This window comes from Mercenaria mercenaria, unplaced genomic scaffold (assembly GCF_021730395.1).
Source record: "Mercenaria mercenaria strain notata unplaced genomic scaffold, MADL_Memer_1 contig_4925, whole genome shotgun sequence".
In the NCBI taxonomy this organism is placed as follows: Eukaryota; Metazoa; Mollusca; class Bivalvia; order Venerida; family Veneridae; genus Mercenaria; species Mercenaria mercenaria.
In genome coordinates, this window is record NW_026463194.1 from 1 (window position 1) to 65,219 (window position 65,219).

At 35.2% G+C, this 65,219-nt stretch overlaps 1 protein-coding gene and 1 pseudogene across 1 annotated transcript; one reads left to right on the plus strand and one right to left on the minus strand.

The window, feature by feature from the left end:
- Positions 1-1,087: 1,087 nt before the first annotated feature.
- On the plus strand, positions 1,088-23,876 carry LOC128554308 (uncharacterized; the record flags this gene model as incomplete). The annotated part of the gene is made up of 9 exons (XM_053535568.1): positions 1,088-1,393; positions 9,453-9,776; positions 10,821-11,138; positions 14,261-14,377; positions 16,794-16,821; positions 19,190-19,236; positions 19,597-19,615; positions 21,069-21,133; positions 21,547-23,876. Coding segments are annotated over 9 exons (1,289 nt in total), but the record flags the coding sequence as incomplete, so codon positions are not given.
- A 24,162-nt stretch (positions 23,877-48,038) lies between these two features.
- Positions 48,039-55,252, minus strand: LOC128554307 (toll-like receptor 4; annotated as a pseudogene).
- Positions 55,253-65,219: the final 9,967 nt, after the last annotated feature.

Consider the following 65,219-nt stretch of genomic DNA (forward strand, 5'->3'; position numbering starts at 1 on the left):
ATTCAAACTTAAAATAGTTGTTCCACATCATATCTCACATCATATGACACAAGGGCTATACCTCTGGCACCAATATTTCATGAATTATGCCCCCTTTTACTTAGATTTTAAGGTTAATTTTGATGCATTTTCACTATATCACAGTTATTACTAAATAGATTTGATTCAAACTTAAAATAGTTGTTCCACCTTATCACTCACATCATAAGGTCTATAATTCTGGCACCAATTTTGCATGAATTATGCCCCCTTTTACTTAGAATTTAATGTTCATTTTGATGCATTTTAACTATATCTCTGTTAGAATTTCAGATTAATGTTTTGGTGCAGTTTCACTCTATCTCAGTTGTTTCTAAATGGATTTGATTCAAACGTAAAATAGTTGTTCCACCTTATCACCCACATCATATGACACAAGGTCTATAACTCTGGTACCATTTTTTATGAATTATACCACCCTTTTACTTAGAATTTAAGGTTAATTTTGATGCATTTTAACTATATCTCTGTTAGAATTTCAGGTTAAAGATTTGGTGCAGTTTCACTCTATCTCAGTTGTTACTAAATGGATTTGATTCAAACTTAAAATGGTTGTTCCACATTATCACCCACATCATATGACACAAAGTGCATCACTCTTGCACCAATATTTCATAAAGTATGTCCCCTTTTTGCTTAGAATTATACTTATTTATTGTTTTGATACACTTTATCTCTCTTATTACTTAATACTTCTTACACAGACTCAAGGTACTGTCCAATAACTTCATCCGCATTGGAGTCATTAAACACTCCAGTGACAGCTCCAACTTCCTCAAATGTGCCCAGTTTCACTATCCAACATCGAAATAGTCGAGCGCGCTGTCTTCTGTGACAGCTCCTGTTTAAAAACCATTTCTTATTGTGAAGTTTGTTCTAATGGTTACGTATTTTTAGGTTGTCATAAAACCTTGAAATAACTTTTAATGAACTGCTTAAAGAAAGTGCACCAAACTTGGTCAGAAGCAAGGTCAGATAGTCAAAGTCCTCTTCAGGTGAGCGACTAAGGCCCATTTGGGACTCTTGTTATAAGTTCTTTATGTTGCAGATGCACCAGATGTTAGTATACGACTTTCAACAACAAATATAAGAGAAGATGAAAGTCTGACATTGTTTTGTGACGGTTTTGGTGTCCCGTCTACTTATGCCTACAGCAGTTTGACACAAATGTGGAACAACATTGAAATACCCAACAGCAATACAGCACTGAGTGGAACACAACTCTATAGCTCGATTCACTTTTCATCACTGAAACTTGAAGATACAGGGACATACACGTGCATATTAAACAATGGCATTAAAAACACTTCTGGGTTTTTGAACCAGGTTAGCTCTAGAAGTATGCTAGTGGAAGGTGAGTTTAGAATGTATATAAATATACTTTCATGCCACTCAGTTATTTAATAATGCTTATACATAGGTTGTAATAGTAACTTGAATCACAGGTTAGGTTAAAAATTCTTCAAAGTCAAAGCTGTATCTTCTCATTGACTAGTTATAATTTCATTATGATGGCTTTGTATAAATTTTAACAGAAGTCCATCCGTCTGTCCAGCAATTTTTTTTCCATGGTTCTCACAGAACTGAGAAAATGGAAAGTATTTGAGAACTTGCAAAACAAGATTTTAGTATAGACAACATTGTCGGATTTAGTGAAGAACAGTGAATCCAGACAAATTGAGGGACAACAATAATAATGACAACAAAATCACAAAAAAATGAACCATTTGATGGATTTTCATCAAACTTGATCTGTAACATAATTATAAGATCTACTCAAAATTTATTCAGACGGGAGAGCTTGACCCATTTTAGAGGCCAATAGAGCTAAAAATAGAAATACCTTTAAATTACTTCTTCTAATGAACTGCTTGTTTTACCTTTATCAAACTTTGTTTATAGCATCATTGAATGGTCCTCTCCAAAATTCATTCAGATGGGGCAGCTTCACCCATTGTAGTGTCCACTACAACTAGAAATAGAAATAACTTTAAACCACATTTTCTCATTAATCCCTTGATAGATCGCCATCAAACTTTGTCTGTGGCATCATTATAAGGTCCGTCCCAATGTTATTTATTAGTACGTTTTAGTTGGAGGAGCGGGGGCTCGGACTCACGCCCCTGGTTTCGTAGTCAGACAGTGTTACCACTGGACCAATGTTATTTAGTTTCAATGCAGCTTTATAAACACACCCGAGTTGTCTTACATATTGGTACTGGTTCAACATTTGCATATATACTCAAATCTCTGTTTTATGTCTCACAAATCAGCAGTGACATTTTTAACTGATTGCGACTAGAGAAGCTATATTTTCTCTCTCTGAAAGTTAGCTGGATCTCGAGGATACACTGAATCTATAGAGATAGTTTGTATTAAGGGATATACCGTAATTAAATTCAGAACAGTTGACTTTCCCGATATGTGCGATACATATATATATACAGTATTTCTTGCACGCATATAGTGGATACTTAAAAAAAATCTTCCTTTCAGGAAACACTGGCCAAATTTCACATATTATATATCCCATGCATGACCCTCTAACAAAATTGTTCATGCAATCTGTGAAACTAAGGTGAGCAATTAAGTGCCAATATGAACCTATTGTTGACTTTTTAGCAGTGTTGATACCGATGTTTCACTTCAAATGTAACCAGCAATAAGTACTTTTAAACACGTATATCAAAGAAGCTATACTGCAAACCCAGAAATGGTTTGCGCTATTTAAATTAGCGACTTTCGCGAAAGGTGTATCTCCGCGAAACTATCAGCTACCGTGAAAACGCGAAAGACTGTAGTTTTCACTGGCAGTCAGTTGCAAAGGGTTTATCATGTATAATAATTTCATTTAAATTTATCAGTGACTTACTTTTTGAATAAATCCCATAATGTTTTGATAAATAAAGAACAGCAGCAGTGTTTTTTTTTTTTATTGAAAATTGAAAACCAAAATGACGGCATATGTAAAAGTAGCTATCGGAAAGTCGGTCAGGTTTTGCAGCTTTAGCTCTTGTCTCGTCATGATTCCATTTTCGCTTTTACACTTGACCATGCAGAATAGTTTGAAGTGTCAGCTTCATTTTTCGGTGGTAAATATGATCAATAGGTTCATCTTTTGTATTACTCCTAATTTCAACCATTTTTCTCGTGGTATCAAAATTCCATATAAACGTATTGCACTGATTTCATGTACTAATAATCATATATTTTTGATAGCCAAAAGTGTGTTGTGGAACGTGAATCTCGCTCAAGATCACAGAGCGAGGTAGATAGAAAACAAATGTATTAAAGAAAAGCAAGTTATGTCCAGTCTTACCTATATTTTTGCATGTGATTGTTTTTTGCGTACTTAAGCTATTCAGTTTTCGCGTATTTCGCGTTCGATGTATATCGGGAATCTTTGTAGTCGCTAAATTGCCAGTCGTCATAAAAACGCGAAATATAGTGTTCGTGAACGTTTCTACGGTTACAGTATTTTTATTTATTTATTTTGTTGGATTTAACGTCGCACCGACACAATTATCGGTCATATGGCGGCTTTCCAGCTTTGACTGTGGAGGAAGACCCCAGGCGCCACTCCGTGCATTATTTCATCACGAGCGGTCACCTGGGTAGAACCACCGACCTTCCGTAAGCCAGCTGGATGGCTTCCTCACATGAAGAATTCAACGCCAAGTGAGGCTCGAACCTAAATCGATGAGAGGCAAGTTATTTGAAGTCAGCAACCTTTACCGCTCGGCCACGGAGGCTCCTGGTTACAGTATCGACCGTATATTCTGTGATATTATTTACCCCTATATCCTATGCAGAAATTTCCAGGAATATCATGGGAATTTTCTGAAAAAAATCCTGAGATATATGCCTGGGAATTTCCCAGGAAATGCCTGGTCTAGGGACCAGGAAATTACCACGTGTTGTATTGGAACAGGAATATTCCAGGATAACCTAAGAGTCTAAAATCCTGAAATCAACCATGTAACCAGGAAAATTCTGGAATCAACCTGGTAGCAAGGAAAATCCTGGGGTCTTTCTGGTAGTCCAGAAAATTCTGGAATCTGCCTGGTGGCCAGGAAAGTCTTGTAAAACCAGGAACCCAGGAAAATCTAAGAAAACCAGGATCCCAAGAAAATTATAGAAAACCAGGATTCCCAGAAATTCCTTGATAAAAGATAAAAATTACTTCTGTTCAAGTTCGAAATTTATTTAATGATAACTTATCAATAGTTAAACGTAGTTTACACAATAAAAACATCCTTTTGGGAGTTTTGTTGGCTTAAGACAGTTTCAGAATAACTGGGGTCATATTCTGGAACTTCATTACAACAATTTCTGAAAATAACAGTCATCTATCACTAATTATTAATATAAGAAATGTTAAAAACAATTTAAGATTATCTGTATTAAATGTTATCGCAAAATCCCATCTCAGTTTGTAGTTAACTATTCATACACTTTTTTCCACTCTTTCTTTTGCCACCTACATTAGGTGAATGGCACCAAGGGAACAAATCTGTTCGCAGGGAGGAAGTTGTTCTTTCTCGTTGTCGAATAGGTCATACTAGTTTGACTCATTCTTATCGATCAACCTAAATGTGTACCATGTCAAACACCGCTTACTATTAAATATATTTTAATTGACTGTGTGGACTTTGCTCCACAGCGCAGTACATAATATGATGTTCAATCTTTGAAAGAACTGTTTGAGGCAGTTTCAATCGGCAGTATCTTATCCTTTTTAAAGCAGATAGGCATTTATCTTAAAAATCTGAACATCATATATTTTAGTCACATATTTTGCAATATTATTGTTTGCCACCGATATTTTAACCCTTCATATGTATATACATTTTTATATTTTAATGTTTTAGAGATGCTTTACAATTTATGTTTTTAACCCTTTATATGTATATACATTTTTACATAATTGTTTTTAGAGATGTTTTACAATTTAAGTTTTCAAAACAACTTGTTGTCGGCGATATATGGCCTTTTTGTGTCGATTCGCCGTAAAATTTAACTCACCCACTCACTTACTTTTGCCCATTTACCTTCCAAAATAGGAAAACCACCCTAATTGATGGGCACTAATGTTGTAAAAATACAAAGGTCATTGTTATTACTTTCAAGATAATCATATAAGCAGCAATATGATTGGTCCGAAGACAGATCAATTTCAGGCGACCTAGCTTAAATGCAAAACAGCAGAAAGTATTGTAGCATGTCTCTTGGATATTATATTTCAAATTTTTTTTATAGAAAATGTGCAAACGGAAATAATCAAATTAAAAGTACAGTTTGTTAAAATATTTTCACCTAAAAGGGAGATGATTATAAAATTTCATTGAAATATATTGTCCCAAGTATCTAGCTGGCTTTGTGTAATAGGCTTTTTTGGTTGCCTCTTTGATTAATAAATAGCAGTTCGACCCAAGTTTTTGGAAACATCATAATTATACTTCTAAAAACAAAATGGTTAAAAAATCTTATATATATATATTACAAAATGTCTTCACATGTGCGCTTATATTTTCTTACATTTTAATAAATAAGTCACAAACAAATTTCGCCGTGAATGGCTCATCAGTATGTCTAAATTTATATAAAAAGGGAAGTAATTCAATAGATCTGACATCAAGGAAACGAGGGACATAATTTTGACATCAAACAGGGAAGTTTTGATGTTCTTTATCTATCCGTATCATGTGAATTGTTCTGCATGTTTAATTTTGGTTTAAAACAAGCAACGGAGATTTTTTCTCTTGTTAATCTAACTGATAAAGTGTTCGTTTTCATTTTATGAAATGGCTAATATATTGTTACTTCTTTTGTACAGCAATTGTCCATACGAATACTTACAGATAGTTGTCTTACCCATGGGTCTCTAATTTGTTGGGAATGAATTGTTCTTCTAGTTCTTAATATGTTTCCTGTCTGACCTATATAATTTTATGAAAATTAGCAGAAATCTAACGAGACAGATGGAATTACTGAAAAGTTCTATAACATAACTGTAACATATGTTTATATCTGGCTACATTTTAGGTCATTCTGATTTCATACCCAAAATTATAGCCTAGATGTCGTTCAACCTTTACCTTGCTGATGGCAAACTGTAATGGTTTTGCGGCCGATGCAGACTAGGATCTTTACTGTTCGCTATTCACTCAATAAATATTCAGGGAACAACCCTATTAACATTTAATGGTATAATCTAAATTCATAGATGGACAAGTCCATTATAGTAATTTATCACCAGTTGTTAATTCTAAGCTGGGTAATTGTTTTTTACTGATTCTTCCTGCTGTCATAAGATTAATGAAATAAGTGTAAAAATCATACATACTAACTCCCCGAGAGAAAGACAGACAGAATTGAAAAATACCATGTAAAGCAAAAAAATGTAATTGTGTGCAATCATGGGACTAAAATAAATAATAAAAAAAATAGATAACGCATTTTTCAAAGAATGATTAAAAATGTACCAAAAACAGGTATTTAGTCGAAATGAACAGAAAAAAATGATAAGAAATCTTACATTCTAACATTATAATATGATTCCATAACAAGTCAAATCTTTCATAAATGACATAGCCTTGATGAACTAATAATTCTGCTTTTTCGAACCTCCTTTCAAAATTTTACTCTGTATTCATAAATTAAGGCAGCCATTTGACGATTTTATCGTCAAGATATATGTATATCCTGTGTGTTTAAGGAGCTATATTTACCAATATTAAAGCTGGTCCGTGTGAAAACCCTTTTTAAAAATTTTTACACATTTACCCAAAATGACTATGAGCATTGGTTCTTGTATATCCATATATCCTCACAGAACAATTTTAGGTAACCCAATTCAGTTCAACAGAAACAAATTTTCAAAATTTCAAGTTTCATTAGCAAAATTAAAGTTTTCATTTAAAGTAGTCTAACTACAATCTCATTTTTTTGTAGATGTGAAATTGCATACAATCCATAGGCTCAGAGCTATAACAATCTGTAGCGACAATGCCCATGCAAACCAGATGCTAGTAGATGCCAATATTTTCCTTAATACCATCCTTGTACTTTCGGGTAAATGCTGAAACAGTTGGAAAATTTAAAGAAATGCTCACTGTACTTACTAAACATTAAAACAAATATCACATAATAAAAGTTAAATAATGTATCTACATTTTAGGGGTACCGTTTTTAGCTCACCTGAGCACGAAGTGCTCAAAGGTGAGCTTTTGTGATCGCCCTGTGTCCGTCGTCCGTCCATCCGTCGTCAACAATTTGACTGTTAACACTGTAGAGGTCACAATTTGGGCCCAATCTTAATGAAACTTGGTTCGAATGTTACCCTCAATAAAATCTTGGATGAGTTCGATAATGGATAATCTGGGGTCAAAAACTAGGTCACCAGGTCAAATCCAAGGGAAAGCTTGTTAACACTCTAGAGGTCACAATTTTGGCCCAATCCTAATGAAACTTGGTCAGAATGTTACCCTCAATAAAACCTTGGACGAGTTTGATATTGGGTTATCTGGGATCAAAAACTAGGTCACCAGGTCAAATTAAAGGAAAAGCTTCTTAACACTGTAGAGGTCACAGTTTTGACCCAATCTTAATGAAACTTAGTCAGAATGTTACACTCAATAAAATCTTGGACGGGTTTGATATTGGGTCATCTGGGGTCAAAAACTAGGTCACCAGGTCAGATCAGAGGAAAAGCTTGTTAACACTCTAGAGGTCACAATTATGGTCCAATCTTAATGAAACTTGGTCAGAATGTTACTCTTAATAAAATCTTGGACGAGTTTGATATTGGGTCATCTGGGTTTAAAATCTAGGTCACCAGGTCAAATCGAAGGAAAAGCTTGTCAACACTCCAGAGGTCACAATTTTGGTCCAATCTTAATGAAACTTGGTCAGAATGTTACCTTTAATAAAATCTTGGACGATTTAGATATTGGGTCATCTGGGTTCAAAAACTAGGTCACCAGGTCAAATCAAAGGAAAAGCTTGTTAAAGCTGTAGAGGCCACATTTATGACTCTATCTTCATGAATCTTGGTCAGAATGTTAATCTTGATAGTTTCAAGGTCCAGTTTGAATCTGGGTCATGTAGAATCAAAAACTAGGTCACCAGGTCAAATCAAAGGAAAAGCTAGTTAACATTGTAGAGGCCACATTTATGACCATATCTAAATGAGTCTTGGTCAGAATGTTGATCTTGATGATCTATAGGTGAAGTTCAAACCTGGGTCAGGTAGGGTCAAAAACTAGATCACTAGGTCAAATCAAAGGAAAAGCTTGTTAACACTCTAGAGGACACATTTATGACTACATCTTCATGAAAATTAGTCAGAACGTTAATCTTGATGATCTTTAGGTCAAGTTCAAATCTTAATTATGTGGGGTCAAAAACTAGGTCACCAGGTCAAATCAAAGGAAAAGCTAGTTAACACTTTTGAGACCACATTTATGACCATATCTTAATGAAACTTGGTCAGAATGTTAATCTTGATGATTTTTAGGTCAATAGGTCAGGTGAGCGATACAGGGCCTTCGTGGCCCTCTTGTTTGTTATTATTTGCGGAAAATATCTCATTTTATCTGTTATATCTAAAGAAGTCATTTTTTGTCCCGCTTTCTACAGAATCAATATGAACTGAGGCGGGTCTGTATAAAGACAAAAAAGGACTAACCAAATATTAATTTTTTTGAAAAATATTCATAAGATCCGGAAAAAAATAAACTTCAATTTGTGGGGTACCATTTTTTTTTGATTTCCAAATAGATAAACCATAGAAAAATATAGATGACACTGTAATTAAACTGGATAACCTGAGGTTTTATACTAGGTCAATAGGTTAAATCACAGAAGAACAATTGTACACTCTGAGGTCACATTTTATCCTTAAATGTTTGTCTCTATGAATTCTATGTCAGGTCTGAAACTGGATAACCAGCGTAAAAAACTAGGTCACTAAGTCACGTTGTTAACACCCTTGAAGCCACATTTTGTACCAGATCAGATACTTTGTAAGTATATAAGTAGGTCAAGTTTGAAACTGGATAATTTAAGATCAAAAACTAGGTCAGTCTATATGAAAATGTCGTTAACAGGCAAGAGACCTTATTTTCTACATGATCGTCATGAGACTTGGTCATAACATTTGTTTAAAATCTATGATGAATTTGTAACTGGGTCATTAACAACTTGGTTAATGATCTACCTGATTTACATAAAACATGGTCAGAATGTTTGTTTTAAAAAAAGATAGGCCAAATTAGATGTTATGTTATCTCGGGTAAGAACTAGGTCAGGTGAACAATATAGGGCCTCATGTTTCAGTAAGATTAGTAGATTCAGTACTTAAGATTTATAAGAATATCTGGACTAGCCATGTTATATCTATATGTTTTCAGTAAGCCCAAAGGTTCTGGCCAAAGAACTGCGATTTTCTGGTTCTGTAGATGAAACTGTTCATATCCAAATACCTATATATAGTTATCCTGGATTAAAGACAGTAACTATCACAAGATATGATGGCATGGGTATTTCCTCTGATCAGTATAATATTACAGATCATGAAGTAACAACTATATTTTATGGTAAATCAGTCTCACTAAATGGGAGTATAGTTAACCTGTTGATAACAGATTTGAAGGAAATCGATTTTGGAAGCTACACCTTCAAGTTGAGCAATACACATAGAACATCATATGTTGATGCCTTTGTTATAGCAGTAGGTAAGTAAAGGGAATAGCATTTGTTTTAATTAAATATGACAATCATATAGCTGGTAAAGAAAAATCTTAAAAGAAATGTAATCAATGATGCAAAACTTTAAAAAATGATAAGTTTTTAAGATCAAGATGTGTAAATATGTACATGTATAGTATGTCAATCAATTCCCAAAAGCCAAAACAAACTAAATAGGTTATTTCTGCCTTCATTATGATAAACCTTAATGATCCATGTGTTTACAGTTTCTAATGAACCTGACATGGCTATGATGTCATGTAAAGGTGGAACATTCCAGCAGTCACAGCTCTCATTTTTTATCATTATATTTGCACATTAGCAGTCATAACCCATGGATACAATATATTTTGATGTAAAGTTAAATTTATTGCTATATTTTTGAGATATTGCATTTGGAAATCTAATGTAACATCTGATATATGTTACGACCATTACTGCGGACCATATGCTGTATTGTTCTACTACTGGTATACTATAGCATACTAGTAACTGTTTGTTTTGAATATCAGAAAAAAGGATTCTTTAAGATTTCTAGCAAGTACTGGTAGGCTACGTTTAGTATTTTACCCTCTTTATCAAAAGAAAGCATTGGGATTTGTCAGAATTGAGAACATAGGTGTCAAAATTCAGAACATAGAATTTCTAAAAATGACTTGTCGGCACTGATGTCCTGTACTTGATAACATCAATATTTGCTTCAAATCTATATACAATTATGGCAATTATCTATAAAATGTTGCTGGATCTGCTTTATTATGTAATGCATATATGTGAATAAAGACATGATACTAATATTACGTTTAATTACTTTTATTTTAGATACTTTGTTTAATCAACAGGAAGCTGCCATTAAATATCACCTTATTTTCAGAGTTTGGCTTGGATTTTGTAGGACTTTCTTCCTGTATTGCATGATTAACTAAAGATTATAAATCATCAATCAAACTTTATGTTTGAATTATTTTAGAGTTCTGATATTAGTTTTAGTAATGTAACTGGCCGAACAGTAGAAAGTTGATATTTTACAGGTCCACCACTGAAGCCGAAAGTCTTTCAGTACTTGTCTGACTATAGTAGTCCAACCTTTCTATGGCAAAAGGACTTTAATGGAGGACTGCACCAAAGTTTTGTAATACAGACATCAATTGCTGGTACAGAGCTGTGGACAAATCATATAATTATCAGTGAGAGAGTTAATCAGTACAAAATAAACAGTTCATTCTATATGGCAAACATAACAGGTCTTCAGCCTGGAATATACTCTGCTCGAATATTTGCCATTAATACAGAAGGAGAGTCCGACACTGTTTACCTAGAGGCTACTTTTGAAGTCATCAAACATACAGGTATCCAGAAATTATGTCTACCCATATGTTGGGAGATAAATTGATTTGGTCTTGTCCATCAGTCCGTCTGTCTGTCCGTCTGTCAAAAAGTTTGACTTGTCTATCTTTCACTACAACTGGGATTTCAACCAATGTTTGCACTGCCAGGATTTCAGACAAAGTTTGCAGGGATGCTCAATACCATGGCTAGTTTTGCATATCATTGGTGTTTTTGGGTTAAAAGGCCTTTATGTGAAGTTATTGCCACTTAAAGGTCCGTTGTTTATTCATCTATTGTTCAGGTAGGCGGATGATCCATAGTCCTGATTCAACATTTTAACCTAAAAATCTTCTCCTCTGAAACTTCTTATCAGGATTACAACAAACTTTGTCAGTAGCATCCTGGTTTTTCAAATGGTTCAGCTTTGTACCTTTTAGGGACCAACCAGAGCTAAAAATATAAAAATCCGTTAAAAGCTTGTTCTGTGGAACCACTTGATTAATCTTCACCAAACTTGGTCTGTACTATCGTTGTATGGTCTTCTCTCAATGTTGTACAAATTGTTTCGCTTTGCCCCTTGTAGGGTCTACAAGAACTATCACATTGAAATAAAAATATTCAAATAGTTTTGCTGAGCCCCTTTTAGGGACTGCCAGAGCTAAAACAGCAAAAGGGTTTGAACAACTTCTGAGGAACCACTTGATGGATCTTCACCAAATGTGGTTTTGTACCATCTTTACATAGACCCATGTCAAATTTGCTAAATTGGTTCAGCTTGGCCCTTTTTAGGGGTCGCTTAATCTTAAAATAGAAAAAAAAAACTTCTCCCTACGAACAAATTGATGGATCTTTTAAAACTTGGTTTGTAGCATCTTTGTAGTACCACTTTCAATTTTATTCAAATGGTTCTGCCTGGTAATGTTTTGGGGCTGCCAAAAGCTAAAGACAGAAAAAACTTTCAACAGCTTCTCATGAAACATTTGACGGATCTTCACCCAAATTTGTACTATCCGTGTATGGTTCTCTTTTGATTTTGTTCAAAAGATTCTGCTTGGCCCCTTTTTGTGGTCCAAGAACTGCAAATATAAAAATCTTTTAACTACTTCCTCTCATGAACCATCTGATAGATTTTCACATACCTCGCGGTCTGTAACATCCTGTTATGGTCTTCTCTCAAATTGTAAGTGGTTTTGATTGGCCCTTTTCAAGGGCTGGTAGAGCTTAAATTAGAAAAAAAACTTTGATGGACTTTTTTCACGAACCACCTGATGGATCTTAACTAAACTTGGTCAGTAGCATCCTGGTAAGGACCTTTCTCAAATTTATTCAAATGGTTTAGCTTGATTCCTTTCAGGAGATACAGGAGATAAAAGGCTCCTAATATAGAAGAATAAAGTCTTGACTAGGTCGTGCTTAAAATTTCCTTTCTGACGTACCAAGAACAGTTCATAGTTAGTACTGTCATATCAGTTTTATCATAATTGATGGATATGAAAAAGTAACTTTAGAGGTTGCAATAACATTCCCTTAATATTAACATGCTTTAAAATTCTTAATGTATTTGTATTTGTACATACTAGAGGTTCGCGTAGAGCACTTTGGAAAGTTATATCAAAGTGATCCCACTTTATAGATTTATGCATGCATTTGAATAATTTAAAATTGTCTCTTTGTTAGCTCACCTGAGCACAAGTGCTCACGGTTAGCTATTGTGTTCACACTGTCCCTCATGTGTGTGTGCGTACATGCATGCGTCTATCATCAACAATTTCTTTGCACAACGTCTCCTCCAAAACCATCGAATGAACCCAATTGCTTTGCTTCTTAAACCACTGCTATGATTTAAAAGTACGTACGGTCCTTGGGCGACCGTTTACCAAAATGTTTGAAATTACTCTCATTTGACAAAACTTAGCTACTTAGTCAATTTTCCCTTTATAAATATGGCGGAGCCTTTTAAAATCTACTGGCCTGACTTTATAATGGATTCACTTAAATGACACTTCAGCGTTTGTCTACCAAGACTGTTTAAGTTATTTTGATTTGTAAACAAAACATGGTTACAAGAGCACATAGTCACTTGCCCCTTACATATTATGTATAATTATAGTGGAAATTCCATACAAATGATCTTTGGTAGCACACAACCAGTTTTACATCTTGATATAAGGAAACCATCCAGCAGGCTGGTTCGACCCAGATGCCTCCATGCATGCATGTAACAATGCTCTGAGGGGCACCTGGTGTCCTCCTGCACCTTCGAAAACTTGTGAAGTTGCCATATGACCTAATTTTTGTCAGTGTGACACTCAACCCAACAAAAGAAAACTACCAAGATTGTTCAGATTATTCGGATAAATTAAAAAGCATTACTGCTAGAATTCATAATAAATAAGTCTTTAAACAACATCTTCTACTGAACTGCTGGTTTGATTTAAAAAAAAATAAAATAAAAGGAAGTTTCCTTTGGTGACCTTCTATCAAGATTATTCAAACTGCTCAATAGGGAGAGCTCATATCTTCGGATCGCAGGGTCGTGAGTGTGATCCCTGGGCGGGGTTTGTGTTCTCCTTGACGATTTGATAAAAGACATTTTGTCTGAAATCATTCGTTCCCCACCTCTGATTCATGTGGGGAAGTTGGCAGTTACTTGCGTAGAACAGGTGCAGAATCCAGGAATACTTATTAGCTTAAATGTCCGCCATTACATAACTGAAATACTGTTGAAAAATGGCGTTAAAACCAAAACAAACAAACAAATTATTCAAATTATTCTGTTTCGTCAAAAGACATGGCTGCCGGAGGGGTTCTTCACTTTTCCTCTATATGTTTAGTCTTTTTTGGAAACTGTTAACCGGATTTTGAAATGATTTCACACAATTATTCCTCGGGTGACCCTATACAGAGGTAGTCCAAATTTATTTGTCAAACGAAATGACCACCAGAGGATATGGCCACGAGTCTTTGTATTCTTCGAACGAACATCGTATTTTTGCCACCCAATGTGCATTTTCTAATCATTTCATATTTGAATCCATAGCATCATTGCTTTTCGAAAAGTTCTGCAAGAGCATTAAATTAGGGTTGAGACATATCTCCGTTAGTGGCTATACTCACTTTCTTGAATATACTATAATTTCAGAAGGTCCTACTACAATGCCCATAGCAGCAATAGCTGGAGGGTGTGCTCTTGCCGTTGTGGTCATTGTTATTGTCGTTGTGGTTCTAGTAATGATGAAAAGAAGAGCTAGAAATAAAGGTTAGTATTCTAAGCTTGACAATTAAAGAATAGTATAGCAATAGTGCTTGTACTTATGTTGGCGTCAGCATCTGCATCCTAATCTTGATTTGTTTAAGTTTTCTTATGTAACTGGTATTTCAGCAGCTGTTGTGCAAACAGATTAGAACTTTAAAACACACTTGTTCATTGTACATGTAATGATCTGTCATGCAATGCACAGGGTCCACAACTCTGCATTTTGCACTAACATATTTGAATAGAAAAAGAGCCAACAGTAGCTGCTAATCTGAATGGTTATGCTGTTAGTCATGAAACTCAACTGATAGAAGTCATCCATCCTTCGCTGGCAGTAATCTCAGTACCTTTACAAACCCAAGATAATGATATTCTGTTAGAATTAGTTCATGAAATTCAGTCATTCCCAAATAGATTACATACAAATTTTGTTTTGTCTGTGTAGCGGTTCTAGAAAAGGTTGGCCTCGGTAGCTCAATTGGTAGAGCGTTGGCACGGTAAGACAAAGATCCGAGGTTCGAATCCTGGTCGAGGGTGCACATTTTTTCTGAGACTGTTACATGTGGGGGCTCGTCCGGGATGCTCACCCTTGGAGCCAATGCAGGGCGAAGCAGTTTGGCTGGGGTGTGCATCTGAATTCGGTTAACAGTCTGCGACAGACATTGGCCAGGAGTGCCAATGTCTCGCAATAAGAGGGAAGGTGTGTAGCGGTTACACCTTTATGAAAGGATCTCCTTGCTATCCTGGTAAATGGTTCAACATCCATCTGTCATCAGTGATCAACAGTTACACACTAGACACAATTTTGCCAAGTCATAAATTCTGATCAGAATGCTTACAACAAGAAAACGTCGCACAAGTTCTAAATTCGGTCATCTATTATCAAAAACTAAATGAAATTATCGAAAATCCTTTTTAACACTCTAGAGGACACTATTTCTTGCTCTACATGTAACATTATCTGAACGTTTGGCTTAATGAAATCCAGGTGTTAAGTTCCAAGCTTTTTCCTCTAGGCAAAAAGTTAAATTATGCTAAAACCTCATTTTCTTTCCAGAGGCTACATTTTCTGTCTGTAATATGGAATTGTTTTTAGCTCACCTGTCACATAGTGACAAGGTGAACTTTTGTGATCGCCCTTCGTCCGTCCGTCGTCCGTGCGTCCACAATTTCTTTTGAAAACGATAGAGACAACATTTTGCTATTGATTTTAATCAAACTTGCACACAACTTGTATTGGTATAATATCTCGGTTCCTTTCGAAAACTGGCCAGATGCTATCATGGGTTCCAGATTAATGGCCTCTTAAAGGGCCAAAATTTGCTATTTTGGCTTGTGAACACGATAGAGACCAAACTTAGCAATCAATTTCAATCAGACTTGCCCACAACTTGTATTGGAATATTATCTCGGTTTCTTTCGAAACCTGGCCAGATCCCATCATGGGTTCATGAGTTATTGTCCTTTAAATTTGCTATTTTCGGTTTGCAGCCATATAGAGACTTTATTTATGGTTTGATTTGATACATACTAGCAAACTATCTTTAACAACAATAGATTCCATACTGGATCTGTTAGATCCAGTCATAGAATCCGGAGTTTATTAATGTTTACCTTGTTAACACGATAGAAATGGCATTTTACATTCGATTTTAACCACACTTACATAGAAATTAAGTCATAATAAGGTCACGGTTCCTTTCGAAAACCGGCTAGATTCCATCATGGGTTATAGAGTTACTGCCCCTGAGGAGTGTAAAATTTTCTATTTTGGCCTTTTCAGCCATATAGAGGCTTCATTTATACTTTTATTCGATACACATTTGCACAGAATGTTTATCTTAATGAATCTTATGCCAAGTTTGAAGCTGGGTCATGTGGGGTCAAAAATTAGGTCACCAGGTCAAATCAAAGTAAAAACTTGTTAATACAATAGAGAGGCCACATTTATGACCCTATATTTATGAAACTTGGTTAGAATGTTTATCTTGATGCTTTCAATGCCAATTTAAATCTGAGTCATATAGGGTCAAAAACTAGGTTACCCGGTCAAATCAAAGGAAAAGCAAAAAAGCACTCTTGACGCCACATTTATGTCCCTGTCTTCATGAAACTTGGCCAGAATGTTTATCTTGATGGTTTCTAGGCCACGTTTAACGGGTGAGCGATTAAGGGTCATCGTGACTCTCTTGTCATTTGTATCTATGCATTGACAAATTTTCTTGTAATGTGTTTATCCATTAAAATAATATTGAAATACTTGCAATATTTTTTCCACCAGAAAATAAGCTTACATAATATAACTTTCACAACTATTTTATAGCAGTTTAGTCATAAGGTGTTAAAAGAAACCTTTTAAGTAGATATGAATAATGTTAACTGAATAAAAGAAATTAATTCATCAGTCTCTTTTATTCAGATGGAAGTCAGAAAATAATGGATACTAGGTAAGTATCTGAGAATGTTTCTGCTTACTTAATTTGATCATGTTTTAAAATTATGTTCCATATTATATGAGCACAATATTATAGATGCCGCCCTGAACTTTTTGCCAAGATATCTTTTATTACAGTTTTCAAAGGATTTACCCTTAACTTACAGAAATGTATAGCTATGAAGTGAACTTGTGCATCGTCAACACATGACTGTACTTTGCTTATTTTTGGAGTTATGGCCCATTGAAATTTCACAAAATCTTAATGCTCAATACTAATGAAAAAATAGACTGGATAACTGCTCTTACAGTTTTCAATTGATTGAACTCAAAATGAAGTGAACTGAAGCATATTGTCAGACGTGCATGTACATCGGCTAGTTTACGAGTTACGATCCTTACAAAATGCATAATACTAATGAAAGGCTTGTCCAGATAACTTCACAGTTCTGAAAAGATTTGGCACAAACCGCAGTTTTCAAAGGATATTTATGTGCTAAAACAACACGAAGCATAACTGTGTTTCAAATAATTGTTTTTTATTATATCTCTTTTGTACTTACTAAAACATTTTTCTTGAAACAGTAACTTTGCAAATACAGAAAGGAATTATAGGATGGTGCGCAATGAGATACAACACAGTTTTAGATAACTATTTGTCTTCCTTTTTTGCTCCCCTTTTTGTGGGGAGAGGGGAGCACTTAGAATCGCCCATGTGCATATGTCTGTTTGGATGTCTGTTGGTCCATGTCCATTCGAATAGTGTTAATTTGCATATGTCAGAAAGTATTTGACCTAGAGTCCAGGCTTTCTAGTGGTCCTAAAATTCCGAGGCTGGTGAGTTTTTTCTTAGAGAATCATTATTAATTACGTCTTAGTACTTTTCATAATAAAAACTATTCTTAAATCTCCAGCCTTGAATATATTGGTCACGCATTATTTGTTTCAGAAGTGGAAAATAATTAACATTACTATCAAAATCTGTCAATATAATAGAAAAGCAAAGATGGTTTATTATAGAATTTATACGACTATACCAACAAGTACCACTAATATAATTACACTATCAAAATACATATTTTCATAGATGGGTTCAATGATTTCATTATTTTCAACCAAAACTTTATCGATCTATCTTTGGCTATATCAAACAACGAAAATCTAGAAATCTGCTAGAGCTAAAACTAGAAATACCTTTAAACAAATTCTTCTAATGAATGGCTAGATGCATTTTCATCAGACTTAGTCTGTAGGATCATTATCAGGTCCTCTCTCAAATTTGTTCAGATGGGGGCAGTTGGACCCTTTTAGGGGTTGCTAGGGCTAAAAGTAAAAAAACAACAAAAAACATTTTAATGACTACTTATCGTGAACCACTCAGTGGATCTTCATCAAACCTGGTCTGTGGCATCAATATAATGTCCTCTCATAAATTTCTTCAGTTTGGGCTGTTTGGCCCCTTTTAGAGTCAGATGGTTAAGGTCCTCTTCAGGTGAGCGACTTAGGCCCATTTGGGCCTCTTGTTAAAAAAGTAGCAGTTTGACTTCGTTTTTTGTGTAAATGGTGTAACTTAAATGTTATTGAATCTGAATACCATTTTCTGTTATGTTGTACCGGATATTCTGATACTCTAGTATTCGTCAAAAGTAATAATACCCTGAATAACATAAGTTCTGTTTCTGAGTCTTTAATAGTGTAATGTGTAATAATTGTATTTATCATATGATTGCGGGGGCCTCCGTGGCCGAGTGGTTAGGGTCGCTGACTTCAAATCACTTGCCCCTCATCGATGTGGGTTCGAGCCTCACTCGGGGCGTTGAATTCTTCATGTGAGGAAGCCATCCAGCTGGCTTACGGAAGGTCGGTGGTTCTACCCAGGTGCCCGCTCGTGTTGAAATAATGCACGGAGGGGCACCTGGGGTCTTCCTCCACCATTAAAGCTGGAAAGTCGCCATATGACCTATCCTGTGTCGGTGCGACGTTAAATCCAACAAAACAAAACAAACAAACATATGATTGCTATCTTTCCCATACTTCTTTGCTCTATTTGTAAAAAGCCAAAGACAAATTGTATTGATTTTGCCAATAAACTTGAATAAAACTTGTCCATTTCCTTATACAACTTTAGAGGTGTCACCTTAAAACAGAGACAAGCGGCAGTTTTATTTTTCACAGATGAGAGTAAACTTTCGCACAAAAACACTGCGATTTAGTGTCGAGTTTATCTCGCTAACCAATATAGCTTTGCTAAACTAAGTCCAACATTATTATGCCAAGCGAATTGCAGATATTCAGCTGTTTATAATCAATAATCGATACATCAACAGTTATAATATTATGTCCTCTATAAATCTTCCAGTATCATTAAATCGATATTTCAGAAGTGAGTCAGGTCCCTCGTCACAAGTTCAGTACGAAGACTTGCAAGGTAAGCATAGACATTTACAAATTTTCAGGTACTTAGGTTGTTGATATTCATAGTTAGCTGATAAAGGTTGATTCATTTAAAGTGTATGAGAGTGTTTATTTTTCATAAATCTGATCTGGTTTGTAGTCATTTTCTAATTTCTTCTTCAAAAAATATATATGAGGATATTTCTACAACATCAAAAACTAAACTAGACGTAAGCTTAGAAACAGAAACGGATATAATATTGAGATTTTACTTAAAAGTGTATGATTTTAGTAATTACCTTATTATGAAAGGCTTAGTAATTAACTTATTATGGACACTTAACATGTATGCTTTCTTTGCTTTCAAAAAATGTATGGGCTTTTATAATTTTAGGTGTAAGAGAAACGAACCTGTGAGTATTGTCTCCCGTTAATATTTCATCTTTTTTCAGTAATAAACGTCACCTGTAATAACTATTATTATAGATGTAGAGATGTTCACATAGAAATTTCTTACGTATTAAAACATTTCGGAAGATGTGTGTAATTGATTGTACCAGAAGCTCTTCCAATTTACTTTTAGGATGTACGATCGTTTTTTTCTACCGTTAAGACTTTTTTTCATCCCTTGTGAGCTTGAGAAACATTAGTTTCTAAAGCAAGAGCAGAAAATGCACAGGTCACCGAACTCGTTTTAATTTTATAGGGCATTTTCTTCACCAACTGTTTAAGCATTTCTGAAATTATGTAATATTGAAAAATTGGGGGTACTTTATAAAAAGTATAATATCCCACTAAATGTTATAGAGATTTAAGGTCTTAAAAGTTACTATCCATACAACGTGATATCAATATTATATAAGCATAAATGTTACAAACAAATCGTTTTCATTTTTACATGTTGACATATGTGACATCCACTTTATTTTCAGTGGGAAAAAAAAACGTATTTGAATCTAAAAAATATTCTGGCGCTATGATTTTTGATATATTTTGCAGCTAAAATGACACACAAAAATGCTTCAAAATGGAAAGAAAAAAGTTAGGGTCACAGTGCATCTAACAGAAATATTTAGAAAAAAAAACGTTTAAAAACTAGTGAATTTTGATATTTTTAGTGTTTTCGATTTAAATCAAACTTCCTAAATACTATAAAGTGCTATGTTGAAAACCTTCATTTCGGTTATAGCTTATCATTATATATATATATATATCAGTCAGCAAAATATCAGAACCAAACCTGATCTACTTTAGTAGATTTTTTTTAATTACCTACCGCTACCCAATTGTACATCTCACATCAGTTTTAGGCAAATGCCAACCTGAAAAAAAGAGTGAATTTTTTTTCGCAAGAAGTAGAATATGTTTGGCCAAATGGTACATTATAAGCCACAGTTGTATTACTTAGCATTGGTTTTTGGCTTAAATTTTGTTAGAAAGAAATATTCGAAGAAACATTTTTCAAAATGGCAGATTTCAGACGCAATGTATTTCATCAAATCATCACGGAGAACATACGCCCCGCCCGTGGATCGAACTGAAGGACCCGCGATCCGTAGATCGACGCTCTCCTTATATAGCTAAGCGGGCGGGCTGCACTTTACTTTGAATTTGATTTTAAACGTTGTACTATTATTCAAAATATATGAGTGCGTTACATTAGCATCAACGGTACTACCGTGGGAGATGTTTTTGTTGCAGAGAATTTAGAGAACTAGTTTGTACATTTTAAACACGTCAGCCTCTGTAGGGTGTTCTTAATAATGTTGAATACACAGTATATATGGCAAATTGGCATTGATTTAGCAAACAAAATATTTTTCATATGTTTCTTATTTGAACGTTTGTGCTTCGTTTACTTTTCAGCTCACAGACCTATGACAGTTTACATATGAAAAGTACTGAACTACAAGCATATACTTCACTTACTGGTAAAGCAAAAATATATATGTATTATAACAAAAAAACACTTCTCAATATGTATGTTACAAATACATAATGTACGATACATTACAACATGTGTTGCCAAATGTTTTGTCATTAATTATTGTTATGTCGATTTTGTTAAATCAGGCTGTGTTGATATTTATAATACATTTACATGGATGTCTGAAAATAGAACCATAGATTTGCCTTTAACTACTGTGCAGGATGATAATCAGTCGAATTTTATTAAATGTTAAATAATCGTTTCATATTCACCGATATCATTTCAAAATATGATTATTAAAAGGTAGGGACTTGCAGCAGTTCATCAGTATGTTTTGAGTCACCTCTCTTTGCGTCATCTCCTGGGAATTAAAAGAAAAATATCAAGGACTATCTAACTTTCATTTTTTTACAGCGCCAACTAAGACCGTAAACACTGGCAATGATACAGTATATGAGAATCTCAAAATAACAGCTTAAGATTTCGAATCTAAGGATTGATGAAGAAGCCGTTTCCGATGCGATAAAGGATGTTTGTGAGACTTTAGCGTTTGTGTGCTTTTCTAGAACATAGTTTTATCCGATAAAATTTGTATGCAGTATTGTATTTTAAAACACATCGTTTTAATGTATAAAGATGATATTCCTTATTCAATAACATGCTCTTTCATTTTCGCATTAGATGTTGATGTATTTGAAACATATTTGAATAAATTATGTCAACAAGCCGGATAATAATTGAACTCTAAGTGATGATGTTTTGTACTTTATTGAAATATATGAGTAAAATGAACATTATATCCTGTTTCAGGAAATTAATACTCCAAAACTGGAAAGTTGTCTATCAAAAGGCTATACATTAGCAAAAGATGAAAAAAAGTAGGGGCCCTGATAGATATCAAAATGGGTTTTTCATATATGGAAAACTCATCCCCATCCTTGTAGCCAGAGATAATCTATGGCTAAAATGATTAAATCAGGAATTCTCCGGAAATTGTTAAATATTATTCAGTTAATGTATACGGCTGTAAGTTCGAAAATTAAATATTGTAACCAATTAAGTGAACAATGTGAATATTTGCTTCGTGTCAGGCAAGGATTATGCTTATAACCCTTTCTTTTTCGCATGATTTATCTTCAGAAATGCGTAGAAAAATCGCGTTAAAAGTAAAATACTTCACCACTGCTTAGTGTATTGGATTTATTTGACAAGCTGATATCGCCAATTTACTCATCGAAAACCCCGTATGTTCATTTCATAACAATCAAACTTAAGGATCCAAACTATTTCTTGCACACGTGTTACGTTGAAATAGCATTGTCGATTATACTTTTCGCGACACACCTCTCATGCTTCTAGCTTCTTCGATGACGCATATATACGACATTTTATAATAAAATAATCGTTAAAAGTTGAAATATACGTAAACTATACTGTTCAGAATACAAACTGGCAGAAATGTCCTTCTTTTACGAGATATTTGCAGAAGATGCATCTAGCAATATGTCAATAACTACGATGAGTATTGGTTTATATTAAGGGTGTAATTATTGTTTCCGACATCAATACTATTTCATACCTTAATATTTATGTTGGAGAAAAGACCGTTGGTCTGTCCATACGTCCGTACAAACGTCCGTCCGTAAGTCCCAAATATTGTGTGAACACTAGTTGCCTGGTTAAATTCAAACTTTCACAGATGATCAAGCATGATGTGAAAATGGTCATAAAGGAAATCACTTTTGCAGAGACTATATTTACAGCATTTATGGCCCTTTGGGGGTTTTGCTATATAGAATATACAGAAAAATATTGTGCGTCAAACTCCTCAAACACTATTAAAAGGATATGATTGAAAATTTCACAGATGAAGGACATTGATGTGAACATGACCAAAAATAATGGTCTTTTTCTGTGGCTTTTTTCTAGAAATATGGCCCTTTTAAATTTCAAAAAATAGTAAAACTTGGTGTATTCAACTCCTCATACACTTTTTTAAGTAATGGATTCAAAGTTGCTCAGATGCACAACCTTATCTGCAAGGATGAGCTGTGACAATTTTTACCAGTGTAAAGGCTCTTTGTTAGTTCGCTATATCGGGTATAGAGAAGAAATGTTTTGGGTTCAACTCCTCATGCTCTTTGATGAAATGGGTTCAAAGCTTTATATGCCATCTTTATATGTTGTAAGTAACATTATAAGAGATTACAGTAGGAAATATACTACTTTGTTTGTTTGTCTGTTAAAATATATGTATGTTATTATTTAGTTTCAATGTGAACGAAGTTAAAAATTATTATATGTCTCTCACACATATGTAATAACATATTTGTCTCATATTTTGTACATATAACCGCCATCGATTGTAGTATGGCGATAGACATTGTAAAATGTTTGAGCCAATACAAATCTTGAATCTTGATAACTAGAAGTGTGTTAAGGACTGTTGTTCAGTTTCATAATTATGTTTAATTTTATTCTATGCAGACATATTTTATCCATCAGTATTTCCTGTATGATTAATATATTTATCTGATAACTCGAAGTACAAAATATGTTTATTTGGTATCAATTCTCATTGTCAATACCCATTGTCATTGTAAAAAAGTCGTAACATATAGCTGTGTAGTGGAAAATAATGGCATCATTTGATATGATATTGTGTAGTTTACATTTCTAAATTTTCATTTTTGTGTTTTTGTATTAATTGTCACTTTTTACAATAAACTTCGTTATTTGTACTAGTTTCCATTTTGTCATGTGACCTTAAGTATTTTAAGTAATACGCAATTGTTATCATTAGACATAACAGATATTTGGGGGGCTCGTCCGGGATAAACCATTGATTGCTATACTTTTGAATTCATATTTTGAGACTTTTCGGCTAAATTGTGCAGATTATTTTGTATATAAAAAAAGAAAGAGAATAAGGTTGATAAAGAAAAAGTTTGAAATAGAGAAAAAAGAGAGAGAATGATAGAGACACAGAGAAACAGAGAGGGAGTAGGAGAGGGAGAAAAACAATCGCAATTTGAATAAGAAATGATAAAGTTAGAACCGGATAGAAGAAGAACAGAACGTTCTCGAAATATTTCTCACTTTGATGTAATCTTAGGTTAGTTCCACTTTTATTAAGAAAAAAGAAGTTCATAAATATTTCATGCATTTTGAAAATGTAGCAGAAAGTCTTAAATGGCCCAAGGAAAACTAGAGTCTTCTTTTACAATGTGTTCTAATTAGCAAAGTCCGTGAAATTTATACACAGCTGTCTGTAGAACAAAGCTCTTACTACGATGTTGTCAAGCATTTAATCTTGAAAGGTTAAGAGCTTGTTCCTGAATCTAACAAGCATAATTTCGAAATGTTAGAAAACAATCTGACTGAACCCATGCCCGAATGAAATAGCAGTAATTTGATAGATGGTGAGATAGGTACTAATTATGAGGCAGGTATGATCTAAACCTGCTGAAAAACCTTTGTCTCTACTTGCAGCTATTGCAAGAAACCTAGACAGGTCTCTGAATGCTTCTCTCTAAAGATGAAGCAAGATAGAGATGAGGCAAGGCCTACAGGACTTACCTCTCTGAAATTGAAATCCCAGTCTTGTACTGATATAAATACTGCTATAGAGATTTAGGACACCAATACTGAATCTATCAAGGAGGTTCATGAGCCATATGTATCTAATGAAATCAATGTTTGCTGATTCTACTCAGTATACTCTTATTTAACATCTTACGGGATACCAGATATTCTAAATCTCTAATGCGTGCAGATGGCTTGCCTTTTTCTGCGAAGACTTCTTCTAGTTCAAATGTACTTATTTAAGGGGTTCAGTGTGAATTTGTTTCTGTGCGGAGGAATACAGTTTCGGCTTTGTCCGTCCGTCCGTCCTTCCAAGCTTACATTTGCATACTTAGGTGGCTGTAGGAACTAACTAACTGTACTTTTTCTTTGGTGTCATTTATTTCATAAGCTTTTATTAGGCTATTTGTCTTTTACGTGGCTAAAATGACAATAGAGAGAACAAAAGAGTAGCTACATAAATACTCATATGTAGAAACGTTCGTCCGTCCGTTCGTCCGTCCGGAGCCATACCTAGGAAGTGGGTTGAAATATTTAAATTAATCTTCATATACAGGTTCACCACTGTAGGAAAATGCGGCACGATAAGTTTCAGTCAGATTGCCCAATTAACACTAGAGTTATGGCCCTTAGTAGTTTCTAGTGTTAACTATAGAGGGTACTATAAATATGGCAATTTCTGCTTCATAACTTGGGGCATATTTGACCTAGAACTATGAATTTTTATTGAAGCTAGATCACCGTAATGTGATAGTGCACTTGTTTGTATTTTACATAACTTAGGCACAAAACAATACAAATGTCCAGTCAATCCTCTGGAAAGTCAGGGTGCCAAAGACAGAATTCATCAAACGTTGAACAATATGATTATAACATATTGTTTTGATAAGAGAAAGTCTGGAATGAAGGTATTCATTCATTGCTACATGTGGTTAGAGATTCTGTACAAGAATCACTTGGCATCAGTCCATTTTAATGAGTATTTGGTCACACTGTCCGTAGACCATTAAAATTACTTAAAGAGAAAGTTCTTTCGGAAGAGGACAATTTTTTACAATTGCTACAATATCTTTATGACTTCAAAACTAGGTTGACAAAAGCTTGTGAATTGGCACGTGCAAATTTGCAATCTGCTCAAAACAATACGAAATCAGCCTATGATTAATGTGCAGAAAAAAGACATTTTAAACCAGGTGATAGAGTGTGTGCACTTTTACCTGGTAGACCATTACAATATAGAATTTATTGTACTTAAACTTTTGGAAACAACACTCATGGGAGGTGCAAGCAAAAACATTTATGTCGTATAAATATGTTAAAAGAACACAGAGATAGAAATTGCTCTGTCCAACAACCTGTTAGTGTTATTTTACCTGTTAGTGAGGAAATGGAAAATTCAACTGAATGTGTTATTGAACTTGATCAAAGCACTGTCTATGGTCAAATAAAATTTTAGAATACAGAATACAGTATAAATAACAGCGTCATAAAACTGATTCATTACCTATGCCTAGAGTTGACGGCCGTATTGATAATGTTGGGCATGCAAAATTTGTAACAGAATTTGACTTGTTAAAGGGTTTTGGCAAGTTCATTTCAAAGAAAAAGCCAAACAAGTTTCAGCAATGGTCACACGTTAGGGATAAATTCTAAGATCCTTTGGAAGCATAGAATGCAACCAAGGAAAATAATAGGAGACTCGGTTTGATCGAGTTTGTTCATGAAAGGTAGTGGTAAGTGCAAAACCCCTCACGCCCCCTAGCACCGGCTTAAGTGGAACTCTATAACACATGTATTAAATAGACTACATGATCCCAAAGGACCGGAAAATATAACAATACTTATAATCCGTACGAGGAGAAAAGTCATATCTTTTTGAATAAAAATTCACCTGCAACTTTTCAGCGACTTCTAAAATCCATTACTTCTTGACTAGAGGATGTGATAGATATATTGACGATATCATCGTGTACCATGACACTTTGCAAAGTAATCCGCAGACAATCAAGGATTTCTTCAAAAGAGTAAGTGAGGCAAAGTTGACAACTTATCTATCGAAAAGTGAATGTTGTAAAGCTTGTGTTATTTTCTTAGGTCATGTTATGGGATAGGGTCAAGTTGAACCCACTGATGCTAAGATCAAATCAATCTTTGATTTTCAAGTTCCGACCAAAAAAAGGACAATTTATGTGTTTTCTCGGTATGGCTGGATATTATGGAACATTTTGTCAAACTGTTTCTTCAATTGCTGATCCCTTAATAAGTTGACTTACTAAAAATTAAAAATTAATCTAGAATAATACATATAAAAATCATTTGAAAAAAGGCCGTACTCAACAGTGAACCAGTTCTTTTTGCACCAAATTTTGAAGAAGAAGTTGATGCAAGTGATATTGGTGCTGGTGGGGCATTGTTACAAGAAGATAACTCTGGAATTTATCATTTTGTCTGCTATTTCTCAAAAAAGTTCAATAAACTACATAGAAACTACTCTACTATTGAAAAAGAGTGACTAGCTTGTACTTTTGCCATTCAGCACTTTGAGGCATATTAAAGTGCGGCCATTGTCCCAACTGTTGTCTTCAGTGTCCATAGTCCTGTTACTTTAATTAACAAAATGAAAAATAAAAATCATAGATTGTTGAGATGGAGTCTTTTACTTGAAGAGTAACTTAAATATTCAGCATATCAAGGGCAAAAAAAATCTTATACCAGATGCCCTATCCAGGATTGGAAACAAGTACTCTACACTTATCAAAAGTGAATGCTATTTAATATATATGTTATAATTGTAAATATGATAAACGATAGCATTCATTTTATTGCATTATGTTTATTTCTTTTTTTATTATTTAGTAAAATTATAATGCTAATAGTGAGCTACCTGAGGACAGGGCAGAACCTACAGTAAGACCTTATTGAAAAACGCTCCTGTAATTTTAATAACAAAATAATAACACTTTTTACATTAACTTATAAAGAATTTACATTATGCTGAACACCATTAAATCCAGCTGTTCTTTATTTCATATAAAATCCACTTACTTCATTACGGTTTTTCGACATTTTCTAGCATATTAGATTTTCAGAGACTTATATTCCCATAAAGAACTAGATCGCTACTTTACAAAAACAAAAAGAAAAGGGGGTGTTAACTTTTATATAAGAAAACTACAGTTCGTTAAATACATACCTCTGAATTTACTACTTTTCGCTTCTTTTAAATTCTCTTTTCGAGACATTAAATTCTTACGCCGCCATTTTTACCTAGCATGCAATAGGAACTTGCCGATTTCAATATAATGCAAAGTGATACATACTGAAACGCGGTAGGGTAAAAGTAAGCACGTTGCTGTCGAGAAAATGCACTAGGAAAGGAAAAAAGATTAGTACTATTTACATTTGGACTACTTGTGACTAGCGGAGGCTTACATTCTATTTGGTGGTGATTAGCCTATAAGAAAAAAATTTGTTTGATTTTTCAATGAATTTGCACTCATTCTCAAGGTACACTTATTTTACAATGATTCAGCTTAGTTTGATTGCAAAATATTGAGAAAATATAGAGAAATGACAATTCATTACAGGTAACCCCCATCCCCAAAAATACGCGAAATTTAGCCCTGTGCAAGCAATATTTCAATTTATTTTAAATTTTTCGTCAAATTTTCATTCAAGATCCATTTAATCTTTACGATGTTTGTCCTTTTCATTCAGAAACATGCTAATTTCAATAATATTTAAACAATTGTAGTGCTAAAATGCGAGAAAAGACATTTACTAGGTCCTAAAACGGACCAAAATAGAGCCACCTGGTCGAAAATTCGATCTAAATTAAAATATCACAAGAAATTTAAAAGTTTTCAGCCATTTGTCACCGTTTTACATTATAAAGAATAGATTAATGCCATTTTCATTGATTTTCGAGGAGATTGACAAAATACCATGTATTGTCCCCTATAGGCTGAACACCACTAAATCCAGCTGTTCTTTATTTCATATAAAATCCACTTACTTCATTACGATTTTTCCACATTTTGGTGTTAACTTTTATATAAGAAAACTACAGTTCGTTAAATACATTTCGCTGAATTTACTACTTTTCGCTTCCTTTAAATTCATTTTTCGAGACATTAAATTCTTACGCCGCCATTTTTACCTAGCATGCAATATGAACATGCCGATTTCAATAGAATGCAAAGTGATAAATACTGAAACGCGGTAGGGTAAAAGTAAGCACGTTGCTGTCGAGAAAATGCACTAGGAAAGGAAAAAAGATTAGTACTATTTACATTTGGACTACTTGTAGACCAGCGTAGGCTTACATTCTATTTGGTAGTGATCAGCTTTTAACACTGGAGATTTAAAAATATCTTTAAAGAGAGGATTTGTACTCTTGAGATATACTTAATTCAGTTTGAGAGATATTATATATAAAGATTATGACTACACTAGACTGTTCAATTGATTTTCATATTTCAATTAGGTATCAATTGCTGTACACAATTACCTAAGAATCCTGTTTGCCAAATAACTCTATAATCTGGCTTACAAGCTGAGAGAAGATTTTCCGTAGAGTCATGTTTTTACGAATTAATAAGTCTTAAACAACTTCCATGGAACATTTCTGTGAAGTCAATAAAATCACAAGAACTAGAATAAAATTTAATTTCTTGCTCGTATTTATTAGGAGATATGAAACTTTTGACTGTCATTATATTTTCCTTTAATCATTAACGGTTTGATTTAGCTACTGTTTCTAAATCGATTATCATAAAGATCTTAAAAACTGTCGATAACAGAGCTCTCGGGAAACAGAAGTGTACCAGTGTTACTTCGCTGCATATGTTGACTCGTGTCAGTGACCAGACAGTATCAAACTATAGATACTAATCAGTGGAAAAATGATGCTACTTGAAAGAATTGAAAGTATTTGTGGTTTCCATAAACTGACTTTTTCATCGTATTTGTATAGATTCATTACAGAAGCGCTTTAATTAACTCGGTGGAGTCGTCGTAGTTGGCGCCTGCATGTTAACCAATGATCGTGAGGATACATGATGACTCTTAGCAATAAACTTCTAATAACAAAATTGCTATGTGTGAATTTCAAACTTAAATACGTTGTTTCTTTTAAGACCTCAATAAGATTTTTGTGCCTGTTTTGGTATATTTGTCACGCTTCGTATGCAAGATTTATTTCCCACATATACTGACCTCTTCTATGAAATATCTGTACCACATTACGAAAGGCATTTCGTCAAATATAGCATTTTAACAATCGTTGTCACGGAGGTCAGAATAATTCTTTGTACGTCGATAAACCATGTGTTGTAAATATATACTGTGTACTAGCTTTAACAGCAGAGAGAAAGAAAATAGTTTATCTGTATTAACATGTTTGTTCAAGCATGGTTAGCTGGCCAAATAACAAAGTTGTTGAAAGATATCTGGAATTTTATACAATTTTCTCAGAGTTTATTAGTTTTGTTCGCGCTTTAGCGAGAGAAAGTTACATGTTTTACATGCAGTTTTTAAAATTAGTTAGAGTCAATTGGTGTCTCGATTATTGAAGTATATATGTGTTCCTTGATTTGTTGGTCGGAGACTGGTGGCGTACATTTTATTGTACGTAATTGTTGATTTGTTCGGCGAATATTTTGGTTGTTTGGATGATTAATTGCGGTTTTGTTTTCAAATTGATACTTTATTTGTTGGCAGTTGGAATTGTTGGTTCTTTTGTGAATTTAATGTTTATAATTTGGTTGCTTGCTTGAATTGATCTGTTGATGGGTTCTTTCGAGTTTTAGAGGTGTATAAATTGATGGTCTGAAGTTTGGTTGTGAATTGTTTTGAATATATATTTTGTTGTCAGATTGTGATGGCATCTATAAGAATACAATAAATTGCCAGTTTCCAAAGTAAAAATTAGCCATAGTCATGCGGCGCAAACTACCTCCCTAACAGTTGGTTACACCTCGCACCGATCAAAAGACAATGATATCAAACAGGCAATCCCAAAGGCTGACAAAGCGTATAGTTTAAGAAACAAATGCCTTTCTTAAGGATGACAAGAAGTGCACACGCAGGCACGCACACAGACAGAGCAAAACAAGCAGGAAAAAAAAGAACAAATAAAAGGGAGATTTAGGCCTGGCAATCTCGCTCATAACCTATTTTCAAAAAGTTAGACAAGATAGTGTAGATAGAAAAAAACCTTCCCACTGAGACAGGCTCTAACATTAGTGACAAAATACTGGAATGTATTAAGTAAAACATATACTGCATTATATGTTAATTTTTGATCTCTTCAGATCGATCATCACGACATTTATGCTTGGCTTGTGTGCTGATTATTTTTCAGCTTGAATATTTCGGCTTGGGTGGTTCTAATACTCCTGCTTAGATAGCTTTGGGTATTGTTGTATTGGCCTTTGGATATGGTGCCTGCTTTTTAAGTATGTCCTTTGGCAGCTTATGTGGTACGCAGGTTACATATTCTAAAATCCACCATCTAAATTCCAGTCTGTTTAATTCTGCCCATTGCTTTCCCGTTAAGAACAAATCGATTATTATGCCCCCCCCCCACACCTCCGAAGAAGGAGGGATATATTGTTTTGTCGGTCGGTCAGTCGGTCGGCCGGTCGGTCGGTATGTAGACCAATCCGTTTCCGGATGATAACTCAACAATTGGGTCTAGGATCATAAAATGTAATAGGGAGGTTGGTCATGACCAGCAGATGACCCCTATTGATTTTGAGGTCAGTAGACCAAAGGTCAAGGTCACATCGACCAGGAACAGTTGAACTGTTTCCCGACGATAACTTTAGAATGCTTGGGCCTAGGATCACGAAACTTAATAGGGAAGTTGATCATGACCAGCAGATGACCTCTATTGATTCTAAGGTCAATAGGTCAAAGGTCAAGGTCACATTGACCCAGAACAGTAGAACGTTTGTGTACAGTGACCAAATAATTTCTGTTCCTTGAGCAATTACTGAATACAGCAAAGGGGGCATTTCATGTTCTACGAGCTCTAGTTTTAACTAGGGACCATACGCCGTTTTGATAAAATTGCATTCTGTGTATCATTAAAGGTTCGATGTACATCGCCGTACGAATACATCTGCAGATGTTTTTAAACTGTATTTCTGTACTATCAATATACATGTTCAGTTCTGCTCAACCCGGGGCTAGAAGATGTGGACGGTAGCGTGCACTTCCAATACTATCCATGAACAGGCTCAATCAAACCAAGCCTGCAACATTTTCATTTATGTCGTGTTGAGCGATTTGTGATTTTCCACTTTTTATTTTTATATCTATAGGATCAGTCTGAGGTATAAGTATCCAAATGTATTAAACAATTTGTCAGAAGTCAGAGCTACGACTTAGTAAGTTGCATGACGAAATTCACAAATAAAAAAATTGGTTCTATTTTTATAGACAGAATTATTTCTGAAAACATTTTATGCTGGTGTTTGAAATGACAATATTGAACGATCTACATTAATTACTATATATAAACAAGTTATATTATACTCACTACGCATAGGTGTAGGAGCAGGGCGACGGGTCGGAGGATGCTCCCCCTAACTATGCAAATGCACATCATCGAAACTTTTGAGCAAAAATATAAACAGATCTATTTCAGAACTAAAAGAAAATAAAGCCAATTTGGAAAAAAAAAGAACTGTTTGAGAAAACGTTTTTTTTTTTTTTTTTTTTTTTTTTTTTTGGCTTTTGTTGTTATTGTTGTTGTTCGATACTTTTCTTGGGAAATATAGGTGGATTTAGCTGGTCGTCCGCCACATTGAGCCCTTCCCCCCACCCCCATCCCGAACACAACTACACACACACACACACACTCCCCAACCCCTAACTTTGCGGTCGTTTCTACGCCAAGGCTATGATTGTAATTTAAGATATTCTACTTAATCCGAACCATTAGATACGATCTATGCTAGAGCCAAACCGTAGTTAACAATATTTCAAAAAAAAGGAACTATGATAAAGAGACGTACTCACTATACTGACTAATGTGCGGGGCCGTAAACGTGTTTGTTGATCTCTGACTAGTTAATGTTTTCAATTATGACTCAGCAGTAACGTCATAAATGTATGACATTAAAGTATGACATCATATTGAAAAGACCTTAACACTTGGTCAAATAACATTTTTAATAGATGATTCTATTCATAAATAGTTTGTTACGCATTCGTGATTTAATTCTTAGACATCCGAACTCCTGCAGATATTTTATTAACGGATGAAATACAGGAATTGATTTATAAATTCATGCACTACCCAGAAGACGAAAGTAAGGATTTTAACTTTAGAATGTAAATTAATGGCCACACGCAATTATTAAGTCTAAACGTTGACATTAATGTGTTCAGGGTTGAATACCCGCCAGCAAAACAAACAACACAAGTCAATGTTTATTTTGTAGCAATGTTTCATTTAATAAAACTTTTACTGTAAGTTCTCGTTTTCCTGACATCATTTTTTTCCTTTTTCGTCCTTTGGCTTTACATGTTGTTTACGTATATTTTCCTTTAGGAACAATTTTTCCAGGAGGCCCACACAGTATTGATGTAACCAGCGCTTGCATTTACTTTCGCACTGAACCCATGCTGTAGGTGAAATTTACGGAGATTTAAAAATACAACATTCATCATCTAATTCGCACGGACTTGGTCGCAGTGGTATGGTAGTGTATGCAAAAATATTTTTCAGCCGATCCTCCAACAACCATAATGCAATCATCTGACAAAGCAAAACTTTTATTTTCTGCAGTGCAGTGCCATGTGTCTATGTAGTGTCTATGTTCAAAGATTTCAAATCTATAGTATATATAAATTCTTACTTGTTAAAGGAGTATCAGTCATCTCATGTTCCTTTTGAGCATACCCACCAGTGGCAATCAGTTTATTATTAAGTGCAACAATGCTATGGTACGAAATAAATATGTCTACTTGAAGTTTAGCTGTTATCTTGTCTAAACTGTATCTATGTTCAGTCAGGTAATGCAGTTTCAGAATGAAAAGTTCATTTATTGGAAGTCTTTCTAATGGTACAGATTCATTCCCTTTGAACGACACACCTCCTATAATAATCACACATTTTGTGCCTGGCAATGTCAAAGAATTCGTGACAGGCTCTCGGTCTTACATCTGGAATACCTTTTATTCTTGTCCACAAATGTGTGGATGAATCAAACTCGTAGAAAGAACCATGATCATTGCAAACTTGAGTAAAGGGACTGACAAGGCCTGCCGTGTGTCTGTTGGGTAGTGATACTCCGCCATGCATTGCTACTATATTATCACCCAACTGTGTGATAGTGTGACCGGTTCTACCAGTCGGTATACCATCCCTCTGAACGTCTTTACTCAGTACACCTCTACCAGCAGGCTGGCAAATAGTGCACTGATACTTGTTTCTGACGAATTCTAATTTGATAAGTTCATTGCTAATGTCAAATGTATCAGTATTTAATCCACCCATACAAAAACTGTGTGTTGGTCAAACCAAGCGCTCGCAGACTGTAAACTAGGAAACTGTGCCCCTACAATGTTCTCAAACCTTTGAATGTGGCTGATGTAAGCGTCATCTTCGTTATACTTAAATGTTATATGGAATAAATCAGTGCCATACATCCATTCTCTTTCTTGCACTTTACGTGCTCCCCCAAAATACAATAGAGTTGACTCGTTATCATTTGAATTAAGTTTTAGACAACAGCTAATGTCCTTCTGCAGGAAAATAATTCGGGTTTCATAAGTCGAGTTCTATTCTTTTTCTTGTAGATTTTCCTTTGTTGGAAGATTTAGATTTAAATGGCAGAATTCACCATTCTTGGGCTGCTTCAGCCGTATTTCAATAAAATGAGAAAAAAGATCATTATATCCCTACGGTGTTATAATGATGATTGTTAAAAGGGATACTTCTGATTGAATTTTGTCATAGTTAGTAATTAAAAATATGAACTTTTATTGATAGAAATCCGAAAACAGTAATTTTGCCATACTTTCTTAATCACTTACTTGACCAAATCTTCTCATATTGACCCCGGCCCCTCCTGACCCATTAGCTTATGATCCAGGGGTCATATTGAAATTCTAAAAGTATTTTGTATTCTGCAAAGTCCATGTCGGTATTTTGGCAAAGTTTGAAGTTTCTAGCACCAACGGTATTCTATAAAATGTCTGAACGGACGGACAAACATGGAGAGCATCACAAGATCCCTGCTGCTCTGCTAGAAGAGATGGAAATAATCACATTGATAAATTATTTACCTAAGGTGAATTATTACAACTACATATTCATTCTTAATAAAATATACTTCCAAAAGCCTTATAAAATCGTGAAACTGAAAAAACAAGTACATATAAACAGTTACGTAATTACGTCCGTAAAGCCAAATAATCTTAAATCTTATAATATCAGCTTGATATTAACACACAGTTACGCCCGCAATGCCAACGTAGATATTCCAGTAAAACTCGTGTACAGCTACTGTAACATATGATTGTATATGTACAATGCACATTACACAGGAATTAGGTCAGTAATTCGGTCGAAAGAAGTCCATAATAAATAGATCATAATTTTCCCATTTTCTGCGCAAATTCGTGTAGAACGAGTGCTTTAATCACACTTTTTCGCTACTAGAATACATTCTGCATGAAATGAGACGATTTTCATGATGATACAACCCACATGGCAAGTTTTGCAGATCGAAACCGGAAGTAGGTGTTTATTGCGCGGAGGAGAGCAAATATGCGCCATTTTTAGGGTAGCAGACCACAACAGACTGACATTTCACTAGGACCTATTCAACCCCCTATTTTCTTTTCATTTTTTCGTTTATTTGTGATAGAACTTTCATGAAAAATTTGTGTAGGTAAAAGTGATTATATCATTGCTCCAGCTTTAACCTATAAGAGCTGAAATAAGACTCTTCTCGAAACACATCGCTATTAGTCTTTATAGTCAAAAATCGGTTGTATATGATATAAAAGAGTGCTTCCAATGCAAAATAATAATGACATTTGAAAATTTTTGAATTTTGACCTTATTTTACGTAGATGTGCCTATTTCAGCAGCGATTTCTGGGATTTAAAAGCCAATACATTGTCTCCAGAATGTCAGAAATTGCACAAAATGCATCCTTCTGGGTCTTATTCATTACGGAATGAATGATATTTCAGAATCCCAGTGAAAAATAATGCAAAAAAGTGGAACTTTTACCAAAATATACAATTAAAGGACCATAGGGCCAAAATTTAGCCCTGTAAATTGGTAGGGGGTGGCTTCTATTAAATGTCTATATTTCTCTAAAATCTCGAAATTTCACAATGAAACTTGGCAATATGTTAGGTATTACATCTGTCTTGGAAATAGAGATGAAAATGGCAAGTTTTGCAGATCGAAACCGGAAGCAGGTGTTTATTGCGCGGAGGAGAGCAAATATGCGCCATTTTTAGGGTAGCAGACCACAACAGACTGGCATTTCAATAGGAACCATTCAACCCCCTATTTTCTTTTCATTTTTTCGTTGTGATAGAACTTTCATGAAAAATTGGTGTAGGAAAAAGTGATGTTCTCTAAAGATACGTAAAGACGAAATGAAGTTGTCGTTTTTATATAAATCAAAAAAGGATTTGAATTACTGACCTTTAACCTACACATTCGTTCGATTAACTTGAACAACAACAACAAAAAGGGCGGTACTTGACAGCTGGGCATGCTCATTACGAATGTTTTGTTTACATCCGGTCGTCGCATACGGGAATACTAATCCACCGACAATTTTTGACAGTGTCGTCATTTCGTCAACAAACTATTAATAAGCGCGGTATATCCCCAAACGGATGTATACTTATAACAGCAAGGAATATGTCCTTATCATATTCGAAGCTCTAAGTAAGGTATGGTCCAGTGGATGTGTTGGCTTTTTGTCACGCAGGAGATTTTAGTTCGAAACCAGTGGTATTCGATGTATATTTTATTTATTTTTTTAGCAAAAAAAAAAATGATAATGCAACATATGCCTGTCTCTACCGGCAGTCTTTTGTGTTTTAGAATAGATATTGTTTCTCGTTATTCTCAAAAGGCTCGTTACAGTTAAAAACGTGTTCATAGCCATTTTAGCCATTTTAAGTAGAGTGAAATAACAAACGTTTTCTACACAATTTATTCTGTACGCATAATTCGTGATGCACTAGAAAATCAACAGAACTATATAGTTGAATAAAAAAAATATCGTGTGGGAAAAAAAGTTCCGCCGACCGGATTCGAACTCAGTACTTTTCGGTTACTACGACAGCACCGTTATCCTCTGGGCTATGTATCCATGCAGGTTATAAGTAAAGAAACATAATGATAATCCAGTACAATATAAGGTAAACATTGGAAAGTAAACACAATATGACGTCACTGTCAGGTATCCCTGGTCGGATAGTTGCACAAAGTTTGTTAGTGAAATTCTTAACATTAGAAAAGAAACGATCCTACATCCTGAAGATAATTTCTTGTAAATTCATGTCTTTTAGCATATAAGTATATAGTTAATAAATCTCAAAGTAATTTTTTGTTCATTAAAGAATGCAATGCACAAAATGTATTTAAATTACACCCCATTCATTACATAGAATTACGCCTATAGGACGGATTACACCAAACCGGAAGTGACTACGCAGTGTTACATGTGAAGTAGTCCAAAATGTAGTTCCATGCTTTGGATGAAATCTGTTATAATGAGTGACATGAGGAGGTGAGAGTTAAATATTTGGCTTATTTTTATTGCTTATTGTATTGAGAAAATATCTAGACCATTTTCATAGTGAATTTCCTGGAATAAGTTTTATTCTTTGCGAAAAATGTCTACCTACGCGTAATTGCTAAGGTAGCAAGGTACACTTAGATGCGAAAATTTTGGGCACGGACGGTCTTACATGTAGCGAGTCGCAATATTGCACTTCCCCTATGAGCAAAATTTGGGTGGCTATTTTATAAATTGCGTGTATGTTTTGTGCTTTTATTTAATGGCAAAATCAGGATTCTCATACAAGAATAAAGAAAGTTATCAAAGCGAAAGGTTTACATCATCCATGAAAAATAGCGTGCCAAAATCATCAATTTTGCACCTTTTGAACAGTCTACAATGATCCCGCTGCAAGAACACTGTCCAATTTTATTGCATTTCTTAATTTAATAGTCCTTACTGAACGTCAGGACATAAACGGAATGGGGCCCATCCAGCTCGTTTTTTCGGAAAATAACGAAAATGTTCCTGAGTATCAATCAACAAGCACAGAACCCTTCCGTGAATTGAATTTTTCCGCGAAATGGTGTCTCATTGATCATACAAAGCTACCAGCAGTTAGTTTTCCAACTGACATCAGAATTTTACATGTATCGGCTGTATAAATTTTCTAAAGAATTAATAATCATTATCTCTCACCTTAATTTACAGACATCCAAAATCACGATGTTCTCTTTATAACAAATATTGACGGGGGCCAAAATTCGAAAGTGTACCCTGCTACCTTAAATGGTTGTTTTCATAGTGGCATTTTTAGAGGGTGATATTTCTCAGAACAGATTATTTTTCTTATATACAACATAACAATTCAATATTTTTCTATTTTTTATAAGAAGACATGATACTAAATGACCATATGTGGTTTTCATGTCATTGGAATGCTTTAAAGTGCTGAAAATGAGGTCTGAATATTTTATTGTTAATATCAAAGAAGTATAAAATATAACTCTTTGTTAATATGAAATAAATAAGGAATTGAATTGGTAGAGTCTAGCCAACAGGCACACCGGTGTACGGTACGGTGAATGTACGGGTGTTAGAGAAACTTTTTTTGTACTTTCGCACTGAGTTGTTCAATACTTCAAAATTGAAGACTTCCGGTAACCGTTCAGCGTGGTCCTGTATTCAAAACGTCGAAAATGCGGATATTTCTTCATTATGCATGTATAAGATAGTTATTTTCTTACTTTATATTCACCACTCGGATGTAAATAGTTCGGTTGTAAATTGTTCTGGTTCGGTTATTTCACATTGCTGGACTGAAGGACAATAGCTTTGATATTTTAAAATGATAATAGATGCTGCCGCTTAGAGGGCAAACACGATCATGTATCCTAATTGTGTTTTCTTTCCCTAGTGTGGAAATGCTTATTTCAGTTGTTTTGTTGTTTGGGCAAAGAAGTATAAGATACACAGAATGGCAACTGGCTGTAATCTCGCGTGATCTCGCGTCCGAGCGTGATTCGGCGTTATCTTAGTGAAGCGAGCATGGAGTTGCAATTTGTACCTTTAAAACGACATGTAAAATACATGTTAGCTTCTAAAACAACATTTGTTTAATATGAAATAGTCTTAAGCACAAAATACACGTTTCTTATTTTCAAAAAAGCGTGGTCATACGGAGATAATTGATAATTGACAGTGTCATATCTTTCGCATACAAAATGGCGCGTGGAGAACTTCCGGTAACGAGATCTCGTTTGCAGCCGCGGGATGTTGGCGAGATTTGCCCTATCTGCCTTTCAAGTTGCCGATCTATTTATTTTTATAACTCTTTGGTTTGGGCTACCATCTGAATCGCAGTCACATTTTCAATAAATCATTAAAGAATGTGTCATTTATGAGAGTCATTGTTGCATAAGACCTAAGGCATTATCCTGTTATTTGGTCCGCAGACCAGATAAATTCCACAACATTTAAATGATATGTTTAGCTTCGGTTCTGTAAAAAATCATAGTGTATCCATCCGCCATTCACTGTTGAGGTCATGTAAGGTCGAGTAGGAATACACATAATAAATTATACATGTGCGGACCAAATACCAGGAGTATATATACAGAGACGAAAATGTTAGATAGATCCAATAGATTCATTCTAATGCCTTATCAGGGGAAGTATCCCCGGGAAAAGGGTTTTCTTTGGGGTGAGGGGGGGGGGGGGAGCATATTTTCAGAAAATGGGGCTTGGTAATCTTTTGGGGGTGACATTCTTGAAATAATTCGTTAATATAGAAGTTTTCTAATGCGGACCAAATACCAGGAGTATATGTAGCGACGAAGGACTTATTTGGTCCGCGGACCAAATACCAGGAGTATATATAAAGAGACGAAATTGCTTTCCAACAGATTCATTCTAATGCCTTATAAGGGGAAGTATCCCCGGGAAAAGGGTTTTCTTTGGGGGAGCATTTTTTTCAGAAAATGGGGCTTGGCAGTCTTGGGGGTCACATTCTTAAAATAATTCGTAAATATAGAAGTTTTCTAATGCGGACCAAATACCAGGAGTATATATAGCGACGAAGAACTTATTTGGTCCGCGGACCAAATATCAGGAGTATATATAGAGAGACGAGATTGTTTTCCAACAGAATCATTCTAATGCCTTATAAGGGGAAGTATCCCCGGGAAAAGGGTTTTCTTTGGGGGAGTATTTCTTCAGAGAAAACGGGGCTTGGCAGTCTTTTGTGGGTGACATTCTTAGAATAATTCGTTAATATAGAAGTTTTTTAATGCCGCGGACCAAATACCAGGAGCGACGACGAACTTATTTGGTCCGCAAAATTGGGCGTTTCTGGCTTAGGGTGGAATTTTTAGAAAGAAGATATGTTTTCATCGAAACATTTTGTTACGAAACTAGACTTTTACAGCGGACCAAATACCTAAAATATAGCACCGGTCAGGCATTCTGCAGACAATGTTTACCCATAATTTTCCGTTTAGATCAAAAGATAATCATGTACTTCGAATGAACCCATTAACATAGTTCACGAGTCTGTTATCTGCTGCCTAGCGACCGGTGGACACGGTGCGTCGCGGTGTGCAGTTGCGGTGATTCTCTGTGTTCAGATCGTCTCAAGTAACCCCGTTTTTCATTGTAGAAAAATAATTTTTGCTCCCATATTTTGTTTAACAATATTGTTTTCTGTTTTCAGGTAAACACTAAGCTTATAAGATGTGTAATTATAAATTGTTTTGTTTCCTTTGTTTATGTTTGTAGTTGTATGTAAAAATTGTTAAAACGTCCACTAACAATACATGTTGGAATAAATGTTTTACTCACCTCTGTTGCAATTAATCTGCCTAATTCTTTCTTTCGTTTAGCATCTTTGCCCATTTTCACATGTTGCGAAATTATTTGGTAAGTTATTTATGATTAATAAGTTCATGTTGGTTAACAATTGCTAATTAGATAATTGTCGATGCCTGTTCATTACGGCCCATACGTTCGTTATCAATAGACTATTTAAATTTTAGACAGTTTTCAAGTAAAACTTTCTATAAAATGCAGTTTCAAACAGTTAATTTTAACTTCAAGTCATGAAAGTTGTTCGATATTTAAATCAATTTCATTTTCACTTGTACATGTACTCTCGTTTATTTTCATATTGCAATGATTTTATTATCGTAAAGTTTACAATGAAATAGGGATAAATCAAAAGTAATGAAGCAATTATTGTTTTATATTCCAGGTACACACCAACTACTAGTACATAAAAAAATAGAAAAAACAGAAGTGAAGTTTTGCAGCAAGACGCGGTGGGGGCTAGTAATTCGGCCCCGCACGGTCCTAAAGCTAGTCATACGTGAGGCACGTTCAGCTAGACAGTCTTGCTTGGACTACACCGTCGGAGTAGTGATAATCACATACGACTAGATTTTTGGCCGTCGTACGGGACCGTTCACTACAGGATGTTTTAAAGCCACTAATAAATATGTATCATTTCCATCTGGATTATAATAATGAAAGCGTAAAGTAGTTGTTATCTATACTTACGGGTAGAAACTTTCAACAAGAGTGAAAATTACAGCACAACACCAGATGAGGGAAGGAGCAGAAAATGAAAATCGGGCTTCTATATCTTTTATTAATTCATTTTTTTTTCTTTACGAGATTTAACGGAATATATCATAAATTTTATTAGGAATCACAAACAATTCAAACAAATAAAGCCAAGAATGATTTACGCTAGAAAGAAAAAAAAATTTGTCATGTTGCGTACTCATATAATGCTTCCCATTTGATTATATTTTTTATTCATAACATGTACATAGATACAAGCGATACCAACAACTGAAGTTTATTTACACAAAATACAGACAAGACAGACATATTCTATAAATCATCATGTAATTATCACACACACAACATGACAAATACACATGCAGCTGATAAAACTAAACAGTATATTCTATTTCATCTTTTGTTGCTGTTCTCTTTAGTCTATTACACAGACCAAATTTTAGGAAAAAGATCATATACGTTATTACGAATATGCAAATATTACAAATATGCAAATATCTTAATCTTGCCGAAAATAATACAGAATGGAGAATAAAGATTTTTTATAAGTAGTGAGTACATATATGAATACATAATAAACACAAAATAAATTCTGTAAGCATTATCGATACACCGGTTTTTGTTTTATATGAGGCTATAAACATATATGACATTTAATGCGTACAAAATTATGTTTACAAAACAATTATAAAATTGTAAATTGTTGCTTCCAAGGCTCGTACTCGGCACTCGTTTTCGTAGTCTTGCCCTAAAAAAGCAGATAAAACTTAAAATTTTTAACACAGATGTATGTTACACATTAATAGTTTCTTGAAATTTGAAATGTCATGTGATATAATTCGATTAATTTGTTATTTCAGACATGTAGACATGCATCTAAATGTTTAAATGAATAATTACTTTGTTTACTTAAGTGAATACCACTGTTTTCTTTCCCGAGCGAAAACTTTAATTCCGATATTTTATATTGTATTAAAGTTATATTTTGAAATTCTTATTTTTTTTTATATTAACAAAAGCAAATAAATTCGTAACAAATTAACAAGTTATTAAAAAACTGTTAATTTTAACTGGTAACTTACCTCTTAAATAATTATCAAATTCCATGCCAAACTGTGAGTGAAGATTAATCGTAAGGGTGTTAAATAACGTATTAAAGTAATTGTTAGAATAACAACAGAAGTTTGCAGCAAACATACAAAACTGCAAAAGTGCATTCTAAATAAAACAACTGAATTTACAGGTTTTATTGTTTATTAAGCATTGTCTCATCGTATACGATTCGTATCAAGTGCTCTACCTTCAAAATAAGAAAAGTCTCCAAAATTACATTGCAGACGGTCAATGAAACTGAAAAATTACCATAATATTTTGTGTTAACATATATATATATATATATATATATATATATATTTTTATTGAGGAGCAAATGTCCTGGGGGCAAATGTCCGCATCCCATATATTCTTTTAATTTTTGGATAAAATAAAATGAAAAATAGCATATCTTAAAACAATCATGAACACCGCAATTCACCTCGAAACAGCGTGTTCGAGGAGCACTATGTCCGGACACGCTGTTCATCGCGATTTGCGGTGAAATCACCCAGCTGGGTGGTCAAATTCCTTTGAACACGCTGGTCTGGTATCGCGGCGATGGGTGTCCATGGAACTTTTCATTTTGGACGTACTGTAGATACCCTCTCTTTCGAATCACGCCAATCACACCATTATAAAAAAGACAGAATATTCGAATTAGAACCGGACGCAAGTCGTCATATGACCCAAAATTGTGTCGGTGCGATGTTAAACCAAACAAACAAAAAATAGAACCTGGCACACATTGTTTCATTGACTCAATTAATGAAACTGAAATGGAGGTAATCGGATCGCTGAGAGTAACAAACTGAAACACTACGAATGTAAATGGTATGTTTCCATTACGTAAATTAGGTCACATGTGCTTCCGCAGTGGAAAATTACCAGCGTGACGTTTGGATTTCTTTGGAAACTCGGGGATAATTTCCCATAAGTGCTTGAATAAAAGTAAATAACCAATGATAAACGGGTTTCCTCGCATCGCGTGCTTAATTTACATAAGACACGTCATGCTTATATTGTACTAAATACAAACTGCGAGATGACCATGTAACAGTCGGCTTGTGGCGTTATTGACATCTGTCCGTAGTTAATTGATATTCGATGCTCCGCCTACTGCCATACTTTCGCTTGCGGCGATGAACAATATTGAAATTCACCGGAATCTTTTTTGACAAGGGGCAGAACTTTAGAATTCAAAACTCATCAAAGAAAATTTCTGCAGGTCAAGCCGATTCACAGGGCATTTCCTGTGCGAGTCAAATACGACATTTTTCAATTTTCGTCTGTCAAAACCCGGAACCTCAAGTCTACCTAACGCCCTTCTGTAATTTTTGCATTTCGGTTCGACGATGCGTCCCACAGGGCGCTCATACTTCAAGACTTTGTGTCCCCGGTAAATTCTATGCATATAATTATGACGCAAGACGCAGACCTAAAATTATCACTGCGGTGTACATTTGGTGAAAACGCTTTCACAAAGGCAGAACATCACCGAAAGATGACGCAAGATCGGGTCAGCTGAGTGTCAGAGACAGGAAGGCAACGTCAGTGCAGAAAATGTTGGAAGATGACAGGAGGGTTACATTTGAAAAGTCTGAAACAGAAGGTAAGCCGTGTGTTTGCTACGCTAGATGACAAGTGGTTACAGGACACCTTCTCTGCTTGGGTGCATAGACATCAGAGGTGTGTGGCGGCGGCTGGTTGCTATATTTTAAAAAAGAATGGGCTTCTGAATCGTTGACGTTTTTTGTGGCGTCGAAAGTGTCTACGTCAACATGGGCCGCTTACCGTTCCCTTGGTATTATCATTTTTTAATTTCTTACAAACCAATAGTTGTATCACATTGAAATTTTGCACATTAATACAGATATGATGGAAGTATAAATGCTTGCTGTACTTTTAACATGTGTAAATGTTGAGTTCTGCTCAACCCGGGACTAGAGGGCGTGGACGGTAGCATGCATTTCCACTACCGTCCATGAACAGGCTCAATCAAACCGAGCCTGCAACATTTTCGTTTTTTTTTTGTGTTGCGCGAGATTAGAGGTTTCCACTTTTTTCTATTTTGAATGAATTTAAAGCACCTGGCCCAGACAATATTAAACCAAGGTTGCTAAAAGAACTTTCTAGTGAAATTGCACCAATTCTAGGGATAATTTTCAATCTTATCCTTGAAACTTGAGACATTCCTACCGACTGGAATAAAGCCCATGTGACACCAATTTTTAAGAAAGTGCAAAAATACAAAGCTGAGAACTATTGACAAGTCTCGTTGACGTGCATGTGTTGTAAGCTAATAAAACACTGTGTTACAAGTCACATCATGGAACATGCAGACAAAAATAACATCTTGTATCCATCGCAACATGGTTTTAGACGGGGGCGTTTCTGTGAAACTCATCGAATTTATAGACGACGTAACAACAAATATAGATTCTGGTAAACAAACTGATGTTCAAGTTATGGACTTTTCGAAGGTATTTGACAAAGTAAGTCACAGCCTACTGATAAAAAAACCGGAATAGAATTGACCGCAAGATTAATCGGTGGATACAAAGTTTCATTAGTAGCGGGTCACAATCCGTGGTCGTAGAAGGGGTAACATCTGAAAGTATTAGTGTTGAATCTGGCGTCCCCCAGTACTCAGTCCTGGGACCGAGCTTATTTCTATACTTCATAAACGATATGCCCCAGGGTATAACATTTAAAGTACGATTATTTGCTGACGATACAATATTAACAGTGTCATCAAAATCAGATGCCTATGCTCTACATAGATCTTGATACTCCCGCCATCTGGGAAAATCGTTGGAAAATGTCATTTCATTCTATAAAATGCTATAAAAACAATTTCGCGTAAATATCATCCAATATCAAAATCCACATTGTAATAATGATTAACGCAAAGAATCATACTTCCCAATGGAATGGGCTACCACCGGACAAAATGTCAGTGGGGACCCTGGAAACCTTCAAGTTCCAGGTGTCCAAGCACTTTTCCTAATCTCTGTAAGGTATTCTTGTTTTTAACTTTCCACTGCACATAGTATATCTTTTAACTCTGAACTATTTCTGCACATACTCCCCAAACGTCAGTATAGTCAATATGTTGATTGTGGACGCATACCGGCAGAAGCAGAAGCAGAAATTTTATGCATTATTTTTATTACCAAAATAATATTAAATAAAAATGTATCGGTTAATACTTTCCGATTCGAGTCCCTTTTAAAATAGGCCTACATCATACATCAAGTCGTACACATATGTCCTCGAAAGCAGTCCGATTCCTGCAAGAAGTACGAGATGTACGGAGGGTGTAGTGAACATTGTTGATTTTTCATGTTGCCTTTGGTATGAATAAATCAGAAAGGGAGATAATTCAAAACGTCACTGTAGAGTTATGATTCTTGTATACTGCACTTCCTCTTAATGGCCTCTTTCGTGGTAAGACGTTTCAACAAAATCCCTTCTATAGTTTTGGAGTTAAGCTCTGGAAAAAGTTTCAAGGACGCCAGACGGACGTAGACCATTACCATATCGGATCAATCTGCCTTTTGCCGGGGGTAGGGGGATTATTAAAGATAAATATACCAGTTTGTACATGTAATATCTTGCTAATATTTTTCTTGGTTAAACAACAATGTAGAGTTGATGACATTCTGCTCCATATCACGTTATGTTCTGCCGTGCATTCTAAACATGCGAGACAAACGTAGACATTGTGCGTATACACGACAGATACGATACTCAAGTTTAATTCAAATCACTCACAGTCTGAATAATATCAATTTGCAAAAAAAACGATAGCGGCTGCAAGTAGAGATTAGAGATTTGTACAATTTGATTAAATGCAATCAATGCGCATAATAACAATTCCATTATATTAAAACAAATAAAGTAACTTTGTAACTGGGTAATTATGAACAGACTCAATCAAACCGAGTCTGCTATTATTCTGCTTGGTTGCATTATATGCTTCCAAAGGATCTTTTTACAGATTTTATTAGCACAGTGAACTATTTATGGTGGCTTATGTTTGGATTAAAGTCAACAGGATTATTTTAATAAAATCTGTAAGACTGTGTACTATAACAATTATATTTCTCTTTTTGTTTTCATATTAATACAAGCTTTCATTAATATTAGGTTATTTAACATTGTTCTGTACAATACGGTGATATATTTGGACGAGTACCCAGCTGAGAAAACCATTTTGGACGAGCCGCTAGGCGAGTTCAATATGGTTTTCTCAGCTGGGTACGAGTCCAAATATATCTCGTATTGTACAGTACAATGCTAAATAACCTTTTTATTCTATATCTATTTTATCTTACTATAATAAAAGTTTAAATTAAAAATGTTTCACTGAATATTTTATTCCTGCCTTTTCTAGTTTTTTCCCAGCTTGGTATGAGTGCAAATATATATTATACAGAACAATATTAGACCTTAAATAACCTTTTTATTCTATATTTATTTCACTTCATACGTAATATACGTAATTCATTGAATGTTGTTTTTTTTTCTGCGTATCATCATTAAAAAATGTATATGGTGCAACCTCCCTACAACAGCCATTTGGCGATTTGGGTGGTAATAATACTTGGCTGAGATATTATGCCCACAAACATTGTCAGCAAGTTTGGTGAAGATCGGATGAAAACTGTTCGACTTAAATGAGCGGACAAGGCTAAATTCCCCGTTTTTCGAGTAATTCAAGGACTATAATCAAAGAGTGCCTGGTACAATTTGGCTGGTTATCGAAATTGGCCGAGATGTAATGCCCACAAACATTCTCAGCAAGTTTGGTGAAGAGCCGACGAAAACTGAATTATAGAGCAGACATGTTTTGGATGCTGACCGCCCGTCCGCTGCAATTCATAATCTTCTCCATTTTGTTTCTTAACCGTTAAACAAAAAATGCTGTGGCAGCTATTCAGATAGTCAGGGTTGATACCAATTTTTAGGTTTCGTCCGGAACGGCTTCTTTTATCGACTTTTCAAATATTCCAACATCTGTACATAGAGCGCCTACTTCATCCGATTTACGTTCGGAACATTTTCACGCGTTTCGGGCTTTATCGTATGTTTAACATGGGACTGTTGAACCGTCCAAATACAGAAAATACAGGATTTTTTGTACTCGCGTGCGTCCAAATACAGAAAATACAGGATTTTTGTACGCACGTGCATCCAAATACCGTAATATATTGTACGGTCACATGTTGCAAATGAACGTTCGCGATTGGATAGATAAAATACACCCATCACGCCCCACTCCCCCCTCCCCAGTACCAAATAAGCCAAATTTAATATTTTTGTTCATCCACTCAAATAAGAATAAATCCTTGTGCGGGTAAATTGCGCAGCTTTTATGCAATATTCAAACCTTACGACAGACATGAAAGCTGCAGATGTTTTAACAACCAGTCGAGACATTTCTTTCCTGCAAATAATACATGTATGCACTTGTAATTATGTATTGAATTCTGATAAGCCTAAAATTTGCTACATTACTTCGACCGTGACACCCATTTACAACGGAAGACTGTAGACTATGCGACAATGTAAACAAACGGGCAAAGTGTGTTACCGGTATAATTTGTTTATATTGAAAACCTGAAATAGAAATATCGCACTGGAATTTGAATTGAACTGAATTTGATTTATAATCATCCATGTACATGTACACATAATGCACAGAACATATATATGTTCAATATACAGTATAAAATAACATGAAACAGAGTATGTGGCATGTAAGAGACATTTTAAAATTTGACATTTACATTTATTATCACATTTAAGAAACATTCAGTCTGACTAAAATTCTATATACAGATATATATAGTTTTGTAAGCAAATACATGTATACAATATAAATCACAAAATGTTCTTAAAATACCAACAGGAAATGTATTTAAAAAAGCTTAGTATAAAAAGAACTAACTATCTTTAATCATAAAAAACAAGGATAAATATCCACCAAAGAAAGCCACGTTCTAAAAATGCTGCCTCCCCGAACGTTAACGTAGCACCCGGACGCGCACACGACCAACACACACACTCGCACAAAGCAAACACACTAGAACAAAACGAACAAATAAATATCACAGTGGGGCACCGCCTTGGAACGGTCAGCGGAAAAGCCACCACTGGGGAGCTTAAGCCGGTATAGATGCACATATAACCTCGCTCTTACCCCAACCACGTTCCAGAATCGCAGAACAGTGTAAATAAAGTTATCTCCGCCAGGTGAAACCCTAACTACGCAATGGCAACAGAAGGCATGTTATGTAAAACACAAAAATGGTCTTGTATATTTATATAAAAACTAATCCTTAAGAACCTACAATGCATTTACTCAATGCCTTTTCAGAAGATAGAACAACAAGGGAAACACCTATAAGGGCCCGACAAAATAGGCCAGAAGACAGAAATCAAAATAGCTCAGTCCCGGTGGGATTTAAGAACTATCTATCATAGAGTCCTCCACAGTTCCGACAGGCGCAATCAAAGAGGAAAGTGTAGCGTCCAACTGTAAATGGGCTGAACACTAAGCATGCAGTGTGTCTCAAAACAGTCGGGTCATATATATAACATTTATTAATAAAACGTTTTATAACTTTACTAGATACTATTGGAAAATTGCCATGGCCTAAAATCTTACGAAGTTTGTAAACCTCCACCCCCCTAAAAATTGCGTTTTGATATTCTGTCTCACAGAAGAGTCTTTTAACTACTATTATAATTTTAAAACCAAATCTGAATTGCGATTGAAAAAATTAGCAAAATATTATCTCAAGTTGGTCTAACATCAATTTAAAAAAATAAAATAAAATAAAAACGTATCCACAGAAATTATATGGAATAATTCATTGACCAAAGTATCAAGCAAAACTATTTTCTATATAACATGGTTGGAGAAAGGGGTTAAACTGATCAAAGATTTGTATAGCTATGAAAACAAACGATTTTACAAATCTGAGGAATTTCAAACTCTTGACGGAATTGAAAATAAATATTATCTTCATTACTATTCCCTGATATTAAACATCCTCTCTGCATTGAAAGAAAAAATATATAAAGTCGGAAACGGTAAATGAAAATATGAGAGAAACATACTATCTCATTTAATGAAATCATGCAATTGAAAAAAACCTAACAAACTCTTGTACAACAAATATTTAGAAAACAATAAAAACAATAAAAAATTATCGTAACAGCAGAACAAAAATAGAACGAATGTTTTGTAGATTTAAATTGGAAGAGTATCTATATGAAACCCTTTAAGGCTGTTGAGGCTAAGTTGAGAGTATTTCAATATAAATGTGTTATGCGGATTATTCTTACCAACAAATTTCTACATAAATGTAACATTTCTCAGTCCAGTCTCTGTGACTTTTGTAACATGCATGTAGAAACATTATAACATTTATTTTGGGATTGTACATATATTCAAAATTGTTGGTCAAACTTACTAAACTTTCTTTCACAACATAATTTGAAAATCGATTTAAACTTCCGTAGTATTAGTTTTGGCCTCTTAAACATCCCTCAAGCTCAAAAACAATGTTTAGTTAATTATATGATAATTTTAGCAAAAAAAATTATTTTAAAAAAATAATGTATACTGTCCCTGGATTTGAGAATTTTTTAATATTCCTTAAAGAAAGTTAGAAAAACATATTGCAAAAGTAAAAGGAAAATTTTCTTCACATAACATGAAATGGGATCATGTAGAGCTGTGAGAGTAGATGTCAGTTTGTTGCCAAATTGATTTAAGAAACTTTTTTTATAACCTTCATTCACTTCATTCACTATGTAACATTTTTTTGAATATTAATATCTTAAAAAAAAACAACCTTCCAGTAGATGCTAAGATCAAGAAGACGAATGTGAATGGGTCATTCTCAGATCTTCGTTTAGAAGATCAAGTACTTTAGTCAGATTGAATATTTACGTAATTTATAATAACGGTAGCCTTGTTGAAGGTATTATAACGAATATTAGCCCTTAAATGCATACATTAGTTTGTTTATATAATTTATTTTTCCTGTGGTTGAACAGAGCCATTTATTTCAATATTCCCGAATTGTCACTGAATCTTGCGCCACGGTCGATTTTTTCCAGTTTGATTGTATGTCTGTGTTTGATAAAGCAATTTATTTTTGTTTCTTTAAAGCAACTCGCCAACAGCTTGGGTTAAATTTTTAACATGTTCACTTCCGCAAAGTATGGCCTAGACTGTATATCCTTAGGACGGCCAGCACATATTTATGCAATCTCGCCAGGCATATGTATGTTTTTGACAACACAGAAAATGACGTCACTCGACCTTCAGCTATTTCCGGAAGTAAATAAAATGAAAGTAGAAATGCTAAACTTGAAAACGAACGCCACATTTTGATTCGTAGATAGTCAGGGGTCACGCGCAGGGGTCACCCCGTCTAAATGTATGCGCGTGGACTTCTTTTTTTTTTCTTTTTGCTATTGGGGAGCCAATTTTCAGCACTTTATTACGAATTGAAATTACCTGGGCTTTAGTACAGCATATCAGCTTTTAATCTATGAAAAAATATTTGAGCTCTGGATAAACAGAAATCCCACAGGGGTCCGTAACGGACCAAGGGTACATTGATAATTTTGGAATTTCATCAAATCGCTCAAAATGTCATTTTTGATGTTGTCTGAGAGTGTCAGTATATGCCTCAGATGTAAGATATAACCGTATTTGAGAGCTGCAGACCTAGACATTTCAGAAACATTTTCAAAATAAGTTTCGTGTAATAAATGTTGTTTCTACGGAAGCGTGAAAGGGCCATCAGACTCTAATACGTTTTAGTACGTTAAGGCTGTGGAAAGGATATATGGCATTTAAAATGGTGAAGTGAGTGGAAATAAGTGTTAGATATTGGAAAAACAGGGAAAGGGTTGATTTTCTCCCTTATTTCATACAATATATTTGGTTATCTATAAGGATTTCTTGCAAAACTTATATGTCAATATGTGCCACTGGTCATTTTCACAGGGATTTTTGAGCGAGAAAAAGTCTCATAAATGTATGAAAGTGAAAAAATCTTCTAAATATATGAACGAGTCACTTTAATAAATTCTGTAAAACGGAACAAGAAATAATATAAATTTATTTCATTGCAAAAATCTATTTTGTTATAACAATAAATGTCCTTCTACTAATTCATAAGCGCATCCCTGAGTCTGTCCCAGAAAACATCTGTACAATGCATCTCATCAGGCATCTCTAGATACGTTCGATTTCTGATGATGTCAATTATTTCTAGTGGTAATCCGTTCGTTGGGACGTCATCCTTCATTAAAACACAAAGTACATTTCTCCCTGTCTTTATAGACTCAAGCCTAGCCATATGCATTTCAAATCGGCACCAGTGGCTCTGTAGAAATGCTTTCGAAAGAATGATTAAAGTCTTTCTAGATGTGATAATGGCATGCATTATGTTATCATTAACAAATTCTCCAGCTCGAAAATCTCGATCGTGTATCAGCAACTTCATGTTTCGCTTTTCTTCAAGTTCTCCGAACAGCGATTCTTTAACAAATGCACCGTCTTTTGCAGCATATGACAGAAACACATCAAATTCGAACTCTGGGACTTCAACATCAGTCTCTGCAATTTGCGAATATCCATTCCGATTCCATCTGGTTTTAGCTGAATAGTACATGTATCTGAGGTTCCAACGATATCTGTAGATAACGCCGCAAATAATAACTGTCAGAAATACTAAGAACGAGCCCAATGACAAAATTATCAGTAACTTATAATCAGCACATTCATTTTTTAATGTACTTGATATTAAAGCTGCGTTTGATATATAACCTCTGCTTCCGTTTTTGAATTCGCATGTGTAAGTTGGAAAATTAATGAATCGTACACGAGTTGTAGCGAACCAATCAAGAAGTTCAATGTCATTGCATGTGCACTTGAACTTATTTCCGGATAAGTCGATGGTAAGATTCCGGGTAACTGCCAGATCATTGAAGAATATCCTAACATCTTTGTTTATATTTTCGAGAAGGTTATTTTGAAGCGACAACACACTTAAGTTTCTCATGTGTGACATGTGTAAATCCAAATCTGTTAGAAAATTATAAGAGAGATTCAGAAAACGTAAATTGCTCAAACCTCTGAATATCTTGGTAGGCAGACAGCGCAACTTATTGTCTGAAAGAGACATTTGTTTAAGTTTCTTCAGATGCAGAAATTTTTCACCATTATCATCACTATTAAGTGGTACGCTTAAGAAGTTTCTGTCTAGATGAAGAAACAATAAATTAGGCATGAAACGAAAAGCCAATTTTGAAATGTTTTCGCATGAATTCCAGCCTAAATTTAACGATCGCAAGTTTGTTAATCCGTAGATTGGACCTTGAATGTTCCATAATACATTTTTTTGAAGGTATAGTTTTCTTAGATTGTTTGGTTCGCAGAAACAAAGTTCATTTAACAGCTTGCGAATTTTAAGGTCACTTAAGTCGGCATAAATGATTTGTTTCGAGAGTGGAATCGGCCAAGCCTTTACTTTGTGACAGTTACTACAGTATCCTGTGTGTAACCTTAGTGACTCATCGTTTGTTTCCCCCTTTTTCGGTGCTGTCGCTTTGCTTCGTTTGATTTCAGTTAAAACAGTTAGTGATTTGTTAGAGACGTATTTTTGTGATTCATAATTGAATTGTTTCGTCATGCAAGCTTCCTGCTACGAATTGGAACTGTTCGGGCAAAACGGCGGATGTGTCCTGTTTAGATATAATTAAGATTCTCACGTTTCTGAATAATCCTTTGGTAAGAGCCTTTGAGATGTACTTGCCGAAAGCAAATCTATTATTGCTTAGATATAACCCTTTAAATGTTCTGGGTACAAGATCAATGGCTGTTTCATTGACAAACGATAAACGATTTCCGGCTAAGTACACATATTTAATTTTCATTTTTTGCATATATTTCAGATGATCTACTTCTAGTCTAGTACAGTCTCCCACTTCAGAATGAATGTTATTCAGTTTAAGCTTACTTATATTTCTATATCGAATACCATACGTCATATTCGGAAGGCTTTTGAACTCAAGCGCAGTGTTTAAAGACAAATCCAATTTTTGCAGATTTGTCATCTCTGAAAAGCTATTCTTTTCCACAAAAGATATACTGCAGTTGGAAAGTGCCAAAGAAGTTATATTTTCGATATTTTTGAAAGCATTTTCTTTTATGTTAATAAGATTGCATCGTCCTGTATTTCCATCACTGCTAAACATGCTTAGTGACTTTAATTTAGCAAAACTTTCGTCAAATTTTCTTGTAAACCATACGTCCATATCTAGCGAACCCAGTGTCGGAATTTCAGCAAGCTGGTTCAACGGGTATATTTCATTGTTTTGAAATGTGTTCAAACTCTGTTGAATACTCAGATGTATCAAGCTGGTCAATGGCTTAAAAACTCCTAGCGGAATGGTAGTACTGGTATATCTAATTTTGTTACCATTCAGATATAAATAGTTCAGTTCGCCCAGACCTTGAAAACTTCCAACATGAAGCCTTGTAATATTGTTATGTGACAAATCAAGATTCTCCAAATTGCTCATGTTCTGAAAAATACCCGGTTCAATGTCGGTTATTTTGTTGTCTTTTAAAACCAGGCTGGTAATATATCCCGGTATTTGTTTTGGTACGTATTCTAGGGCTCTTTTAGTACAATCCACCTTAGAAGACTCACATGAACAAATTGTTAACCAAGAGCATGGGTGTTGGTATGTATAAGCATTACCTATGCCAACGTCTTCCTGAAAAGTGTCAAAGACGTCTCCTTCACGGATATATGACACAGCAGCTATTTTCCAAAAGAGATGGAAGCACAATAATGTGAACAGACCTGCAGTGCTGTATATATTAGCCATTCTGAAAATGTAAAATCACTGAATAAAACAGAAAAAAGAAAGAATATCATTTAATCGTCAAGGATGTCTTGAATTTTTTACAATGATTAATTTTTGTTAATTTCAAATTCATTCGGTGAGCCGTTGGTGTCAGCTGTTAGTAAATAGAGCGAACGTAAATTTCAGCAATCATCTAAAAAAATGCTAATATGCACTTGCAGCCGTTGCAAATATAACTTTTTATACATTTTGACTTACAGAAATATTACGATAGTTTTTATAAAGATTACTAGAAAATATTTGTATAATTAGAAAAAAGTAGATTATCAGTAAATGGGCAATTAATTTGTTGCTATTGAAAACGAAAAGAAAACGACTGATAAATAACTAAGATAAACCAATGAAAAGACTGATTGTAACTCACAAAACCTTTGATAGTACGAATTTAAAGCAAAATATGTTTACCTGTTTACATATATAATCTATCCTCTATAAAATGATAGAAAGAACAAAATCCACACGCGCTCATATCACACAATGAGACACCCGCATCTTGATATATACCTGAGCATTCGCTTGGCAGTAAAATAAAGCTGGTTATCTCATGCGAATCAAGAAACAGTTTCACTATGGACCATCTGATGAATATAAACACACTGATGCGAGTGTCGTCAGTCTTCCAGAATGAGGAAGTTAAGTCATGCTTCCAAAAGCAGGAAGTAAAGTTATGAAATGAGCTAAAGATGATACAAAATGTATTAGCAATCCGATATGTCTTCATTGTGTTGGGGTATACAATTTTTCGACATCTGTCATACAAGGTTGAATAACTCCACTTAACTAGTTATTTATTAAAACAGGAAAATAATGACGATTTCAATACTAAGTTTAACAGCATGTCTTCCATGTGAAAGTTTCCTTGATATTGTTTCCAATGTAACAGAACATGATTACATAACTCATCATCACATATTTTCCTGCATCTTAATATTTGTCCCAATATATTTATCAAATTGAAATATTGGTAGAAATGCTCCCATTAGTTTTGGAGATATCAACTTGCAAGCAAACAGAACAATATCTATACACAAGAAAGAGGGCATAACTTGTCCAAAATTAAGGTTATGGGAACTGATGCTTTGACCTTCCTTAACATCACTGGTGACATGTATGGAAGTTTCAATCCAATATCTGCATTAGTTGCCGAGATAGTACCTTGCATGCAAAACTTTAACCAGCTTTTTATGCCCCCGAAGGGAGGCATATAGTTTTTGAACCGTCTGTCCGTCTGTCAGTCTGTCCGCAATTTTCGTGTCCGGTCCATATCTTTGTCATCGATGGATGGATTTTCAAATAACTTGGCATGAATGTGTACCACAGTAAGACGACGTGTCGCGCGCAAGACCCAGGTCCGTAGCTCAAAGGTCAAGGTCACACTTAGACATTAAAGGATAGTGCATTGATGGGCGTGTCCGGTCCATATCTTTGTCATCGATGGACGGATTTTCAAATAACTTGGCATGAATGTGTACCACAGTAAGACGACGTGTCGCGCGCAAGACCCAGGTCCGTAGCTCAAAGGTCAAGGTCACACTTAGATATTAAAGGATAGTGCATTGATGGGCGTGTCCGGTCCATATCTTTGTCATCGATGGACAGATTTTCAAATAACTTGGCATGAATGTGTACCACAGTAAGACGACGTGTCGCGCGCAAGACCCAGGTCCGTAGCTCAAAGGTCAAGGTCACACTTAGACTTTAAAGGATAGTGCATTGATGGGCGTGTCCGGTCCATATCTTCGTCATTCATGCATGGATTTTAAAATAACTACGCATGAATGTGTGACACAGTAAGACGACGTGTCGCGCGCAAGACCCAGCTCCGTAGGTCAAAGGTCCTAAACTCTAACATTGGCCATAACTATTCATTCAAAGTGCCATCGGGGGCATGTGTCATCCTATGGAGACAGCTTTTGTTCTAAGTTTAAACAGTGGGGCATAACTTGGCCAAAGTTCAAGTAAGAGTTATGGAAGTTGATGGCATGTCCTTTACAACATGGAAGACATGTGTGAAGTTTCAATCCAGTATCTGCATTAGTTTAAAAAAACTTGCATGCAAAAATTTAACTCTAAAAAGGGGTCTGACTCAAATAAGAGTTATGAGGCTTGTGATATGTTGATATGACCTTATTTTAGAGACCCGAAGAAATGTGTGAAGTTTTAACCAAACATCTGCATTAGTTTGGATATACTAACTTGCATGTAAAACTTTAAATTGCATTTTCTAAGTCCAAAAGGGATATATTTTTGTCAAAATACATATAAGAGCAATGGGACTTGATCATCTGCGGTTAGGTAATGACCTTAAAAAGTAAAAATAGGTTTCAAAGCAATATGTCTATAAATGAGACCCATAATTTACATAATATTCGATCAAGAGTTATCTTACTTGATTATTTTGGTAGGTATGATGAGCGCAAAGACTTGTTTGAAGTTTCAATTCAATATCATCTGTGGTTATTGAGATAAAGCCTTGATAGTAACTGCACCCAAACTTTTACAAGTGTACCAAAGACGCCTTGTTTAAAGTGTTAATGCATTCGGATACAATCACCCGACTTTCCCAGCTTCAGGAGGTGGGTAGAATTCGGGTGACACAACTACTATCGCCCGGGTTACACGAGTTATACTCGAGTTATTGATCGCGGCCGATGAGGCCGCGATCATATTGAATAGGACAAGTATTTGCACGATGGGGAAAATATTTCATGATGGACCTGTCAATTCTTTACTTATGGGTGAAACAGGTCTCATAAGCGTAAATACGACTAGCTTCTACTGATTATAAAACATACCGTACGATTTTGTTGTGAATCAACTGTTGTTGTACTTTTAGTAGTTCAACCGCCACCCTTGTTTAAGAGCAACATTTAAAAAACACGTTGTTTTTCATCCTCAAGTAATAAGTAAGTAGACTCGCCCAGTTTAATCAATCTAGACGCATAATGATAATCTACATAGAGCGTTTACTTCACCCGATTTACATTCGGAACATTTACACGCGTTTCGGGCTTTATCGTATGTTTAACATGGGATTTTTGAACCGTCCAAACATGTTGGAAATGTTTGTCTCATTGTTTATTTTTTTTTTAATAAAAATGTTACTGCTTTCATTGTCTACCACTTTTTTTCCACCCTTGCCTGGGAAAACAGTAATGAGTTTGTACACTGTTCAGACAATTGTGCTCTGTTGAAATTTAACCAAACACAAGTTTACCTGCATAAACAGAAAGCATGATATGTCACCATGCGCGGATCCAGATGGGGGGTGGGGACCGGGGGTCCGGACCCCCTCTGGAAAATCTTTAAAAAAGGAAAGAAGACAAGAAGGAAAGAAAATGTTTTTCGAAAAAGGCAACATTAGGACTGCATGTAAAGTATATGCGGCTGCTGCTACGTACGACCCCGACATAATTCATATTATTTATCTAAAAGAAACTAAGAATTTTACCTTCAAGAAAGCTTGATTTTATCATTTTCGCAAATTTAACAGGTTAGTCCATAAAACTGTCCCAGAATGCAAAAAATGAAGTGCCAAATTGCAAAATTTCCAGGGCGGGTGGGGGGTGGGGGCAGGGGATCGGACCCCCTCTGAGAAAATTGGCTGTGTCCGTGCATGGTCACTATACCCGTCCAGTACTGGACATTATGGTAAACGCTTCATTCCTGCACAAATGACGATTTTGCAACTTCTGTCCGGTTTGTACAAATTTCTGGCCGCGATAAACCATTTGACTTGTACCCAGAGTGACTCGGGTTAGCTCGAGTAAGTATGCCGAACGCGCCCTCTGATAGACAACTAGTAACGGAGATGTGTACCCGTACAATACCGGAGTGGATAGATCACGGTACGAGACTATAAAATGTTTCAGCTGTTTACAACTACTTGTAGAATCTTCTCTTATTAATTATGATTCGTATTTATGAACACGTTTCAAATAGTTTATTTACGAAAGATTTTTCTCCTTTTACAATCTCAGTTGTTGTAAAGGCAGGGCATGCATCTAATATATCACTATATCGTCCAATTCCACATACATGTACGGATTTTACACAGGAATATGATAGATAAGGGTCTGGAGGAGAAGGCATGGGGTGGCGGGGGCTACGAGTTTGGCACCCGAACTTTCTAAACACTCCTATACCAATGGTAAACATACATATAATACTACGCATACATTAAATGATTCTGAGGCATACCTAACGCGCCCTCTAAAAACCGACCAGCATACATTCGGTTATTGATATCATAAAATTCAGACCTCAGAACACTTCGGAAGAAATTAAGTGTTCGCTTCACTCACAAAACATGGTATCAGTTGTTTTTAAAATAAGCTTAAATCCAGAAGAGACCGGGCGTCACATCCGCTCTCTGATGACCGACACTAATGTAGGTAAACTCGTCCGGCATCCATTATTTAAAGACCCACAACAACTTAATTGCCCATTTCCCCCACATGAGCTTCATTCTGATAATACAGTCATAATACAGCTATACAGCTATACTTTAAAATGACAGTCGGACAATTTAAGGTAACTTCCTGAGTTATTATTATTATTTATTTTATTATACCACACTTATATAGCACTCTTATCATACAGATATGTACGTTCAAAAGTGCTTTAAAAAAACATAAATAACACATACATACATATACATACATGTAAATATATTGGTAAAAGATTAAAAGGAATAGTAATTAAAACAAGATCATCCATAAATTATGTTCAACGTTAAATTACATTACGAGAGCAATCCATTTCTCAACACGAAACAAATCTGTCATGGTTTGTTTTGGGTTTAACGCAATTTTCAACAGTATTTCAGATTTTGTTATTTTATATAACATGTGTGAAAGAGATGCGTTTTCAAAGTCTTTTTAGATGCGGACAGTGAGCTTTGATGCTTGCTGGGAGGGCATTCCAAAGCTTTGGAGCTGCATGCTTGAAACTTCTGTCACCATACTTTACTGTTCGACTCCTTGGTATAACCAAAGACACCGGGCCATTTGCCGACCTTAATTCTCTACGAGGCTTGTTCATGTCCAGCATATCGACAATGTACTTGAGAGATTCATTGTGCATGGCTTTGTATATTAATGTCAAGATTTTGAACACAATGCAGTGCTGAACCGGAAGCCAATGATGTGATCGTATCGTGGAGTCTTGGTTATGATGCGGGCCGCTGTGTTTTGTACACATTGAAGTTTTTGCAGTGTGTCTTTGGAAAGTCCATACAGCAGCGAGTTACAGTCTACTTTCGATGTAACCAGAGACTTCACAAGAGACTTGGTAGCATCAGCTGTGATGTACTGCCTAATGTGGCCTATTTGCCGAAGTTGTACATAACTAGCTCTACAAAGAGAGTTTATATGCTGTGTCATGACCATGTTTGAATCCATTCTAGCACCGAGATTCTTCACACAAATTGATGGTTTAATCTGAGACGGTCCTACTTTCACGCATATATCTTCGGGTATTTTTGTGTGATTTGTGTGAAACAAAATGACCTCAGTTTTGTCAGTACTGAGCTTCAGCATCTTCTGATGCATCCAAGAGACTAAGTCGATGAGACAGATTTCAATTCGAGATAGGGCTTCATGTTGGTAGGAAATATTTTTATTTAGAGTTATTATGTCTTCACAACACTTATTCTGACAATCCGTTTTTTATACTCAATCTTTTTTTTTCAGTATATTTTAAAGTTTTAAAAACACAGCTACATGAGTATATTTTCAATGTAGAAATAAAGTGCGGTCTGCACTTAACTAAGTACAGCAATTACCGTGCGTACTGCTACATCAATTTCATTAAAATGTTTAGGTAATGAACAACTTTTCCTGACCGTTTAGAAATCACTGTCAATGTACAAGATGGAGACACAATTCGAATTCTGTTATTCTGTGTTGGGTCTTTAAGATGACCAAGTTGCTAGAAACAGGGGATTAAAGAAGAAGTGTAAGCTACATGCTATTGTCACCACAAATGATAATCACCATGCGCTGTGATTTTGGTTTAAACAAAGCTGATAATGCATTCTAAACAACGTTAGTCTTTGAAATACAAATGCGAAATGACAGTAACTGTCTGTCGATCTGTTAGATAAAATGTTTATTAAGACCTATCCCAGCCGTGAGAAACTATGCGATCGAGAGAAAAAGAATTTTTAAAAGGGCAATATCGTAGAACAGCTTCCAAAAAAAGGCGCCGGTTAAATGGCAGTTTTATGTGTTTTAGGTCAGTCATTTGCAGGTAATACGGTACAGGTCGCGCAAGGTGGGCATTTTGAGCTATTTTTGCCTCAAAATTTAGTGTCCTGAAACCGGCGTTTTATTATTTTTTTATCACAGAAGCAACAGAATCGGCAGGCTGAAAATGTCACAAAATAAAGTGCTAAGTATATGCGATAAGTCCGCTCAACACTCTCCTTGAATGTATCAAAATTGGATTTTTTATTTATTTATTTTCGCACTGGTACCAGCGCAGATATGTGGAATTTTCAAATATACTGTCCCTTGTCCCCATTTTTTGTTAGTAATATGCGTTTAAACCACGACATTTCCATTGAGGAATTATCATATGTGATCATGACTGCCGAAAACAAAACATCTGTTGGAACTGAATCCGGATTTAATATATATAGCGCTCAAATTTTATAACGTCTTCATAATGCTGAAGTAGTTATTTCAGTTAATATTTGACAACGGCATAATTCTTTCTTTATGGTGAAATGCGGTTATATTCCCAATCTCGAAAGACCCACTCATCAGAGAAGCGACTGCTGATGAACTATAGAGGAGTAACTTTTACTTTCGTGCATATCAAAATTGAATAGCTGTCTACTAAATAAAATACAATGTACATAGTACTTATTTAGAGGGCAGTGAGATAATTGTAAATGAACAAAACTGGTTCCAAACATCGCGCTCCTGTGAAGACTATATTTTCATGTAAGAAACAGAGGAGTGTAAAGGCGGCCGTCTTGGATGTAAAAATGCGTTCGAGTTTGTAGACAGACACCGCTTGTTATAAAAATTATTTCTCAATCAAGTTGATGGAAAGTTTTATAATTCAGTCAAAAACATGTATACTGACACAGTGTCATGCATTAAGATAAATAGGTCTTTGACTAACTGGTTCCAGTGTTTTTCAGGTCTTCGACAAAATCATAGTTTATCGTCCACAATTTTTCCGTGTTACCCAACGTTCTGGCCGCAGAAAAATAGGTTGAACGCGGAGAAAGAAATTGGAGTCTTTAAATATTCATTACAATTATATGCTGACAACATTGTGTTCCTAGCTGAGGACAAGTATAACTTACAATTTATGTTAAATACGATGCATGAATGGTGTAAACACTGGGGGCTATTACTTAATACTACAAAATCGAAAGCCGTCCACTTTAGACAACAAAGGCGTCTTCGCACTGAATTTATATTTACCACCGGTGACAATATTATTGAAGCAGTGGATACCTATAAATATTCCGGGATAATTTTCATGAAATACTGGACTACTCGTGTACAGCAAAAACGCGTTCAACAGGCACATGTCGCGCACTTGGAGGTATTTGTCAACTTTTCGAACATATCAATTTGACTGAAAGTTTTGATGATAAATCCAAAGTTGATATTTCGGAGGCATAAAGAAGATTATAAATTTTACATTTTGTGCTGGCTATTGATGGGAGAAACAGAATTATTCGGCGAAACTGAGATCTTATGAATTGATCAAACGTAACTATTGCCGAAACTGAGATCTTATAAATTGTTCAAACGTAACTATGAAACAGAAACTTTTGTTAAACTTAATTGATCCAGACGAGAAGGCTCAATCATGGCACAGTTTCGTTGTGGAGTTTTACCATGTTTACTGGTGAAGATCTTAGCAACAAATTATGCAAATAATGCAGTAAAAATGAGTTTGAAGACGAAAAGCTTTGCCTCTTTAAGTGACTTATTCAATGTTTAATACAACGAACAACTAAAAGGATTGCAAAACTCATATTCAGAGGATGATTTAATGAAAACATTATTAGAAGACTTTCCAAGAAAAACGGCTTAGTTTCTGTCATAAACATTTGCCCGAAGAAAGTTTTTTAACATTTAGGCGGATTTGAATATTGTATACTCACATTTTCTCTAAATATGATCCTATGTTGAATCAGCCATCTATAGTTTTTTTCATATATGTGGAAGTTAAATTATTTATAAAATAGTGACTTATAGGCCCATTTGGGCGGGTTGTACTGAAAACAGTTGTATTTTAATTGTTGCTTTGATTATTATGTTGTACAAATGTCACTATTATAAATTATTATCTATACCATGGAAGAAAAATTTGGTAATATTTTCTCCCAGTTAGTGTTTAATATTTACATGTTTTTGTAATAACATAGTGAAATATATCCAATGATCTCACAGTGATTAATATTTACATGTTTTTGTAATAACATAGTGAAATATATCCAATGATCTCACAGTGATTAATATTTAATATATTTTTCAGTAGTTGAAGAAGATCAAATGCTCAGAATTTGGATTTAAGAACTAAAACCATTTAAAACATAAAATAAAAAAATAAGATGAAATATCTTTCACTCCACTCGGGAAAATATTTCAGCTGGTATTATTTCGATCAAAAACAAACAACCAAAAACATACCAAAACAAACAAACATCCTGTATATATTTATAATAGTAGGAATTTTATCGCAGATTTCAAATTAAGTGGAGAATAAAATAATGCTATGACAGATCCCTGATTATATACTAAATATAACAGCACATCCGCAATTTGTTGTTTTGCCCATATCTTGAAACATTACTGAACGTTTGTTTTTAAATTTAATGTACGCTCGATCAATGTGTTGTCCTTAAAGGCTTGCAAATTCGAACAAAATCAATTAGTTCCGTCACATATGTTTACCCATTTTACGACTTAAAAGTTTAAAAGGTAACAAAATGCACTAAAACGTCAGCAATTGGTCTGCTGATGCGTCAAGTGTGGTGTGCAGTGTGTTGTGTGCTTGTCGCCTTCCGCTTTCAGCCTCCATCGCTGGCTAGCTCCTGTGTTCCCATGATAGGGTTTTAACTCGGAGCTAAGGGTGAGATAACCCCGAAAGAAACCTAGAGAGTTGAAGACATAGGTGCTGGGCCATTGGCACTCTCTTAACGAACCACAGCATCATGCAATATTGCTATGACTACGCAGCCATCTGGTATTCAACAATGTGGTGCTGAATCTCTGAGGTCCCTCCAGGGGGGATTCAGTGCCGGGCTCTGAGCCTCGATAGTGTTCACCCACAGCTACTGGATGTCCCTCCTTCAATCCACAACATGCAAAGAGAAGAAGTAGGAACATACCAAGGAGAAGAACCAATCCGCATCAACCTTTCAGGCTGATGCATTGGAATGCGGAGGGTGTCTTCAACAAGAAAGCTGAACTTGAGCATATCCTCCATGAGAAAGACATCAATGTATGTTGCATTCAGGAAACTCACCTACAGCCAGAGAAATCCTTCAAAGTCAGAGGATACCAGTGTTTCCGCTGTGACAGAATTGGCAGACGAAAAGGAGGCATCATGACATTGGTCAGGAACAACATCAGCGCTGTCCAGACCAGCACGCATATGGATGACTCGGAGTTCCAAGTTCTGAGCCTCAGACAGAACGAGTTCAGTTTGAAACTTGTGAACATATACTCTCCAAATGACAAAGCTCTGTCCCTTGGCAAAGTTACAACTGATGAAACCAGGTTCATCATTGTAGGAGACTTTAACAGTCACTCACAAAGCTGGGAATATGACCACCTGGATAAACGTGGAGAGGAAGTGGACACCTGATAAGATGATAAAAAGCTAAACCACATCAATAAGCCAGATGATCCCCCAACTTTTTAATCCAGAAGCTGGCGAACAACATCAACCCCTGATATTGCTTTATGTACTGATGACATACATAGAAATGTCAAGCGGGAAGTCAATGAACAACTAGGAGGTAGCGACCATCGCCCAGTCCAACTTACTATGGACCGTATAGCCTCTACTTCACCACCTAACATCCCCAGATGGAACTACAAGAAGGCCAGGTGGACCTTTTACCAAAGTCTGAGTGATGAGCTCTGTAAAGACATCAGAGTGGAAGGTAGAGACACCAACCGGGTTGCCAAATACTTCAACGCCAGTATATTTAAGGCTGCTTACAGTGCCATTCCAAGGGGAGCAAGTAAGGACTATAAGCTCAACTGGAGTGATGAGTTGGAGAATCTACATGCAAAGTTATGGCCAAAAGATGTGGAGATTGACGAGACATCTGAACGATGAAGAAACAGGAAGAGGCTCAGTAACTTTGGAAGAGAATGGTGAACTGTTGACGGGTAACCAAGCGGCAAACACTTTTGCCTCTAACTACAAAGATGTTTCCAACATCCCCATCAACAGGGAACGGCAAAGGGAAGCCTGAAGAGAAAAAAAGGAAAGGCAGACAAGCCAAATGACTCCAGAATGCATGAAGCAGGGACTTAAACTGCACGAGCTACAGACAGCTCTTAGGCAGTTGAAGACAAAGAAGTCTTCTGGACCAGATGG